This window comes from Mauremys reevesii, linkage group 12, assembly GCF_016161935.1.
Source record: "Mauremys reevesii isolate NIE-2019 linkage group 12, ASM1616193v1, whole genome shotgun sequence".
NCBI lineage: Eukaryota > Metazoa > Chordata > Testudines > Geoemydidae > Mauremys > Mauremys reevesii.
This window is the reverse complement of record NC_052634.1, coordinates 24,170,855-24,240,672: the sequence shown is the minus strand read 5'-3', so window position 1 is coordinate 24,240,672 and position 69,818 is coordinate 24,170,855. Positions and strand designations below refer to the sequence as shown.

Sequence of the window (69,818 nt, the reverse complement as noted above, 5' to 3'; positions counted from 1 at the left end):
CTTGAGCTCAGGAGTTCTGGGCTGCAGCGGGCTGTGCCGATCGGGTGTCCGCACTAAGTTCAGCATCAATATGGTGATCCTGGGGAAGCTTAGGGTCCCCAGGTTGCCTAAGGAGGGGTGAACCGGCCCAGGTCGGAAATGGAGCAGGTCAAAACTCCCCTGCTGATCAGTAGTGGGATCGCACCTGTGAATAGCCCCTGCAGCATAGCCTGGGCAAGACAGTGAGACACGGTCTCTTTGTATACAGACACCCCCCGCAGAGCCTGGAGGGGGGGATGGAAGCACCCACACGATGGGGATTCTGTATTGGGGTGAGGGACGCGCCAAGCAACACATATCTTGAAAAGGGGAACAGAGACACCCACAGATCCTGGATGGGGGCAGGCAGGGAAACCACACACGGGAGCTAGTTCATGGGGTGGGGGACAGAGACACCCACCAGAGATCCTGGATGGGAGCACCCACATGATGGGGATCTTGAACTGGGAGGAGGGAAGCACCATGTACCAGAGATTCTGAAGGGGGAACAGGGACACTCACACACCAGGTGTCTTGCAGCAAGAGCTGCGGTCTTGATTTACACAGGGCAGTGATGGGGATTTAACCAATTCCTGCGCAGAACTTGTTCCACTAGATAATTAGCCTCACGGTTAAAAAATGGTAATTTCCAGTTGGCGTTTTGTGACATTGACTGCAAACCAAGGGGATCATGTTCAACCTTTGTCTGGTGAATTAAAGAACCCTTTCAAATCAGATATTCCCCCCTCTGGGAATTTTTAAAACTGTGTATTTAAAATCAGTGACTAAATCCCCTCTTAACCTCCAGTCAATGAAATCAATTGAGTTTCTTCAATCTCTCGCTGTAGACAGAAGAGACCAATGCACATTTTCCTTGTTTTTAAAGGCAAAAATCCTGATCTTTCCAAGGGGAGCTTCTGCTTCAACGGTCAGTTTGGGGAAGGATTTGGCTTCCTGGGCTATAATCTGCCCGCTGGGTTATAATCTGCGGTCTGAAGGGTCAAATTTAGATGAGGCCATTAGTGCTGCCCCCGTGTGGCCGGAGATGGGAGCTCACAAGCAGAGTTGAAAGCTGGAGCTGGAACGGACCTGGCTGGACACGTGGGGCACAAAGGCTCTCACGTGGGATCCTCGCTGTGCAGCAGGAGGCGGAGGGCAGCTGGTTGTCAGGGGTCAGGGCCATGGGCGCCAACTTATATGGGCTCGTGGAGCTAAAGCCCCAAGAATATTCAAAATCAGGGGCTCTGCTCCACCAATATTTGGAGCTAGGTTTTGCCCCTTTAAATCCCAGCCGCGGCTGGGAATCAGAGGGCTCTGGGCTGCCTGCAACCGCGGGGAGCCGAGAGCCCTTTAAATCCCAGCCGCGGCCGGGAATCAGAGGGCTCTGGGCTGCCTGCAACCGCGGGGAGCCCAGAGCCCTTTAAATCCCAGCCGTGGCTGGGAATCAGAGGGCTCTGGGCTGCCTGCAACCGCGGGGAGCCCAGGGCCCATTAACTCCCAGCCGCGGCTGGGAATCAGAGGCTCTGGGCTGCCTACAAGCGCGGGGAGCCCAGAGCCCTTTAAATCTCAGCCGCGGCTGGGAATCAGAGGGCTCTGGGCTGCCCGCTGCTGCAGGGAGCCCAGAGCCTTTTAAATCCCAGCCGCGGCCGGGAATCAGAGGGCTCTGGGCTGCCTGCAACCGCGGGGAGCCCAGAGCCCTTTAAATCCCAGCCGCGGCCGGGAATCAGAGGGCTCTGGGCTGCCTGCAACCGCGGGGAGCCCAGAGCCCTTTAAAGCCCAGCTGTGGCTGGGAATCAGAGGGCTCTGGGCTGCCTGCAACCGCGGGGAGCCCAGAGCCCTTTAAATCCCAGCCACGGCTGGGAATCAGAGGCTCTGGGCTGCCTACAAGCGCGGGGAGCCCAGAGCCCTTTAAATCTCAGCCGCGGCTGGGAATCAGAGGGCTCTGGGCTGCCTGCAACCGCGGGGAGCCCAGAGCCCTTTAAATCCCAGCCGTGGCTGGGAATCAGAGGGCTCTGGGCTGCCTGCAACCGCGGGAGCCCAGAGCCTAAATCCCAGCCGCGGCTGGGAATCAGAGGCTCTGGGCTGCCTACAAGCGCGGGAGCCCAGAGCCCTTTAAATCTCAGCCGCGGCTGGGAATCAGAGGGCTCTGGGCTGCCTGCAACCGCGGGAGCCCAGAGCCCAATCCCAGCCGTGGCTGGGACTCAGAGGGCTCTGGGCTGCCTGCAACCGCGGGGAGCCCAGAGCCCTTTAAATCCCAGCCGCGGCTGGGAATCAGAGGCTCTGGGCTGCCTACAAGCGCGGGGAGCCCAGAGCCCTTTAAATCTCAGCCGCGGCTGGGAATCAGAGGGCTCTGTGCTGCCCGCTGCTGCAGGGAGCCCAGAGCCTTTTAAATCCCAGCCGCGGCCAGGAATCAGAGGGCTCTGGGCTGCCTGCAACCGCGGGGAGCCCAGAGCCCTTTAAATCCCAGCCGCGGCCGGGAATCAGAGGGCTCTGGGCTGCCTGCAACCGCGGGGAGCCCAGAGCCCTTTAAATCCCAGCCGCGGCCGGGAATCAGAGGGCTCTGGGCTGCCTGCAACCGCGGGGAGCCCAGAGCCCTTTAAATCCCAGCCACGGCTGGGAATCAGAGGCTCTGGGCTGCCTACAAGCGCGGGGAGCCCAGAGCCCTTTAAATCTCAGCCGCGGCTGGGAATCAGAGGCTCTGGGCTGCCCGCTGCGGCGGGGAACCCAGAGCCTTTTAAATCCCAGCCGCAGCTGGGAATCAGAGGGCTCTGGGCTGCCTGCAACCGCGGGGAGCCCAGAGCCCTTTAAATCTCAGCCGGGGCTGGGAATCGGAGGGCTCTGGGCTGCCCGCAGGGGCAGAGAGCCCAGAGCCCATTGAATCCCAGCCGCGGCGGCTGGGATTTAAAGGGCTCAGGTCGCCCCGCGGCTGCCAGCAGCTCAGAGCCCTTTGAATCCCAGCCCCTGGCCGCTGATTGCCCCCTCCCAGACCCCTGCCCCAACTGCCCCCAGGACCCCACCCCTATCTAAGCACCACTGGTCCGTGGCCCCCGTTCCCCACTCCTGAGACACCTGCCCCGAACGGCCCCTTGGGACCCCAGCCCCTATCTAAGCCTCCCGTCTCCGTGTCCCCAACTGCCCCCTCCTGAGACCCCACCCAACTTTCCCCCAGGACCCCACCCCCTACCTGTCCCCGGATAAACCCCCAGGACTCCCAAGCCGATCCCAATGCTGCCTCGCCCCCGACTGCCCCTCCAAACCTCTGCCCCATCCAACCCCCCCTGCTCCTTGTCCCTTGACTGGCCCCTGGAACCCCCTACCCCTTCTCCAACCTTGTAATCTTGTGGTACTGACGTGTTGTAGCTTCATTTTATATCAGCTTACAGGGCGGGAGTGGGGGGGGCACCACCATTTTGGGCCCCACCAAAAATTATACAAACCTGCCGCCTATGGTCAGGGCTGCACCCTGCCATGCTGAGCCGGTGTCTGTGCTAAGCTCGGCATCAATCAGGTGACTCTGGGAAGTTCGGGGTCCCCAGGCTCCCACAGGAGGGTGAAGCAGGTCACCCCTGGAGCAGGTTAAAGCTGCAGGGTGACAGTGGGGTTGCTGCCCCTGTGAACAGCTGCTGTAGCACCGCCTGGGCAGGACAGGGAGAGCCAGTTATACCCCCCCCCAGCCTGTATCGGGGGATGGGAGCACTCACACCCTGGGGACCCACCCACCAGAGATCTTCTGGGGGGGGAGAGTGGCACCCACACACCCAGGATCTTCTAGAGACGGACAAGGGCATCCACACTCCGGGATCCTCTGCAGAGGGACGGACACCCACACATCCAGGATTCTGTATGGGGGGCAGAGGTACCCGGACACCTGGGCTCCTGGATGGGGGATGGGGGGCACCGAAACATCCGGGATCTTACCTGGGAGGACAGCGGCGCCTGCACCCTGACATGAGACGTGGGCGGGGGAACCAGGAGCATTTCCCAGTTCCAGGCTGTCCCCATCTGACCAAGGCACAGAGCTCACAAGCAGAGTTTAAAGCTCCAGCTGCCAGGCAGCAAAATAAGCCGGGCTCCCTGGCTGGTGCCTTTGATCCCAGCGCCTGGGGAGGCTGAGGCTGGCGGATCGCTTGCGCTCAGGAGTTCTGGGCTGCAGGGGGCTGTGCCGATCGGGTGTCTGCATTACGTTCAGCATCAATATGGTGATCCCTGGGAAGCTCAGGGTCTCCAGGTTGCCTAAGGAGGGGTGAACCAGCCCAGGTCGGAAACAGAGCAGGTCAAAACTCCTGTGCCGATCAGTAGTGGGGTTGTGCCTGTGAGTAGCCCCTGCAGCGTAGCCTGGGCAAGACAGTGAGACACGGTCTCTTTTAAGACCCCCCCCCGCAGAGCCTGGAGGGGGGATGGGAGCACCCACATGCTGGGGATTCTGACTTGGGGGGAGGGACGCCCCCTGCAACACGGGTCTTGAAAAGCGGAACAGTGACACCCACAGAGCCTGGATGTGGCAGGGGAACCACACATGGGAGCTAGTTCATGGGGTGGGGGACACACCCATATGCTCCGTTGCACCATTCTTAATGAGAAGAACGGGGGCATCCGCACAACACGGATCCTTATTGGGCGGGGGGACACCCACACACTCCACTATTAACCAGGAGCGACAGGGGCACCAGACACCCCCAGTAGCGTGGAGAACACCCACATCCACCGGATCCCTCATGGGGGGTAAGACAGAGGGGATTGTAATGGGGCCCAGCGCACCCACGCACCAGGGATTGTTAAGGGTTGAAGGGACAGGGACACCCACACACACTGAGATCACATCATTGGAGGAACGCAAACCCTCCACAGAAGGACCTGGTCTGTTCCATGATGGCAGCCCAGCCTGGGTGAGTCAAAGTCTCTTTTTATACAGGCACGCCCCAGAGCGCCTGACTAGGGGGAGAGAGACACCCACCCACCAGAGATCCTTAATGGTCTAGGGTGCACCCACACACCAGGGATTCTTATGGGTGGGAGGAATGGAGACAGCCAGACACACTGAGATCACTTCCTCCAAGGAGCCTGGGCCAGACAGGGAGACACAGTCCCCCTTTACAGATCTGCCAGAGAACCTTCCTCCCACCCCCTCCACACAATGTTCTTATTTGGAGGTGAAGCCAGGGAAACCACATGGAGGATTCTTATCTGGGGAACTGGGGGGACCCACTTACCACCAGAGATTCTTAAGGGCAGAAGGAACAGGGACTCCCACATCTGTAGCATGGGGGTGGGTCGCCTGCTGGGATCATCTGGGCACATTTCACCTCGTCAGTTCCCTGCCATTGCCTTGGGGGCCCCTTGTTCGCTGCCTCTGGCACCCAGTTTAGCCTCCTTCCTGAGGGCTGAAACGCTTTGATCTATCTAAGGTCTGTGGGATCAGTGTGTGTCATGGTGTAATTCTGTGTTATTCGGGGGTCAGACTAGCTGAGCTAATGGCCCCTTCTGCCCTTAAACGCCATGAGAACATTTCCCTGGTTTCTCCTTGTGCCTGACAGACACCACGGTGAGGGGCCCAATAGACGGTCCTGGACACAGCGCTCTGGCTCTTACTTTACTTGGGGACGTCAGCACTTTCCTAGCAAAGCTGCTGCTAAAGCGCTGGATTTGGGGAACGGTTCGGCTCCGATTCAGAGATCTGCCTGCGGGGTGTGAACCTGCCACGAGGAGTGGGAAACGCAACCAGTAACGGGAGGCGTTGGCTGAGCTCCAGGCTGCCCCCGTGTGGCCAAAGCTTAGAACTGAGCAGCGGAGTTTAAAGCTGGCGCTGGGAGGGACCTGAACACGCGGGGCACGAAGGCTCCTGTGTGTAACGCTTGTTGGGTGGGCAGCTGAGCGTAGCTGATTGCCGGAGTTCAGGGCTGCACCCCGGGGTGCTGAGCAGGTGTCTGTGCTGAGGTTGGCCTCGCTATGATGGTTTCTGGGACGTTTGGGGCCGCCAGTCTCCCTAAAGGGAGGGGAGCCAGGCCAGAAAAGGAGGCATTCAAAACTCTGATACGAATTGCCAGTGGGACTGACCCTGTGAAGAGCCACTGCAGCCCCGCCAGGGAGAGCTGGTCTCTCTTTGTGCAGCCCCCTCCATTCCTCAGGACAAGGGTTGTGCTCAAAGATCTGTGCCCCGTGTTTTTACCTCCGTGTGAAGCGCGCAGAGCAAATAACCCTCAGCGCCTCAGCTCAGTTCCAGGCTCCACTTCCACTCGCTCAGGCAAGATGGTGCAGAGCAGGGCCGGCTTTAGGCCTATTCCACCAATTCCTCCGAATCGGGCCCCACGCCTAAGACGGCCCCCACGTCCAGTGAGAATCGCTTCCCTGGCTAGAGGCGCCTTTTTAATTTTTACTCACTTGGCGGTGCTCTGGGTCTTCGGCGGCACTTCGGCGGCGGATCCTTCAGTGCCACCAAAGACCTGGAGTGAGCGAAGGACCTGCCGCCGAAGACTCGGAGCACCACCCGGTGAGTACAAGCCCCGCGCTTCATAAAGCCGGCCCTGGTGCAGAGGAGCCCCTGGGTGGCTGTGGGCCTGGGGAGGATGGATTTTGATTTTTCGGCCTGACCGCTATGGGCAGCAAGACCAAAAGTCAGATGGCCGGCTCTCCCGTCCACCACGCTCATCAGGAGCCCTTAGTCGACAGGCTCGGAGAATGCGGGCATCGCCCCCCACTACCTCTCGCATGCAAAGTGAGCGCTCTGCCGCTTGAGCTAATTCCCCGCAGCTGGCCTGACTCTCAGGCACCGGGCAAAGAAAGGCAAGGGCTCTGTGGCCTTAAGCAGAACACAGCCTGAAATGGGGAGGGGGGCACTACCCAGAGCTGGGGAAGGGGGTCCGAGTCCCAGCCACGCTCCTCGGCACAAACACCAATGTTCCCTCCCTGGAGTGTGTCTGGGCTGAGAGTTAGCCCCTGAAACAAGCACCAAACTTCAGAAGACAACGCAGGGATAGATCACTTGACGATTGCCTGCTCTGGCCATTGCCTCTGAAGCGCCTGGCATCGGTTACTGTCAGAAGACGTGATAGTGGCCTAGATGGACCATGGGTCTCACCCAGGAGGGCCGTTCTTATCTTCACCACTTTCCTCTAACCCAAGCAAAGCCAGAAGCAGGCCCAGCTCAGCAACTTTAGCAGGCTCCCTGGCCCCTGGCCCAGCATACAGCAAAATGACCCTGCCTCTGCCAGGATAGACAGCCACCGACTCCCTCTTCCAGACCAACGCAGCCCTTCCCCGCTTTGGCTGTCTCCAAGCTGTCTGCGTGCTCTGCTCTGCTCCACGGCTGCCATGCTGCCTGAGATCAGGAGGCTGCGAGGTCTCACGGTCTCAGCTGAGCTGGTATCGCATGCCACCCCGCCCATCTCCTCATTCCCTTCATGGACCCCTGGGATGTGAGTAATTCTGTATTTGAGTGGCTCTCCCTCCCGGCCAATGAGCTTGGCGTAGACTAGCAGGGAGGGAGGAGGAAAGGGATTGTGCTCCAGTGAGAGCTCAGAAAGAAAGGTGCAGGTCCCCCACTAGAGCCCAGCCCAGCAGAGCAAAGCAGAGCAGAGCAGGCTGGAGAATGTGTGTCTGGGTCTGACTACTTCTCCCATTTGAGCTAACTTCCCCCAGCTGTCTCCAGCCTCCCAGTCAGCGCAATGGGGAGAAGGACTGGGGAGGAAGAGCTTTGTGCTCCGCAAGGGCTGGCTTTTGGGGAGGCCAAGCGGGGAGAGGGATGGAGGCCACTGGAGGAGCTGAGCCAGCTGACTGTCCATGGCTTCTAAAAGAATGTCCGGCAGCTGCCTTGCTGCTGGAGAATGCGGGCATTCATCCCGCTGCCTTTCGCATGCGAAGCAAGCGCTCTACCACTTGAGCTAATTCCCCTACCTTGGCTGACAGTGTCTTGATCCATCCATTCGATAACGGAGGCCACATTGTTCCCCGCGCCAGCCAGTGACTCCTTCCAAAAGGGTCAGGCAAGAGAAGCCTTCTTGCAGGCCGGCTAGCTCAGCTGGTTAGAGCATGGTGCTAATAACGCCAAGGTCATGGGTTCAAGCCCTATGCTGGCCACTGTAGTGGTGGGTGGGTGAGAGGGTGGTTTCTCCTCTTTCGGCTGACTGCTAGGGGTGGCAGAGGCCAAAACCAGGTGGGCCAGGAGTGGGCAAGAGCCCTGCTGGGCGCAGGCGCCGGGCAGGACGAGGCTCCGGAAGCCTCCCTGGGCTCCTTGCTCCAGCTGCTGCCTGAGAGGAACTTGGAGACGGGTAAGCCCGGCCGTCTCCCTTCCAGGCTCATAGGAGGCCAAGCTTGAGCTGCCTGCCCGCGAAGCCAAAATCGCAGGCCTGCCGGCTCGCCCACATCGTCCACAGAGGGTTGACCTGATGGCCCGAATTCTTGCCGGCCGCCAGCTCCACCCAAATGGACCTGACGCCGGATCACGCTCCCCAGCCCAAGCCACAGAGGAAGGCTTAATACTCGGCACCCCAACCTAGGGGAGAGGCTTCACACTCGGCCAGCGCAGGGTGACCTTTGGGACTTCCCTGGACACCATCCTCCCACAGCCCACAACCAGACCCCCAAGCCCACACTCGAGCCCACCCCTCCGACAGGAAGGAGCAGGAGGACCACTCCACCCAGGGGCACCACCACTCGAAGTCAGCTTCACTTGCTTTCTCTTCTACCCCTTTCCTCCCAAGTTATGCGCGCCTCACGGGAGCCGGCACTGGGAAGACGCAGGCACGGCACTCTGACTGGCGGAAGCCAAATGCCCACACCGAGAGTTTAGAACGGGCTCTTGAGGCACTGGAGGAACCCCATGCAGACGCACTGATGGAGCTAAGCTTTACGGCCAAGGGCCCTACCTGTGCACAAAACCAACTTGCTTGTGAAAAGACTCCTCTTTCGGCTCCCCTTCCAAACTTCCAAATGCCTCCAAATGGGAAAACACACACAGGCTGGGGCCAGGTGAAAAAGGGGAGAGGCCAAATCTCCAAGTTAGCCGCACTGACAGGCCAGGCAGTGTAATGAGGGAGTCACCAGGCCAGGGGGTCCCATCCTCCGTGGGAACTGGAACTGCCTGGGCCAGAGTGGGGCAGAGCTAAGGAGAGAGCAGGAGCCTGAGAAGAGCCGGGGAGCAGAGCTGCACAGGTGTAGTGCCAGAAACTGCTCCCTGTAGGACTTTGCTACCTGTAGCAGTTACTGAGACCTGAGGTTGTTCTTATTTGCTGACTTGTCCTAATTGGCTAAAACTTGACAGTGGTGGGAGATGGAAGCATAAAGGCTTCATCCTCCAAACGACCCTGCCTGGTGCACATCTGTATCTATTACCTCTTAATACCGAATTGTAAAAAATAGAGTGAGGTCATTTAAACATCATTTATTTTGCAGCTTCATTTAGGCTGTGGCTACACTTAGCACCTCAAAGCACTGCCGCGGCAGCGCTTTGAAGCGCTAAGTGTAGTCAAAGCACCAGTGCTGGGAGAGAGCTCTCCCAGCGCTGTCCGTACTCCACCTCCCTGTGCGGAATAACGGACAGCGCTGGGAGCGCGGCTCCCAGCGCTGGGGCTTTGACCACACTGGCGCTTTGCAGCGCCACAATATGCAGCGCTGGAGAGGGTGTGTTTTCACACCCTGCTGCAGCGCTGCAAATTTGCAAGTGTAGCCATGGCCTTACTGTGCTAACAATGTAGCATCCTGACACCGATACTTCTGCCCACATGCCCTGTGGGTTGGATTCATTTTAGTGGGACACGGGACATGTGGAGGATAATTTAAACTCTTAATTTCCTTAGGGTTTCCCTTTAATATACTTCTATGCTGGTGCAATTTCTGACCATTGCACGTCTATTGTATTTATTACAATAGCACAAGTAGTCACACAAGTGACATAGTCTAAGGGCTTGGCTACACTTGCAAGTTAGAGCCCATTAAAGCAGCCCCGGGCGCCCTAACTCCTGAGGTGTCCACACTCGCAAGGCACATGGAGCACCTGGGCTCTGTAGGTGGAGTGCTGCTGGTAATCCATCTCCATGAGAAGCATAAAGCTTGCTGAGCCCTGCTGAAATACCCGGGCATCAGTGTGGATGATGTGTTGCATCACTGCACTGTGTTTGGCCTCAGGAAATGTCCCATAATCCCCTGAAGTCAAGTGCCCACTCTGGTCATTGTTTTGAAATCGGCTGCAGGCATGCGGATATCCCCTTTCAAAGCTCCGTTTCTGACAGCTGGCTGCTTATCTGCTCTGGGACAAAGCAACCATTAGTGTGGAATGCTGCTGTTGTGAGTGTGTATGAGGGGAGGTGGGGGTCTGCTGCTGTCCAAACACACAAGACAGCATGCTGACACACTCTCAGCCCCCCAACCACACTGTCGCTCCCCCCACGTACACACAACACACTCCCCGTCACACTCCACCCTCGCCCCCCATTTGAAAAGCACGTTGCAGCCACTTGCACACTGGGATAGCTAACACACTGCACTGCTCTCTGTGGCATTGCAAGAGCTGCTAGTGTGGCCACTCCAGTGCGCTTGCAGCTGTCAGTGTGAACACACGGCAGCGGTTTCCCTGCTGTGGTTTAACTCCCAGCACTCTACCTCTGCAAGTGTAGCCAAGCCCTAAATTTCCCAAACCAACCGAACTCAGAAACTGCCCTCCACCACCACATGCAGGGAGTAGGGGCACCGTGGAGCACATGCCGCACTTACTGGCTCAGCCTTGTGCATGCTGGGGTGGCCACCTCCCCATTGATGAGACCTGGTCCCACCATCTCCGCAGAGCTCCAGTCTGCCCTGCTGCCATCCCTGTCTGTGTTGTCTTCTCTAGCAGTTGACTGGAAGGTGAGCACTGGCCGCATGCCATGTAGCTGTGTTGTCTCGAAGGGCGAAAGCAGAAGGAATGGTGCCTTCATAGCCCACCTAATATTCCATAACATAGTTAAGGAAAATATTTCTCAATGAATTCTCAGTAAAAGATCAGAAGCAGCCAGTGTCCGCATCAGTCTATGAGCATTGGTATTTTCTTGAAATTTGTCAGACCAACCTAACTAACACCTAACACCCATTTGAAGTTCTTCTTTTCACACTGTTGCTCATTCTCAGGGTCTGCTTTGTCTCCAGACAGATCCATTCTCTTTCAGGACAGCCTTGCTCTTTCTGTCTGTGTCACTCACTGAGGTGTCGGAGTAAACACTCCCCTTCCTTCTATTCTCAGACAAACACTAGTATTAAGTGTTTGCTACTGATGGGTCTAGAAAGCATTTGTCAAGTGGAAGATGCTGTTTCTCAGAGATTGCTCCCAAGATCCAGCACTTTGGGTTCAAATGTCTCCCAGTTTCCTTGGTGAAAATAACACCAAGGCTTTGTTGCAATATACAAGAAGGAAGGAGTTTTGCCACCCCAGATGGGACTTGAACCCACAATTTCTGGCTTAGGAAGCCAATGCCTTATCCATTAGGCCACTGGGGCCCTGGAAAGCAGTAAAAAGAAGGATGGAAATTCCATCTTAGGATTGCACATTCCTCACATTCACTCAGAAGCCAAATACCCCATTTAATGGCCTTACAGAAACGTCTGCATCCCCTGGCAGCGAGGCAACTGGGCAGGTGGCTGACAGAGCTGAGCACCACCTTTCTGCCAGCCATCGTTAGAGAAGAACCCCACCCTAGAGTCACCCCTCCCTCCTTCAGCACCTCCACGGCTGTGGCTCTGAGTGGCAGTAGGATGATTAGGGGGCGAATCCGGGGCTGGAAGGGGGGTAAGGTCGGCCTGTAAGGAGTAACCAGGTGGGGCTGACCCAGGGGGAGGCTGTGGGCTGCTGGTTGGTTGTTGGGATCCGAGCTCTAGTTCAAAGCTGCACAGTGACCTGACACCCAGGGATATAGGGCCGACATAGTGACCCCTTACTGGCCTCAGTGAACCCCAAACCCTTGTTACTAAGGGCATTGAGGAGTCTCTGTCCCTTAATAACTTCTGGGAGCTCCCCAGCAGGCTGCGGGCGTCAGCCGCCTCCTGCCTCACAGGTTAGACTCTTGGTGCTGTGCCAGCTGCCCCCTCGCTTGCAGGCCCAGTGTAAGAAGAAGGAGGCCCGGTGCTGGCAGAAGAGGGTTTTGATTAATCGACCTCTGTGTGATGGGCACAGGACGCTTCCACTCAGTAGCATAGCTGGGGGGGAGCAGGGGGAGCAGCTAAGGGCGCCGGGTTCCTCCGGTGGGGGTGTGGAGCAGCCGTTCGTTTTCCTGTTCGCACTCCTCTGCGGTGTGAAAATCGGGGAGGGGAGGCAGAAGCCCCACTTCCCTCCCAAAATGACACCCAGTGGGGGAAGCCAGGACAACAGGGTGGGGCGGCAAGTGGTGGCCAGACTCTCACCGCCAGGGTCTAGTCTAGCTCAGGGTCCAGCTCAACCTCCTCCCCGCGCCACTGGCCCCCAGTCCCCTTCCACCACCAGGTCAACCCGGGCACTAGGGCAGGAATGGGGTGAGGCAGCAAGTCAAGCTGAGCAAGGCAGGCAAAAGCGAGTCTTGTCTTCATGGGCCGCTCACAATGACGTCCTTTTTGTGTGCAACTGCTGCAAAAACCTCCCAGACAGAGAAGTAACAGTGTTACCAGATTTGCCCCTTACTTTGGGGAATGCTCATTTATTCAGGTTACTTTTCTGGGGAAGGGTTTCTGTGATTCTGTCAATGTGCTGCTTGTGTCACTTTGTGTGTTCATTTGGAGCTCTACTCCTCCCTTCTACAAGTCCCCCCCCACCCCAATGGAGCTATCCTGCAGGACCTAGGTTCCCTAGGGCTGGGCCTAGTGGAGGTGGATAAACAGTAGATGGGATCTATCTCAGTGTTACTAAGGCTTTTGATACAGTCCCGTAGGACATTCTCACAAGCAAAGGAGGGAAATGCGGTCTAGATGCAATCAGTGTCATGTGGGTGCAGAGCTGGTTGAAAGCCCAGACTCCAAGAGCCCGTCTCCATGTCTGGCTGTCCAAGGGAGAGGGTGCACCTAGTGGGTCCGGCAGGGATCAGTCCGGGGTCCGGTACTAGTCAATATTTTCATTACTGATTTGGAAGATGGAGTGGAGAGCATGCTTCTAAAATTGGCAACTGACACCAAGCACTTTGGAGCACAGGATTGGAATTCAAAACACCCTTAACAAATTGGAGAATTGGTCTTCTTGAGCCAAACTCCATGGCTGGGCCCCTCTCTCTAGACTGGGCTGAAGTGAAACCCCAGAGCCAAACACTCCTCCTCCTGGGCCGTGCGCTCCACTCTTGAATGGTCAGATGCTGCTTAGCGCTGTCAGAGCAGCTCTGGCTGGGGGATTCTCCCAGCACTCTCCACTAGCGGGAAAGTACTAAATCCCCAGCAATGGAACCCAGGAGTCCTAACTCCCAATCCCTGGCCCAGTCACTCCAGCGGAGCACACTCCTCTCAAAGGCAGGGGGAGCGGCCATGAGGGCTGCTTGTAATTGCCAGCTGTGGGAGGGAGTGTGCAGCAGTGGTTAGCGAAGGGGCCTAGAAAGAAGGACTGCTGGGTCCCACCCATCCTTCTGACACTTGGTGTGACCCTGAGCCACTAGCTTCCCCTCCCCAGGCCTGATTCTCATCAGTGGGGTTGGGGTTACAGTCCCGACAGCCCAGGGGGGTTGGGAGGCTCCAGGAAGGTGTGTAAAGTGCTGGGATGTCAGGATCCTGGAGGCGCTGTCACCCCTGCCCTAGGGCGGTGTTCTACACCCCCTGCTGCTGGCCAAGTTTCTCCTTTCCCTGGCAATGAGACAGACTCTTGTTTTCCCAGCCAGCCGATCGCCCAGTGCCATCACCCTGGCTGCTGGCTGGGCAGGGTAACTCCTCAGGTCACCACCCCCCTCTCCAGCCTGCCTTGGCTTGGAGAGTGAGGAGAAGGGCGAGGGACGACACTGAACATCCTCCATCCAGCGCTCCGTCACCAGAGCAAGTGAGTGGCATTAGGGCTCTCGGTGGCGCCCCTGTCTGTCTGGGGAGAGGCAGAAAGAGGGGAGAGAATCTCTCCCAAAGGAGATTGGATTTGTAAACAGCCCCCACGAGCTCCTCACTCTCAGACCGGGGAGGGGCTTCTCCAGAGCCGTCTCCAGTGTGTTTGGCAAGGTCCCAGCAATGGGGCTCCCAGCCCTTCCCTTGTGGGAGACTGTTCCCCAGGCTGAGAGTCTCTGAGCTGGGCCAGACCCGGGGAGCTGCTGAGCATGGAAATCGATGGGAACCGAGGGGGGCCTGGCCTTGCTATGCCTAGGGACTGGGGAATGGTTTCCCAGGAGAAGTCAGGACTCCTGGGTTCTCTTCCTTCTCTAGCCTGGGCGAGGGGGGTGTGTGTGTGTGTGTGTGTCCTGGGCTGGCAGGAGGGAGCTGCTTGTCAAAGTGACCGATGGTCTTTGTGACTGACCCCAGTGCTCGAAAACGATGAGACTCCCCGGTTCTTGCAGCCCCAGGGATGAGGAGGGGGAACGTTGAGGTGGAGCAGATCATGCAATGAACTCCTGCCAGTGTGTGTAGCCTGCACTCCCTGCACCCCCGTGGAGGGAGGAGGAGCTGCTCTGGCTGGGGCAGGGATGGAGAGGGACCAAACAGGCTGGTTACTGAGAGGCTGCCCTGACCCCAGACTCACACCTGCTCCCCGCTCGGTTCCAGGATGCAGGCTCCTGAGGATGTTCAGGAAGAAGGCTCTGCCGGTGGCCCCAGAGCCTGAGGGAAGCAGCTGCCATCTTCCCCAGGAGCAGAGCGGCCCCTCCGTCCCCACTGACGGGGAAGGAGCTCCCGGCCGGGCCAGGAGGTGGAAGTGCCCAGCCTTCTGGAAGAGGAAACCTGCTCCCGGCGCAGGCGCCGAGGTGGGAGAGGCACCGGCCAGGCCAAAATGGAGCTGGGCCAGGATGCGGCTGGGCAGGCAGGACCCAGCCCAGGAGCAGAACCGGGCAGGGTGGCTCCAGGGCTTGTTGTGTGAGCAGCAGCGGCCCCAGGAGCCCAGCCCCCATTTCCATCAGGAGGCATCGCCCTGCCCGGTCAGTGGGGACCTTCCAGCCTTCCCAGGGCAGGAGGTGGAGGATCCTCTCCCAGCCCCAGCAGCTCGGCCCGCTCCCCATGGGACAGCAGCAGCGCCTGGGACTCAGACAGCAGTGAGGCCGACGGACGCTTCTGCTTTGTTCCAGGTGAGGAGCCAGGCTGGGCTCAGGGAGGGGTGAGGAGGGGGCTGTGAACACCCCAGGCCCAAGCCCTTGAGCAGTGCTATGGGGACGGGTCCCCAGCTCAGGGGTCTGGCCTGAGCCACTGAACCCCACTGACACTAGATGCTGCCACTTTAATCCTTGGTGCTCCATTGGGCGGGGGGTGGGAGGCACCTTCCAGGGAGTCCAGGACAGTGTGGGGGGGTCTCTTTGCTATGGACTCCTGAAGGAGTTGGGGGCTGACGACACTGAGGCTACTTGGTATCAAATACATTTGAGATATGAGTACATAGCCCATATTCATAACTTCAAATACAAAAATGGTGCACACATACAGCCAGCATCATTATCACCAGCAAATCCTAACCTTGTCCTAGACACCTCACACGCCAACCTTTGCACAATATTTGCTGCACATAGATAACACTGGTGGCAACTATGATCTCTACAGTCCCAGTTCATATTAATAACATCACAGCAGGCTATAGAGAAGTGGAAGGGAGGCATCTTCCAGACGGCCTGTCTCCTCCGTTTCTACCTTGTCGCTTGGGCCGAGGTGGGATGGGAGTGAAACGTGCCCGGCTGAAGGTTTTGCGCTTGGCCTTGAAGATTAAGCCCGACCCCCCGGCATGGGTAGGGGGGAGGGCTCAGCTGGGAGAAGGGGCAGACGAGGGGATTTTGTCTCTGATATATAAGGGCTTTGTCAGCAGGAAGCTGTAGGTCACATGCTGGGGGTGACAATGGGGTTTGAGCTGGGGGCAGCAGCAGCAGGGAAGCAACGTGTGTGTGTGCGGGGGGGGGGTTCACTTGGTAAAAATGAACCTGCCAAGCTGCTCCCTCTGCTGGAGCAAACGCCTCTCATTTATCTCCTCAACTCCCCTCCATGAAAATCTCCACCCCTCCCCCGGCGCTAAGAGACCCCCTCACTCCCATGGAGATCTGTAATTGTTCTAACTCCTCCTTGGCCTTGTTCAAATAGTTTTTCCAGAAAAATGATCAAGGACATTTCAAATGAGAAAAACAAAACAAACCAGAGAAAGCCCCACCACACCCAGTTTGGGGCTGAATTTTTCTACTGTAATTTGGAGACAATAAAACTCACCCCTCTATTGGCCAGAAACCAAAGCTAGACCTCCCCGCTGTAGCTGTGACTTCTGCGACCGAACCACCAATGCGCTGACTCCTCTTGTGAGACATTTCTCTGCACTGCTGCTAATCCAGTTACTGACTCCAGGAAACATTTTCCTTAGCCTGGCTCCATGTGTCACTGGTTTCTATAGCAAAAGCCAGTCCCTGGCCCTGTGGTCCAGACATCCTCATTCACATCAAGCTTCAAGTTGAGAATCATTTCCCCTTCCCGCTCTGTGGGAGGGGAGACTTTTAAACGCGCTCTCTGTGCGACTGCACATGGCTAAGCAAAGAGAACAAACCCCAAATCCCCCCTGTGCTTTGGGAGCCAGGTTTGCGGTGGGAATTCTGTAGTTCAGATGACTTCACGCCTGGGCATTGTGATTCTTTACCAGTTTCTCTGGCATTGGGGTAGTTTTGTGCTCATAGCTGTGATGGCCGAGTGGTTAAGGTGTTGGAGTTGAAATCCAATAGGGTTCCCCTGCGCAGGTTCAAATCCTGCTCACAGCGAGGCTGGAGTTTTAGCCAGTCCCTCACCCGGGCAATACCTCTGTACAACCCCCTGAGACACTCTCACCCTCTCCCACCCCAAGTAAATCCTGTTCTGCTCCTTTCATAGAGATCCCTGGGACACCCCCTCACACTGTGTCCCTGAGGGGTCAGGCAAACTCTCAGCGCCTGAAGCCTCTGCCACTCACCTGCTGCCCCATAGATCAGACATAGCCCTCGTTCTGCTCCTCTCTCTAGGGTGTGAAAGGAGCCAAGTCAGCAACTCCATGGGAGCTACGGGGCTGCAGAACCAACAGAGAAAAAATAGGTGCTCAGCGCCCACTGGCAGCCAGCTCCCCCCCCCACTACAGGCCTTGCCGACAAGCTCCTTCTCTTCCCCTTCAGCGCCTCCCACCTGCCAGAGATCAGCTGTTCAGTGGGGTGCAGGAGGGGCTGGGTGGGGAGGGGGAGGAGCAGGGAGAGGAAGAGGTGGGGGAGGGAGAGGAATGGGGCAGGAAGGTGCAGGCTGGGAAGAGATTGGACAGGGGTGGGAGCTTGGGGGAAGGGGTGGAGTGGGGGCAGGGCCTTGGAAGGAAGGGGAGGAGTTGTTGCGGGTGGCCCTGATGGGAAGCACCGACTATCACAGTGACAATAGAAGTGACCAGCCTTGCGGGGGAGGCTGAGGGAGATGCGCACTCACCAGGTCTCTTCTCTCCCCCACGGTGAGCCAGACACTGCTCTCTCCTGGCTCTCACTCTAGCAGCTGGACGCCAAGGAGCCATTTCCCCACAGGAAGTGCATCGAGTGCCCCTGTGGTGCTGGGGGGCTGGCGCCGCTGCTGCCTGTGGGGCTGGCAGGGGGGCTGATGTCTGCACAGACTCTCAGCTGCCAGGCCGGAGGGGGCACTTGGGACCTTACCAGACTGGCTCAGTGAAGACGGGGGGGTTGACAGAGCAATACAGACGCTCTCCAGAGCACAGAGCAGCAGCCGCCCATGCAGCCAGGCAATGAGCATTTCCCACAGCCTGGAGCCGAGGGGGAGGCGGCAGCTGCTGTTCCAGCTCCTCGGGGACAGGCCCTGTCAGCCAACAGCCACTTCTTACTCCCCACAGCTAAGGGCGCCGGGTTCCTCCGGTGGGGGTGTGGAGCAGCCGTTCGTTTTCCTGTCCTTTTTGTGTGCAACTGCTGACAAAAACATCCCACACAGAGAAGCAACAGGCCAAAATGCTTCAATGCAGCTGCCAAAGTAGCTCAGTTGGGAGAGCGTTAGACTGAAGATCTAAAGGTCCCTGGTTCAATCCGGGCTTTGGCAGACCATTTCATCCTCTTTGTGCAGGGGTGGCTTGTTTTCTGGGAGCACAGCAGTGTCTGCACCCAAGGTGAGTCCCTGAGCTTGGGCTCTGCAGTAGGAAAACACAGAATGGGCTTCTGCCCCTAGTTGGCCCACCTGATCTTTAACAAGGAGAGATGGGAGCTGTCTTTCCCAACATGGCAGGGAGAGAGTGAGGCAGGGTGACCCTCAGGAATGGTGCCAGAGGGCTGCTGGGCAGTGACAGGCAGGGATTGGGGATGGAAGCTCCTCTGTGCAGCTGAGCAAGGGCAGTACCAGGGAAGGGGCATCTGTAAAAGTGACCCAGCAACAACCTCTCCTCCTCTTGGCAAACTCCCATGCCAAACACCCACTGAAGGTCACCAGCATGCGGGGCGGCTGCTGATGCTCTGTGGCCAAGGTAACAAGATGGTAGGAAAGCAGGGCCAGCTCCCATGGTGGGGCCTCTTACCGTTCCCACTCTCCATGCTCACTTTTGCAGTGGGGCAGGAGATTTTACCCCAAGAGGCTTTTCCCCAGCTGGCGAGAAGCAGAGAAACACCCAGGCTTCGAAGACGCTATGTAGCAACCCCCTCCAGCACAGGGACAGGAGCACACGCTAGCCCGGGCAGCCGCCCACTTTCTTTGGCAAGTCAGGAAGGGCAAAGGCGAGACTGGAAGCACCTGGGGCTCATGCCCCAGCCTTTGTGACGCCCAACCCCCAACTCCTTCCTGGGCTCTAGCTGAAGCCAGACATTGGCCTGAGCCGCCAAGAAGAGGTTCCAGCCCTGCAAGGAGCAGGACGTTCAGCACAACAGTAAAACTGCAGCAACAAAACCACCAAAGGACTCAACCCCTCAATCTTCTGATCCACACTCAGACGCCTTATTCATTAGGTCACATGGGAAAAGGCTACTCCAAGCACTTCTTTGGAAAAGGCGGATATTGTTCTTCTCAGGTCATCTGCTGAGAGGAGCCAAGACTCTTTGGGCACAAGAAGTCGAGTTCCCAGTGACACGTGAGACTTAATTCTCTGGAGCCAGGTGCAGGGTTTTGGCAGGGAGGCTCAGGCATGGGGGATTGGGGTGCAGCGGACGGACCGGCTGTCTAGGTGTGGAGATTTAGTCGCACTGAGGCACAGGAGGGAGGAGGAGGAGGAATCCTGCTGACAGGCAGTGGCTGTGCAGAAAAAGGGGAGGGGTTCCTGAGACTTTTTTGGCCTCTCTTTTGCCTGCCTGCTCACTCTTGTGGTGAACGGTGAAGCTGTTTCTTACCTAGCTCAGTTGGTAGCGCATCAGGTTCTTAATCTGAGGGCCTGAGTTCAAGCCCTTGTTTGGGCGCTCAGCTTTTAAGTTGCCAGGAGCCAAATGATTCCTCGTTCTGTCCACCAGCCACATGCGGATTCCCAGAAGCCTTGGCCATTTCCTGGAAAGGTTCCTTTCCTCAGGAATCAGGAGAGAGGCCACATCCACAGGAGCAGGTGTAGAAAGCGCAGTCTCTGGCTGCCAGGAAGTGCTGTGCCAACATTGTGTTCTCTACAATGGCGCTTAGATCAGGATAATTTACGTGGTCAGCCCCGCCAGTTCCAGCCCCTCTGCCCAGGCAGCTCCCCCAGCCTGACACACACACCCAGCCCCTGCACCCGCCAACCCCAGGGCTCCTCAGCCCAGAGGGGAGCCCCCCGCCTGAGTGGGGAATCAGAACCCCCTGAAATTACCCTGGGACCAGCATGATCTGCCCCCGCCCTGCCCTGCTCTGCTCTGCTCTGCATGTATTCGGAGTGAGTCAGTTTCCCTGTCCCAACATGTATCCCCCCATGTGTCTCTTCTCCTCCCCAGTTCCCTCTAAACCAGCCCATTTCCCCTGCACCCCAGGCTGGGTCTCTGCCAACCCCCTTCTCCCCTCCTGCCCCCAATATCTCCCTGCCCCTACAGGTCTATAGGGCTGGATCCCTCCCTCCCCCCTTCTCCCCTCAGTTCCCACCTCTGGGGGTCCAAGGAGATGGGTCTCTCCTCCCTCCATCCCCTCTCCTGCCCCCCCATATCCTGCTGCCTCTAGGGCTCTATGGAGCTGGGTCTTTCCCCCCATCTCCCCTCATCCCCTTCCCCAATATCTCCCTGCCCCAGGCTGTGACGTGCTATGACGTGTGCTGGGGCGGTGATGTGTGCTGGGGCCAGGGCTGCTCCAGGGTTTTTGCCGCCCCAAGCAGCAGGAAAAAATCTGCGCCACTTTCTTCTTCGGCAGCAATTCGGTGACAGGTCCTTTCCTCCAAGAGGACCGAGGACCCACTGCTGAATTGCTGCCAAAGAGCCCGATGTGCCGCCCCTTCCCCTGGGCTGCCCCAAGCACCTGCTTGCTGAGCTGGTGCCTGGAGCCGGCCCTGGCTGGGGCTGTGACTTGCTGTGACCTGCTCACTCACTTGAAACCAGCAGGACAGAAGGTGTCGCGTGTCCATGGGCAGGGCTATGCAGATGAGCAGTGTCTGGCGGCAGGACGGAGAGCAGCGAGAGGAACCGAAGGAGCCCGGCGGAGAGAATTCTCTGCGTGTGGCCAGAATCCCACCAGTTTTCTCTGTGTTGGGGGGGGGCAGATTTCATGATGTCACAGTCCTTGGGGGAGGGGTTTGAATCATAACTCCAAAGTCGGAGAAAAACTACCCCCACTTCTTCTCAGGCTCCACTAGGGGCTGGGCTGGGATCACTAGGGAGGGAAGCACTGGCAAAAAACAGTCTCCCCTATGGAACCCAGGAGTCCTGGCCCCCAGTCCCCCTGCTCTAGACCCCCTCCACTCCCAGAGCCAGGGATAGAACCCAGGGGTCCTGGTGCCCAGCCCCCTCCCTGCTCTGACCACTAGACCCCACTCCCCTCCCAGGGTGGTGCAGGGGTCACTGGGTCTGTGTCTCAGCTCAGCTAAGGACCTTGACTGATGTTCCCAAAGTGCTTCCTTCTGAATCCAGCACATCTGCCCCCCCTGCCCAGTCACTGCCCACCCCCGTGTGGGGGCACCAGCACTGTGCCGGGTCATGATGGGAAATTGTCCAAGCTGGCCCAGGAGAGACACGTGTCTCCTGCTGCCACCTGCTGGTGGGGCTGAGCCCGGCTCTGTGTGTGTTTGTGTGACACTGTTTGTAGCAATGTGTTGCTGGGCTAACCAGTAGGAAATGGCTTTGCAGGATTTTGTATTCTGCAGCCAGTGACACACACACAAAGGGACTCACACAATCCCAAGAACACTCACACACAACACACTCAGAGGGACATGCTAGCCCAACCCCCAAAGAGAGAAACAATCACCGCCCCCCCCCACACACACCATAATATTCACAATTGTGCTCAGAGACACAACTGCATGCAGTTCACTCCCACTGCTCCAAATACAAGGACCTCCTGCCCCACATAGCATGTGCCAAGGCCTGTGAAACTCACTGCCACTGCACAGCTACCAATGAGAATGATCCCCTCATGCTGGATCATCTGCTTGGCCCCCTGCCCCCTCTCAGGGTGCCCTGTGTGGCGTGGCTGGGGGTTGTGCAATGGCCCAGCACCAGGCAACACAGAACGGACACCACACGTCCTGCCCCACCTCACCTGAGCTGCTCTCCAGGTGCATTGGAGCCCAGTGCCCTGCACCCTGGCACTCCTGCCCCACAGGGGGTGAGCTGCAGCCCCCGCCACACTCCGCAGAGGGGAGAAGGGTCAGGCCAGCCAGCCCTTGTAAGATGGGGAAATCACCACTGGGGTCGACGGTATAGGGGCTGTGACATACAGAGAAACGGTTGTCGCGCCGGCAGAGGGCAGCAGAGCATGCGCACACACACACACAATTGCAAACATACATGAACACATGCATGAATCCAGCCACATACACACAATTGCTAATATACACAAACACCTGCACAAATCCAGCCAACACCAACACAAGCCTGGGAGCCAGGGGAGCAGAGCAGGCTGGGGCCGGGTAACTCCACTTCCCGCAGGAAGTAGCCACCCCCCTTGGTCCCACGGTGGCCTGGGACCAGCCCCCCTCTGCTTCTCCCCATGGAGGCCTGGGGCCCCAGCCTGCTCTGCTCCCCTGGCTCCCAAACTTGCGGGGGGGAACCGCCCCACAGCACTCGCCGGCGGCGTGGCTGGGAGCCAGGGGAGTGGACCAGGCTGGGGCTGGGTCACTCCACTTACCATGCAGTGAGTGCAGGGGCGGGGGCCATGGGGAAGAGCCGGGCAGCCCCCCCGCAGCAGCTCCCCACCCCAGCTCACCTCCGCTCCGCCTTCTCCCCTGAGCTCGCCGGCGCCGCTCCACTTCTCCCACCTCCCAGGCTTGTGGTGCCAATCAGCTGTTTAGTGCTGCAAGCCTGGGAGGGGAGGAGAATCAGAGTGGGGGCGGTGTGCTCAGGGGAGAAGACGGAGCAGAGGTGAGTTGGGACACGGAGTGGTTCCCCTGCGTGCCCCTCCCATTACTTGCTGCAGGCAGCCCCCCCCCACATCCCCATCATGCCCCAGCTCACCTCCACTCCCCCGCCTCCCCTGAGTGCGATTTTTAGTGCCCCCAACCACTTGGCACCCTAGGCGGACGACTAGTTCGCCTAGTGGTTGCACCGGCCCTGGCCACTGCCTATCAGCAGGATTCCCCCTCCTCCTCCTCAGTGAGACTAAATCTCCTCACCTAGACAGCTGGTCCGTCCGCTGCACCCCAATCCCCCATGCCTGAGCCTCCCGGCCAAAGCCCTGCACCTGGCTCCAGAGAATTAAGTCTCACATCTCACTGGGAACTCGACTTCTTGTGCCCAGAGAGTCTCGGCCCCCCTCAGTAGCTGACCCGAGAAACACAGTGTCTGCAAAAGCAGCAAAGAGTCATGTGGCACCTTATAGACTAACAGACGTATTGGAGCATGAGCTTTCCTGGGTGAATCCCCCCTTCGTTGGATGCGTCAGTGTCGGCCTTTTCCAAAGAAGTGCCTGGAGGGCCTTTTCCTGCGTGACCACGTGGCCTAATGGATAAGGCGTCTGACTTCGGATCAGGCAATTGAGGGTTCGAGTCCCTTCGTGGTTGTGCTTGTGCAGTTTTACCTTTGAGCTGAACGTCCTGCTCCCTTCAGGGCTGGAACCTCTTCTTGGCTGCTCAGGCCAATGCTCTGGCTGCAGCGAGAGCCCCAGGAAGGAGTTGGGGGGGTGGGCGTCACAAAGGCTGGGGCATGAGCCCCAGGTGCTTCCAGTCTCGCCTTTGCCCTTCCTGACTTGCCAAAGAAACTGGGCGGCTGCCCCGGCTAGCGTGTGCGCCTGTCCCTGTGCTGGAGGGTACTTGCTACATAGCACCTTGGGAGCCTGGGTGTTTCTCTGCTTCTTGCCAGCTGGGGAAAAGCCTCTTGGGGTAAAATCTCCTGCCCCACTGCCAAAGTGAGCACCTGGAGTGGGAACAGTAAGAGGCCCCACCAGGAGGCTGGCCCTGCTTTCCTCCCATCTTCTGATGTTGGCCACAAAGCATCAGCAGCTGGTTGTGGGTGGTTTTCAGTGGGGGTTTGGCATGCCAGGGAGCAGCCTGGCTGGGTGTCTCTGTGGCTCTCTGCTGGCTACGCATAGGCATGGTTCTCCTCTCCTCTTGCCCTGCCCTTGGTTGCTCTGTGGCTTTTAAGCCTTCCCTTGGAGCTGTCAGCACCAGCCGCCTCTGTCCTAGGTGCCCAGAGGAGGAGAGGTGCTGGGCTCCAGCCTGGGACTCTGCCTCCCTCCTGCCTTTCCCTGACTATGTAACCTGGCCCTGACACTCCTTTCTTCAAGCGCCATGTGGGCAAGAGGAAAAGTGTGGTAGAAAGCACAAGGGCCAAACTTGTGGGCATCAGAAATCCCAAACACCCAGTCAAACCATAGCCACTTCTAAACCCCATTCCCACCAGAGACCTGGCTCCAGTGGGTATGAGTCACTCAGCACAAGGTAAACAACTCATTCTTATACAGCTGGAGATAGGAAAGCGCTTGGATCTCCAGGGATTTACCATAATGTCCCACTGAGATTTGAACTCAGATTCCAGCATGCCAACCATTACACCATGGGCCCAGCTTGTGCTAGTTTCTCTGAACATTGGTGACCCTATCATAGAATACCAGGGTTGGAAGGGACCTCAGGAAGTATCTAGTCCAACCCCCTGCTCAGAGCAGGGCCAATCCACAGACAGATTTTTATCCCAGATCCCTAAATGGCCCTCTCAAGGACTGAGCTCACACACCTGGGTTTAGCTGGCCAATAGTCAAACCACTGAGCTCTCCCTCCCTCACAGGCCCAGCTTGTGTAAGGGACTGTTGGCCCTTTACTAAAAGTGAGTGGGGTTTTTTTGGTTGGCTAGTTCCCAGTCCCACTAGAAGGGGGAAGGGTCAATGGGAAATCAGGACCCTGAGACTGACAGGCCCCTGGGGCAATGGTCACCAACTGGTAGGGAACAAGTGAGAATTTGTTAATGAGTAAAATTCCTGGTGAAAATTGGCAAAGCTGTGGAAATTTTGAAAAGTTCCAGTGAATTTACACATGAAGATACAAACAGAGAGACAAATAGAGAGAAAGAGAACATCACAGACTGCACAGGCCCACACAGACATAAACAAAAACCAAACCCACACAGCACACAGAGCCATATACACACAAGGGAAAGCCACACAAAGCAGAACAAATCCACACCAAAAAATACAGCAAAAGCCCACAACAAGAAAGTACAAAAACCACATACCAAAAGAATACTTAGCAAAAAACAATCTGCATGCAAAAGTCACACACACACACACACACAAAACTATGCAAGGCATCCACAAAAATTATACAGGACCCACATGCACATCAAGACGACAGACAACAAAAACCCAACATACAGAAAGCCAGGCAGGGTTTGAGTCTCACAGCGAAGAGGGTGAGCACACAGGTGGTTTGGGGAGCAAAGACTGAGGGGGAGTCGGGGGCAGTGCTCTGAGCTCTGCTCGACCCCTCCTGACACAGGCGGCTGGTGGAGAGCAGAGCCTGGTAGATCTGTGGAATCTGCCCTGCTCTCTGTAAAACAAGGGGACCTCGGTGTCTTCTGAGCTGCAATTGTATTTTCTGCAGGGCAAAATGATTGGCAGAAGCCATTTGCTTAAAGGAAGCTAGTGCTATAGGTGAGGTTTGAACTCACAACCTCCGCATGATTCTACTCAGCACTGCGCTGTAATTACTGGGCACTAACCCATTGCACCACTGTGCCCTGTTTTCAGGAGCTTATCTCCATGTTTCATGGATGGATTAGCGAAGTGCGGGGGTTGCATTAGCTAAAACAAATCCATATTAAAGGCTGCAGGATGGCAGCAGCAGAGGTGGGGTGTCTCCTTCCATGTGATAGAGCTGGTTGCCCCTTCCGTTGCTCAGGGGAAGGTTGGTGCTTTGAGCCCACCCGGTGCTGGAACGTCCCATGGGTGAGATTAACGGGACTCTTGGGAAGGGAGGGGAAGTATTTTCTATGCCTGCCTAGGTACATTGGTCTCCTGTGGCCCTTTCGGCTCTCTGCTCCCCTGCTGGGGAGTTGCAGAGACAAGCCCCCATCTGGGGAGTCACCGAGAGGCTGTGTCCCATGGCGTGTGTGTGGGAGAGGGGTAGGGGTGGGATGGGGCTCAAGGGGAGAAGGTTCTGTGTGACAGTGTGTGCGGGAGGGGGAGGGTGTGTTCCTTAGGATAGAAATGATGGAAAACACAGGGGCAGTGACAGTGAAGCCCCGTGTCTGAGTGTTATGACCCTGTGTGGTGCCACCGTTCACCTTCCCCTCCTATGGGCTCAGCTTTCATTGAATCCAGCATTTTTTCACCTGTCCTCACCACAGAGGTGTCCCACATGCCTCAGCTACCAAGTGTCCCTCTTAGAGACGCCGAGGACTGGAACTGATTTCAGCTGCTGGACAGCTCTGCTAGGTCTTTATTCATTTGCACAGGAAAATGCTGAGTGTTTAAATTCATTTCAAGCCCCCTGCCCCCATTCAGCGAACTCCTGAACATACTGGAGATGGGTCTGGAAATTGATTTTCATTCGAAAAAGTTTTTAAAGGGAATCACTTGGATTGGAACTAGGAACTCATTTCCCTGCACGGAAACATTCACCCACTAATCTACCCTCACAACAGAGAGTATCCTGTATAGCCTAGAGCAGGAACAGTTTTTAACCTGGGGGTTAGTAAACTTTATACAAACACCACAGTTTACAAACTCCCCACCCCCGCTCTGTGTCACCAGAGCACAACTACTACTCTCCTTGGGGCACACACAGCTCCCCAGCTCCCTGCCCGCCAGTCTCTCCAGCGTTGCTCCAATCCCTTAAAGCAGGGTCTCAACCACAATTTACCTTAGGGCCGGTGCCAGTCCTCCAGTCCTCCCAGTGGCCAATAATGTCACTCATACCGCCCAGAACCCGTCCCCCAAAACTCTGCCCCTCAGCTGCCTAAGGCTCTGGGAGGGAGTTTGGGTGGGGGGAGGAGGTCTAGGGTGCAGGGCCTGGGTTAGGGCTGGGGATTGGCATTCAGAAGGGGTGCAGGGTCTGGGAGGGAGTTTGGGGGCTGGGGGTGGGGAGGGAGGGGGTGCAGGCTCTGGGAGAGAGTTTGGGGGTGGGAGTGAGTATATGAGGAGGAGGTGGGGGTGCAGGCTCAGGAAGGGGGTCAGGGGTGTGGTGCTTACCTGGGGCTCCAAGGTGGGGCAGGCTGGGGGGCCTCCGTGTGCTGCTGCCCCCAGGCATCACCCCCACAGCATCCCATTGGCCACAGGGGTGATCAGGCAGGGGCAGCGCGCGGAGGCACAGCCCCACCCTGTCCTGCCATGCGGAGGGGCCGGCAGCCACTGGAGCGAACAGGCAGATGCTGCTCAGCTCCGCTGCACTGACAGGGCCCCGGGGGGGGAGCGCCTGGGAGCGCCAGGTGGGGCCAAGGGAGTGACCTGGTCCCAAAACTGCTGGATCCCCATGGGCAAGACCTGGGGACCAGGACTGCCAGCCAGACAAACACCTTTAAGAGGAGGCGTCCCTCTCCCTGTCAAAAACTGATCTTCCTCCTTCAGTTCAGTGACAGCCTGAATTGTTCCTTATCCCGGCAGAGCCAGAGGATTGAAAGCAGCAACATCAAACCCCTGTGTAGCTTGCAGGAATGGACATAAACACTCCCTGGTATCTGAGGAGATGTTCAGCTTTGCCCTTGGTCAACTACAAGGCTAAAGGGAAAGGAGGTGGTGCCAGGTATAAAGAGTGAAACACGACACATCACAGTTATGCCCACTGTGGATGCAAAATCTTTTGACATACTTCTTCTTAGCAGCCGTGTATTGTTTTCTCTGGAGTCCAGGCCTTGACCAAGAAATTTGTACTTTGCTAAAATAATCGACTGCCCCTGGTGAAGACAATGGACTTGACACCCACTGGGGTGTCCCTACACAGGTACAAGTACTAAAAACAGTGGCTGCCTTTTAGCCATAGATTTTAATCAGGGCAATAAATTGAAACAAACCCCTGTTAAATCATTTCTCAGCCCGAGTCCTTCACATTCCATAGAGCATTGGGCCACCATGTGGATGTTTCATTTCTGACCTCAGTTTCACACAGAGACAAAATTTCCTTTGCACAGATCCATAAACAGCAAAACCTCCCTGTGTCTCTAGTATGACCCACAGCATTCGATGCCAGTGAACCTTTTTCTCCTGCAATGGCGACGGTCAGACATAGGGGTCATGGCACCTGCATCCCTGCCAGGGAGATATTGGCTCCACTCTTTCTTTCTGCTGCTGTTGTTAGTCCATGAAACATCAGGGATGCAATGCAAGGCTGAGTTCACGCGCCAGCCCTCTGAAAAATTTCAGTGCCCCAGAGAAATCCTGCCCCCTGCTATTGGAACGATGTGCTGGAGATTTGACTAGGAAAGGGACTGTCTGAATTGTCGGAGTGGGGAATGAACAACAATCTACAGCAATGTCATTCACACAAACACACTCTCATGCTGCTCCAACCGGAAGGGAAATGGGCAGGAATTCTCGCTGTTCACCCACGGACACACTTACACTGATGCGCAGCCATGAGTGTGCTGGGGAAGCTGGTCTGAGCAAACAATTTGAAGTGACAATTCAGTGAGAACAAAATCATCATTCAGTGAAATGGCTGTAGGTCAAGTAGTTGTGGCCGAGTGGTTAAGGCGATGGACTAGAAATCCATTGGGGTCTCCCTGCGCAGGTTCGAATCCTGCCAACTACGCAAGCGCTCCGCTGCTGTTGTTATTATTGCAGTCTTAGTGCCTGAGCATCCACAGTGCGAACTGGAGATAAATCTAGTTTCACTCTGTCTACACTTAAAACGCTGCTGTGGCACTGCTATAGCACTTTGGAGTAGACAGTGACTGGAGGGATTTTCCCATCCCTGTAATAGCTGCATGGACAGAACAATTCTTCCTTTTCTTTAGCACTATCTAACCCGGGATTAGGTCACCTTAACTATATGGGTTTATTGGGGGGTCACACCCTGGGAGACATCGCTTTGCCAGTTCAGTGCCCAGCGTACACCAGCCCTTAGATCCCTCTGGGTATTTCAATGCAGGTAATGACCTGTGAGAGGAAAACATCAGCTCACAAACACAGAGACTGAATTTCCCACATTTAATCTCGCTGCACTTTCCAGAAAGTCACAAAATTCAATTCATTCTTGCTAGGAGAGAGAAAAAATAAGTGATACTAAGTTTTTGGCTTGATTAAATAAAATTAAGTGTTTAATTAATATAGTAAAAATCTGTACTGATTCCTCTAACTAACACCATAGTGAGGACTTCAATAACACAGACATAGGTTGGGGTTTGTTACAGGAATGGATGGGTGAGATTCTGTGGCCTGCATTGTGCAGGAGGTCAGACTAGATGATCATAATGATCCCTTCTGACCTTAAGTCTATTAATCTATTAATCTTTTCCCAAATTTGGAAAATTGTGCAGGTCAGAATGTGAATAGTGACCCCGTCTCCTTCCTGCACCTGCCCTACATTGCTCCACAGCAGCTTCTCCCCCTGCAGAGTCACCCCAGCACTGCAGTGCAGCTGCCCACGGTTCAGCAGGGGCCCCTGGCAAGGACCGTGGGTGCAGCTAATAGCCCGGTGTGCCTGGCCGTGAGGCAGCTGTAAAAAAGCAACGCTCCCCTGAGAAGTACAGAGACTGAATTCCCCAACTTTAACATCATGACCCCCTGTAGAAAGCCACACGTGTCAGTTGTAGTTTCACAGGGAGATGCAAAAATCAAGTGACACCAATTTTTAAATTGAGGAAATAAAGTTGAGGAGATAGTTATTAATCTCACAAAAATACACTAAAGATCCCTCAACATAACACCTGAAGGCGAAATATGAACAGAGACAAACCTTGTCAGCAAAGGCTCATTTCCCAAACGACCCTCAAAATGTTACTAATTCCCACCCCTCCTCCACAGGAGCTCTGTGCAGTGTCACTGTTCTGCAGGCAGCTTCCCATTAAATGCTGTTGTGGGACATTCCCAGACCTGGAAATGTACCAACGGCAGAATTTGAAGAGCAAACCTGGCTCCCCGCACCAGGCGGGATTTGAGTGTTTTGTCCCTGTCACTTTGTCTTTGTCAATAGTACAGACGCCATGGGCAGGACTCCAGGCTCTGCTTGAGGGATCCTGGCACAGGGGCTGGGGGCAGGAGAAAGGATTGTAGATTCTGACCTGTGCTCTGGAGAGAAGGTAATAAGTGAAGGGGCATTTTTGAGTCCTCCCCTTCTCAGTGTCCCTGGGCTGGAATTCTACATTCCGCAGGGCCAAATGAGGGGGTGGTGTCACTTGGTTAATGAAAATCAGTGCTCTAGGTGAGGTTTGAACTCACAACCTCAGCATAGCTCCTCTCAGCATTGCCCTATAAGTACTGTGTGCTAACCAATTGCGCCACTGGAGCACCTATTGATTAGTGTTTTCTGAGACCCCCTAGGTTAATACAGGTGAGGAGTGACCCCCCAAAACATTCTCAGTGGGGTTGAGAGCAGGTAGCGACAAGTGTTGTACTTGGTGGGGTGGATCCTTTTTAAGGGTTCCAGGCCCCATTTCACCCTTTTGTTCTTCCCTGTGTAATAACAGAGCTGGTTAAGACTCAATGGAGAGTCTTGCTGCAGACCAACAGAGCTGAAATCACTGATAACCAGCTCTAAGCATTAGTCCTGCTTTGGGACAGTGTCTCTCATGCAACAAACTGCCCAGTCTGCGCTAGCAGTGAGGCTCCCTCACTAACAGCTGAAATCAGGGAGAGCTGTGTGAAGTGCAGGGCCCCAGGGGGGCCTGAACAGGGGGGAACAACACCCCAGGACTTTTAAAAATGGGAGGGCTCAGCCTTGCCACTTTGTAATGACCGTAATGGTGAGTGAGGGGGGGAGGGGGCGGAGAGCAGTGAGCAGGAGGTGGGATCATGGGGGAAGAGGCAGCATAGGAGTGGGGCCTTGGGGAGAAGGGGTGGGGCAGGGGTGTGGGGTTGAGTGGAAGGGGTGGGGCTACTGTTCAGGCTCTGGTGGCTGCTACTTTTAGGGAGCCTGTTCCACTCCTGGTGGGACCACAAGACGTCCCAGAGCAGAGAGGGTGGCCAGCAGAGCGGTGACAGGGAGGAACGGCAAGTGGCCGGCAATGTGGCCAGACAGCGGAGGGAGAAAGGGGCTTTCCCCCCAGGAGGTGAGAGGTGAACTCTGGGTTTTCACTGACCCAGGACAGCAGCTGTGGGTGAGGTGCAGTGAAGGGAGGGGCACATCCACAGAGCTTCTGGTGTCTGGATTTAGGAGCCTGAGGCAAAAGGCCACTGCCCAGCGCACTGTGGGGGGTGTTTTGCTCATAGTGTTGTGTTATGATTGTGGTGTTTTCCCAAGTTAATACAAGGTGATTTTCCTCCTTTTTCTTAAAGTTTCTTTTCTACACTCAGTGGTTGAGTGGGGAAAGTATCGCCTCTTAGAGGCACCCAGTGGCCAGGGTTAGTTTCCCCAGGTTACTGGGTGGGGGCTTAAGGAGATTGTGTGTTGTATTGTTGAAGAGGAGCCCCAAGCACCCAAACAGGGAATTGTCACTTCAACCTTCAGAGTAAGAGCCAGAGGTGCTGCCAGCTGAGCTAGCCAGGCCGGCTAAATGTATTAACCCCTTTCACAGCAAGAGCAAACACCGGGTACTTCTGTGCTTCTCAGCAGCTGGGAAAGAGCCTCTTGGGGGAAATATCTCCTGCCCCACCGCCAAAAGGAGCCCTTGAGTGGGAACGGTCAGAGGCCTCACCTGCTTTCCAACCACCTTGTGATGCTGGCTGGCCGTAGAACGAATGCTGGTCTGTGGGTGGCCTTCAATGGGGGTTTGTCATGCCAGGGAGCAGGGAGCAGGGAGCAGGCTGGCCGGGTGTCTCTGTGGCTGTCTGCTGGCCACACATAGGCATGGTTCTCCCCTCCTCTTGCCCTGCCCTTGGTTGCTCTGTGGCTTTTAAGCCTTGGAGCTGTCAGCACCAGCTGCCTCTGCTCCAGGTGCCCAGAGGAGGAGAGGTGTGTTGGGCTCCAGCCTGGGACTCTTCCTCCCTCCTGCCTAGCCCTGACTATGAAGCCTGGCCCTGGCCCTCCTTCCTTTAAATGCCATGTGGGCAAGAGGAAGAGTGTGGCAGCTGCAGGGACCAAAGTTTTGCGATCAGGTGAAGCAGCGAGAAACAACCATATGATCAATCCACAGGAATCTCTAGCCAGACTGTTAAGTTCTAGGACCCCAACCTATAGCCACCAGCCCATTGAACCAGCCAGACCAGAGACCTATCTCCAGTGGGCATCAGTCACCCAGTGTGAGAGAAAAAAACTCACTCTAGTTCACCCTGAGAGAAGGTAGCCAAACACGTTGAGCTCCAGGGCTTTGCAGCAAAATCACATATCTCTAGGAGGTCCCACTGAGTTTTGAACTCAGATTCAAGGATTCAGAGCCCTGAGTGTTGCCCATTAGACCATGGGACCTGCTGCTGTTTTGTTCTGTAGATCCCTGTGACTCTCAGCTGGCTGGTTTGCACTCTGCACTTATTGCTTCCCACCATCGGCTTCCTCTCGTGGGACTCTCTCTCCTCCTCCAGCGACTGTGGTCCTGCTCTACCAGATCCGTGCGTCCTGCCCTGAGACCCCACATCCCCCTGCTTTGTCTCCATTCCCTGCAGGCCACAAAAATGTCAGGGGAGGCCACCCTTCCCTTCACTTGGTGCTCCCGCTCATATCGGCCAGCTGCAGCCTCATCTCCTGGAACTCGGCCAGCTGTCGCTTGATCCGGTCGTACAGTCACATGCTGACTGGCTCCCCTGCCTGGATGCTCTTGTGGAAATCCCACAGGTGACGCTGCAGGACTTGGCACCATTGGTTTCTTAAATGTTGTGGTGTTTGCCCGACTGCCACAACAAAGCCGCCAACTCCTCCCTCACCGACTCCCACCAATCCCCCTTTTTGCCATAGAACCCTCTGATGCTTTTCCGTTCTGCCAACACCGCCAGGCCTCCCCCTCTGCTCCTTTATCTTGCAAGCTCTGGATGTTCAGCTTCCAATATCCTCTGCCCTGGGTCAGGGAATTGAAATCCTGCTCAACACCAAACAGTCTAGAGGAAGGGAGCCAGTTCCTTCATAGAACTTTCCTTTCACGCCTTAACTGGGGACCATACACATTAATATAGCCATAACCAGTGCTACAGAGCACAAAGCCCACTAGTAATGCCCTCCCTGATTTGAGCTCCAGCACCTTCTGTACTCGCACCATGAATGTGAAGAACAAGACTCCAACCCCATCATTCTTCACTGGCCTGGAGGACCAGAGAGATGGGCCCTTCCACCAATCACCCTCTGCTCATCTAGCTACCCTAGACTTGTTAATGTGCATTTCCTGAACACCCACCATGTCCAAGCCCAGCTGCTCCAAGGCACTGAACATCAAGTGCCTCCTCCTGGGCCCCCAAATCCCTGCCACCTTCCAAATGGCCATTTTCACAGATGCCCCTTCCAGGGCACTGCCCTTGCTCAGCTGCACAGAGGACTTTTCATGCTCCCAGATGACAAACCACCACTGTACAAAAAGGGATGAAAGAGCCTGCCAAAGTCTGGGATTGAACAAACAGCCTTTAGATCTTCAGTCCAATATGCTCCTAACTGAGCTACTTTGGCAGCTGTAAAGCAGTATTTTGGCCTGTTGCTTCTCTTTCCGGGAGTTTTTTGCAGCTGTTGCACACAAAAAGGACGTCATTGTGAGTGGCCCATGATGACAAGACTCGCTTTTGCCTGCTTTGCTCAGCTTGACTTGCTGCCTCACCCGGTTCCTGCCCTAGTGCCCGGGTTGACCTGGTGGTGGAAGGGGACTGGGGGCCAGTGGTGCGGGGAGGAAGTTGAGCTGGACCCAGAGCTAGACTAGACCCTGGCAGCAAGAGTCTGGCCACCACTTGCTGCCCCACCCTGTTGTCCTGGCTTCCCCCACTGGGTGTCGTTTCGGGAGGGAAGTGGGGCTTCTGCCTCCCTTCCCCGATTTTCACCCCGCAGAGGAGTGTGAACAGGAAAACGAACGGCTGCTCCACACCCCCACCGGAGGAACCCGACTCCCTTAGCTGTGGGGAGTAAGAAGTGGCTGTTGGCTGACAGGGCCTGTCCCCGAGGAGCTGGAACAGCAGCTGCCGCCTCCCCCTCAGCTCCAGGCTGTGGGAAATGCTCATTGCCTGGCTGCATGGGCGGCTCCTGCTCCCTGCTCTGGAGAGCGTCTGTATTGCTCTGTCAACCCCCCGTCTTCACTGAGCCAGTCTGGTAAGGTCCCAAGTGCCCCCTCTGGCCTGGAAGTTGAGAGTCTGTGCAGACATCGGCCCCCCTGCCAGCCCCACAGGCAGCAGCAGCACCAGCCCCCCAGCACCACAGGGGCACTCAATGCACTTCCTGTGGGGAAATGGCTCCCATGGAGTCGCTGACTTGGCTCGTTTCGCACTCTAGAGAGAGGAGCAGAACCAGGGCTATGGCTGATCTATAGGGCACCAGGTGAGTAGCAGACGGTTCAGGTGCTGAGAGTTTGCCGGACCCCTCAGGGACACAGTGTGAGGTGGTGTCCCAGGGATCTCTATGAAAGGAGCAGAACAGGATTTACTTGGGGTGGGAAGAGAACTGAGAGTGTCTCAGGGGGTTGTACAGAGGTATCGCCCGGGTGAGGGACTGGCTAAAACACAGGCCTCATTGTGAGCAAGATTCCAACCTGCACAGGGGAACCCTATTGGATTTTGACTCCAACGCCTTAATCACTCAGCCATCAGCACAGTAATGCCCTAATGCCAGAGAATCACAATGCCCAGGTGTGAAGTCATCTGAACTACAGAATTCCCACAGCAAACCTGGCTCCCAAAGCACAGGGGGGATTTGGGGTTTATTCTCTTTGCTTAGCCATGTGCAGTCGCACAGCAGGATGTGGCTGGTGGGACAGGGATACTGAATGCTCAAGGGTCAGACCTAGGAAGGTTGAAGCTTCATAAGCTTCTTGCCCTGCAGACAGCCTGCTCAGAGAAAGGAAACTCCCACAGAATCTGGACTGGCTGTGTATAGCGCACTTCCACCGCATTGCCCAGTGCCCCAGCGACAAGCCAGAGCTGTGGTCTGGGAGTGAGAGGCACAGGCAGAGCGCTGACTGGTAGCTCAGGGCTGGGATAGCAGGGGCTGCGGGCAGGGAGTCAGGGGCACCGGCAGAGCATTTAATTGAACCGATTTAAATCTCAGGTTTGATCATTCCTGGGACTGGACCTGGCTAGGACTCTCGGGCATCACTGAAGTGTTCTTGAAATCAGATTCCAGCTTTGTCCGGCCCCCTCCTTTTCTGAGCTGGGCTGCAGCCCCTGATGCAGCCGCCCGCCCGCCTGCCGCGGACAGCGGGCCCAGCAGAGGCCCCAGCAGGGACCAGGCGGCACTTCGGCAAGGGCCCCTGGTGGGGCTGGCAGCTGGGCTCTCAGCGCCGAAGAGCCCGGACTGGCCAGGGGAGTGCACCGGGCCAGGCAGGCAGGCAGCGGGAGGGGCCTGACTGGAGGGCCAGAGGCATGTGAGCATGTGTGCGAGCAGAGCATTGTGGGAGAGGAAGCAGGGGTAATCAAGTGTATTTTCCTGTTTAGTTTGCATCAAGGACAGAGTAACTGTACCTGGCATTTGAGGCCTGAGAGCTTAACCCTCGCGTGAAAAGTACTCACCATTAAGGGGTCTGGGTTCCAAATGGCAAAAAGTTGTGGGAGATAGAAATGGATGTATGTTTTGTTCTTGCATTTGCTATTCCAGGTGTGGAAAGACAGAGGCAATTTTAAATTTTTTAGAATTGTTGTTAGTGCTGCAGTGTTAAAATCACTTGCCCTAAGCTTATGCCATGTGATCTCTTTCATGGTATATTTTGGCCCTGAGAGGTAAAAGGCTGCTCTGGGGGTAGTGTTATGGAGTGAGGTAGCAAATGTTGGTTGCAGAGATGGTGCGTGTGCCACAAAAGTTGTTCCCCCCCCCTGCTCTGGTCCCAGAGTCCAGGATTTGCAGAAACCCACCCACTGACCTGTGACTAACAATCTCGCTCTGCTAACTCTTCCAGCAAAACAGGCCAAAGAAAGTGTATGCGAGCGCTGTACCACAGCCCCGGTGCTCTTTTCGGTTCCTTCCCACAGAACTTTCCTTCCATAGCAGTCCAGTTCCTTGCTGTTGCTTGTCTATCCACTGCATGCATGTGCTATACCGTACCCTGAGCTGATTCCGGGCTTTTGTGCTCAATACAGCCTTGCCCCTCCATGTCTCTGTGGCGCAATGGGTCAGCGCGTTCGGCTGTTAACCGAAAGGATGGTGGTTCGAGCCCACCCAGGGACGATGCTAAGCCCGTGCTACTTCCTTGCTTCCCCGAGGCCTGTGGGCGGAGCCTCAAAGGTCCCATTTTGCTGCCTCTTGGCCTCAGTGCTTTCAGCTGGTGGTCCAAAGAGCAGGCTGGATGCCATTCAGAAACCCATCTGCCAGCAGCCGTGCCGGAGGCTCAGGCTTAATCCTCACAGCCGAGCACAAATACTTTCAGCCGGGAACATTTCGGTCCCTTCTCGCATCCGCCCCAGCGGCAAGGGAGAAGCGGAGGAGACAGGCCGGCTCAAAGACACCTCCCTCCCACTTCCCTGTACGCTGTGCAAAGCTCTTGGCCTGCCTCATGCCTCGTCAGGAAAGCACGGCCATGCGGCCCAAGCCTGAGTCACGTCCGCGGCCTGGCCCGCCCCGCCCCGGCTGACAGCGCGCAGAGCCACGCGAGTCAATGGCAGGTCGAGTCGGGAGCCTCGGCTCTTTCACCTGACAGCCACACACACAGCGCTGCCTAGCGCCCCCAGAGCCTCCCTCGTGTTCTCCCGCAGCAGCCGCCTGCCGGTGTGGGTGGGAAAAGGGGACCAGGAAGCACTGCAGCCTCATTCCTGGACAGGAGGCCCTGGCCACGCCCAGGCCTGCCTCTTGCCTTCAGCCCAGGCAGCCAGAGGTGCCAGGGAGCTCCCTGGCAGGCCGCCACTTCGCCTCAGCCACCTCTTGCCTCATGGCCTAGGCTCTTGGGGCTCTGCTGGTCACCCGCTCGCTTGAAGGCCCAGAGGGAAAAGAAACAAGCGCACACGTAGCAGAGGACGGTTTCGATCCATCGACCTCTGGGTTATGGGCCCAGCACGCTCCCGCTGCGCCACTCTGCTGCTTCTTCACGCTCTCCCCCTGCCACCTAGCTGCCACTATCCGGATTAGTGCCTTACATGCCCTCGCTCTGGCAGGCAGATGCGCAGGCCTTAGGCAGCTGCCCTGGTTACAGGATTTTACAGCTAGCTTCTACAGGGTAAAAAGGATCTATTTGGGGTTTGGACCCCATTGGGAGCTGGGTAGCTGAGTGCCAGAGACGGGAGCACTTCTTAAACTGTTTTCAGTTACGCTTGTGGGGGACGAGGTTCAGTCTTGGATCCATGTCTGCAGCAGGCAAACACCTCTGGCTCAATCGCCCCCCGCCGTATTAGCAGAGTAAAACGCGGAGCGAACGCACACGCCTTGCAAAGGAAGAGGAGCTGGGATCTCGAACAAAAGTCAACATTTTATTAAGATGAAGTTCAAAGAAAAAAAAGTGTACGGTACAGAGTTTCGGCGTAGAAGTTTCTGGTGCTCAGGGAACAACGTACAGCTTACCCAAGGGGTGCAAAGTTCGGTTTAAAATGGGGTGGCGTAAAAAATACATAATCTGCAATAGCCCTGACTGGGGGTAAAAGGTTAACGTACAGCCACTGAGTTAGGAGGGTATGTTGTCCATATGAGGGCTACGTTCAGGTGTGGAGTATAACGAGCGGTTACGACGATGAGGATGGATTGACCCGCGTTAGGTGAGTTTTAACGTTCGGTGTTTGGGAATCTTTGCCACAATCTAGTTGAAGCAGGGTCAGTATGAAGTCAACCCTTCCATCTGTTGGTGATCTGTCGTCAAGGCCTTTTGGGGCTGATGTCATTTGCATGGTAACACCCACCCCGGATTGCATGATGGGAGTGCTTGTCCAAACGGTCATTTCAGCTGCTGCGGGATCCCCAGTCTCTTTGTTATTGGGGCAGGAGTAATCCAGTGTATTTTCCTGTTGATTTTGGATCAAGGACAGAGTAACTGTACCTGGCATTTGAGGCCTGAGAGCGTCACCCTCGCCTGAAAAGTACTCACCATTAAGGGGTAGGGGTTCCTAACGGCAGCGTGTGGAGGGAGGTAGAAATGGATGTTTGTTGGTCTCTTGCAGGTGCTGCTGATGTTCTTTCTGCTGTCCCTGGTGTGGAAAGACAGAGGCAGAGGCGGTTTTGAATCTCTTCAAATTGTTGTTAGTGCTGCAGTTGCTCACCCTAAGCTTATGCCGTTAGATCTCTTTCAGGGTGTATTTTGGCCCTGAGAGGTAAAAGGTGTGTTGTTAGGGAGTGAGGTAGCAAACGTTAGTTGCAGAGGTGGTGCATGTGCCACAGAAGTCGTGTGGCCCCCCCCCACCCCTGTCCAACAGTCCAGGATTTGCATAAACCCACCCACTGACCTGTGACTAACAATCTCGCTCTGCTAACTCTTCCAGCAAAACTTTTCTGCCAGGTTCTCATTCCGAACTGTATTCCTATGAACTTAAGCTTTTAAATAGCATCACAGTCCACTTCTTTCAGTATATCTCAATTTTTCATTTATCTGTCTAAGATTTTAAATGTATGCTTTAACACACTATTTGTAGTGGAATAATAATTAATTCTATTTTTCAACTAAAGAGAGAAGAAAACAATAAAATGTGTATTTAGAGAGTTCCGCAAAATGTCAGGATGTTAAACACATATATTTTCTATCTTTCTTAAATTGCTACTTTGGAACCCATGTCCCTTGTCTATCGATTCTTATGTAGGTTCGGGTGAGTCCCGAAATCATGAACTGCTAAGTACCGTTCTACTGTTTTTGATTCATATGACCAGGATTACTACACTTTATTACTCCTGCCCTATTAAGAAAGTGTTTGGGGATCCCACAGCAGCCAAAATCACCATTTGGACAAGCACCCCCATCATGCAATGTGGGGTGGGTGTGACCATGCACATCAGCAACCAAAAGCCTTTACAACACATCACCAACAGATGGCAGGGTAGAGTTCATTCTGACCCTGCTTACATCCTCCCCACAGCCAAGAGTTGGTGGTCCTGATAAATCACACTCCCTATTATACCAGCTCATTGGTATTGAATGCTGAAGTTATGGCTAGCAAAAGTAGCCACCCATCTCTGCCCTGTAGCATCCAGCTTAGCCCTTCTTAACACATAAGTCAGTGGATTGTTCTCTGTGCATACCTGAAACTGAGCACCAGACAAGTAGTCTCGAAATTTCTCAATGATGGCCCATTTCAAGGCCAAGAACTGCAGCTGGTGGATGGGATAGTGAGTTTCGCTATCAGACAGTCCTCAGCTGGCAAAGGCTACAGATTTACATTTACCTTCCACTTCCTGGTAGGAGAGTGCTCCCAGACCCTCCAAACTGGCATCAGCATGCAGGATACTGTTTGTTTGGTCAGCAAGGACTAGGACTGGCACAGGAATCAGGCAAATAATGATTTCCCGTAAAGCCCTGTCACATCTCTCATCCCGCCATGTCCCCAATGGAGAGGAGAGGAGCCCCTCCCCTGTCCCAGGCCAGGCGTACCAAATCTGTGGGGGCAGATGTCCATGGCCCAGCCCAGGTGAGCTGGAGCTGCTGGGGAGAGAAGTTCCTTCCTCAGCCCAAGCCCACCAGAGTTGATGTTGCAGTGGGGGAAAGGTATTTCTCACCTGGTTTTTAGATGCTCTGATGAGAGGGAGCAGAAGAAAGATTTTTCTTCTCCTTACATTTCAAATTCTCCAGCCCCACCCCTAACCATTTTCTGCTCTAGCCTGATCTCTCTCTTATGTGTCCAGGGCCGTCCTTACCCATAGCCAGCTGCCTAGGGCACCACTAGGTGTGGGGGCACTGCTCTGCTGGGAGCCTGGACAGATGGGAAGCAGTGGAGCATGTAAGAGCAGGGCTGCTGGGTCCTAGAGAGAGCCGAATGCAGCACAGTCTGAGGGAGGGGATTGGCTGCTGGGGTCTCTGGGAAGGGGAGGGGTTGGGGAGGGAGCTCACCTGTGAGTGTGACTCTTTCCCCCGGCTGAGGTGAGGTGAGGCAGGCCCTGTGGCTCTGGAACCAGTATCCTCTGTTGTCCCCCATAACATCCATTCTTCTCCCACCCTGCCCCATGGAGCACCCCCTCCTTTCTCCCTCCTCCCCAGGAGCATCCCTCTCTCTCTCCTCCCTCCCCTCCATCAGGGATGGGTTGGGTGAGGTGCTGGGGGGTAGGTGGGGGGAGGAGGCTGGCTCCCTGCCTGCTGAGGAATGAAAGTGAAAGTAACTCACTTCCTGGGCAGTGAGCCAGGATTGGAATGTCACAGGGGGCTGGGCTGGGGTTAGCCAGATGTGTGAAAAATCAAGACAGGGGGTTGGGGTAGGGTGAGCAGATATCCCTATTTTATAGGGCCAGTCCCAATTTTGGGGTCTTTTTCTTATATAGGCTCCTTTTACTCCCCACCCCCACCCCCTGTCCTGATTTTTCACACTTGCTGTCTAGTCACTCTGGGTGGGGGTAATTGGTGCCTATATAAGACAAAGCCCCAAATATCGGGACTGGCCCTATAAAATCAGGACATCTGGATCTGGTCAACCTAGCTGGGAGCGTGTCTCCCGGGCTGGCAGCTGCCACCGATCCACCTCATCCGGGGGGAGCTGTACAGGGCAGGATGAGCTGCTGTGGCTCCATGGGTGACCTGTCCCTGAGATCAGATGCTGTGCTAACTTCACCATGGTCCATAAGGCTGGTGGTGGTGCCCATTGGCGTGTGATTGGACCTGAGGGTTTGCTGCTGCTGTTGCCACTCTGCACCCCAAGAGGTGGATTTTGGGGTCTACTGCAGCTGTTGGACCAGCAGTATGAAAGCAGTACTGTGTTGCCATTTAGATTGTCATTTAACAACTTTGTTTGCCAAAAATTCTTGCTAACAATCCTGAATCCAATTTCAATATTTAAAAAAAAAGTCAATCTCTTAGCCAAAACAGAAAATTAAGTTGTTGACAATTATTAGTGACAGGTTTGGTTTGAGGCAGGGAGTGGGCCAGTTTTCATCAGAGAAACAAAAAATGTTGACTGACTTTCCTATAGCCTGTTACTCCTGATAAGAGCCCTCCAACAACTGTAATATGCTCATCTCCTTACTAGTGTATAAAGCAGGGGTCGGCAACCTACGGCACACGTGCCAAAGGTGGCAGGTGAGCTGATTTTTGATGGTACACAGCGGCAGGCTGAGCGGCTCAGCCCATCACTGCTCTGGGGTTCCGACTGCTGCCCTATTGCCAGCTGGGATACTGGCCACCGGCCCCACTCAGCACCCGCTGCTGGCCTGGGGACCCCCAAGGAACCCCAGGCTGGCAGCGGGCTGAGCAGGCCGGCTGAACCACTCAACCTGCTGTCAGCCTGGGGTTCCATTCATTCAGCCGGCAGCGGGCTGAGTGGGCTGGTGGCGGGCTGAGCAGGGCCGGTGGGGAGCTGAGTGGCTCAGTCTGCTGCCAGTCTGGGGTGCCGGCAGCACTCAGCCTGCTGCTACTCCGGGGTTCCAGCTGCCAGCCCCTTGCCAGTCAGGAGCCCAGCCGCCGGCCCCACTCTGCCTCCTGCTCACCCAGGCTGGCAGAACCCCAGGCTGGTAGCGGGCTGAGGGGGCTTGGTGGCCGGGATCCTGGCTGGCAGGAGTTGGTGGTCAGAACTACAGACCACCAGTGGGCTGAGCAGGGCCTGGGATCCTTGTCTCAGGTTCCAGCAACCAGCCCCGCTCAGCCCGCTTGCCGGTCTGGGGTTCCATTTACTCAGCTGGCAGCGGGCTGAGCAGGACCAGTGGCCGGGACCCCAGATAATAACAATAGTTTATTTATATAATATAGACATAGAGAGATACCTTCTACAAACGTTAAAATATATTACTGGCACAAGAAACCTTAAATTACAGTGAACTTGGCACACCACTTCTGAAAGGTTGCCGACTCCTGGTATAGACTGACCATATGTTGTACTAAGATTCTCCTGCTTTTTTTTTTCCTGTGAGTCGGTATAGCTTTTGCCAGCCCAGAAGTTGGGCAGCCAATGTTTTACGTTTTCACAATGTTTTGTCCAACTTTCATAAAGTAAATACATAGTTAATATGAGTTTAAAAGGCCAGGGACACTTCCTTGTGAAGAATCTGTACAGCAGATCATGCTAGAGCTGTGAAAATGTCAGTTTTTGATGGAACTTTAGAGGCAGTGATTTATCATGTATTTCAGGCAATGCCCAAAATGTGCTGCTATTGCTGATATCTTTCCAAACAAAAATAAGGCACAATAGGACTTATGTAACATTTCTGTGCTACCTTAATCTAGATGAGATGATTCTGTGCTGACTTCATTTTGGTCACTTTGTGCCTTACCTAGGAGTAAAACTAGGGTTATATTTTCCCACTGTTTGGAAACCCAGCTTATTAAACTGGATAATGCCATTGATCTACTTACAGTATAAAGTTGATATAGAGTTGTAACTAACATTAAGACTGATGCCCACTATACATTTAAAACTAAAAAGTGGCTTTGTAAAAATGACATGGGTTTCCAACTCTACTGTGTCTCAGTCTTCGCACTACTCAAGTTCACAGGCTCACGGCTATCCTATATTAGTTATTTTAAATATTTCTGATAATGACAATAATTTAAACAGTTATTTCTTTAAAAAACACCTTTATAAGTTATGTCGCATCGAAAACAACTTTCCGGGTCACAAAAAAGAAAACAGAAAGATGAAATAGGATTAGCTGTAAAAGCACAGAAGGGTTCTATACTTAAGTTTGTACATCATGAAAACAACAAAGTTGATCAAGATCATAATGTAACTTCCCAAGAAAATGTTTATGCAGATGAAGCTCAGGAAATGCAAGAACACACAGAACAATCATTTGAAACAGATGCAGACACAAAACAAGAAATTAAAACAGTTGAAACTGTACTAGCATGGGATATAGATGACATTGGCACATGGCCGCAATCTTTAAACAACGAATTCCGTGCCATTATACTTGAGAAAGGCCCTGTGAGAATAAAAGGTCTTGAATATCCTAAAGACAGTAGAGGTAGGAAATTCACAAAAAACAATTACTACAAAAGACTTTCTAATGGTGAAATTGTCAACAGACGGTGGCTTGTGTACTCTAAATGCAAGGATGCTGTATTTTGTTTCCCATGCAAGATTTTCAATAGTTGCAATTTTAAGATAGCAACCATGGGTATTAATGATTGGAAAAATCTTAGTCACATATTACTGCAACATGAAAAGGCACAACACCACATTGAAAGTATGCACAAATGGTGTGAGCTGAGTGTAAGGTTGAAAAATCAGACAACTCTTGATGCCCAAAATCAAAGATTGCTGGAGTCAGAGAAGCAGCATTGGCGTCGTGTTCTTGAACGTCTGTTATCTATTGTTGAATATCTATCAACAAACAATCTTGCTTTTAGAGGAAGCGTTGAGAAATTATTCCAGCCCCAAAATGGAAATTTTTTGGGCCTTGTACAACTGCTGGGAAAATTTGACACAGTGATGAGTGAAAATCTCCGAAGAGTAACTGAAAATGAAATACATGACCACTATTTAGGACCAAGAATTCAAAATGAACTGATCATGCTAATGAGTGATAAAGTGAGAGACAAAATTGTTTCATTGGTTACTTTGGCAAAATATTTTGCCGTAATTCTAGATTGCACTCCGGACATAAGTCATCAGGAACAGATGTCATTAGTAGTGCGATTTGTCGACATTAGTGATGCTGCACAGATTACAGTTAAGGAATCATTTATCACATTTTTAGAAGTACAAGACACTACAGGTTTTGGACTACTTCAAACTCTCCTTGATGAACTAAAACAAATGGGATTGTCCATAATGAACATTCGAGGACAAGGTTATGATAATGGTGCCAATATGAAAGGATGCATTTCTGGCGTGCAAGCTAGATTGCTGAGAGAAAATCCACGAGCCTTTTTTGTTCCATGTGCATGCCACAGCCTTAATTTGATTTTGTGTGATATGGCCAAGTCTTCTGTACAAGCTATATCTTTTTTTGGTTTGCTGCAACGCATTTACGTGCTCTTTTCAGCTTCCACTCAGCGATGGCAAATATTCAAAGCACATGTCAATGGTATTACTGTTAAGCCTCTATCTGAGACACGCTGGGAAAGCAGAGTAGAAAGTGTAAAAACGTTGAGATATCAATCTGAGGAAGTTTATGAAGCATTGGTTGCTATTTTGGAAGAAGCCAGAGATCCAAAAGCTAAAAGTGAAGCACAGTCACTGGCCTCTGAAATATCCAGCTTCAAGTTTCTAACGTCTGTTGTAATCTGGTATGACATTCTTGTTAAAATCTCAAGTGTAAGCAAAATAATGCAGAGTCCAATGGTGCAGCTTGATTCAACACTTACCTTACTAAACAACACACACGACTTTTTAGTGAAATACAGAGAACATGGATTCAAAGAAGCACAGGTTACAGCAAGAGAGCTTGCACAGGCACTCGGTGTAGAACCAAAATTTCCATGTGCGAATGTGACACGAGTTTCAAGGAAAAAACGGCAAATGGAATATGAAGGAGCAGATGAGCCCATAGACGATCCAGAAAAGAAATTTGAGGTTGAATTTTTTAATGTTGTGATGGATAAAGCAGTATCTGCTGTTGATGAAAGGTTTAATACTTTACAAGTACACCATGAACAGTTTGGATTTTTGTATGACATAACTAAATTCAACGAAATAGGAAAACAAGAGCAGCTAATGACAAAGTGCAAGAACCTAGAGAGCCTCCTGAAGCATGGTGATAGTTTTGATTTAAATGGACTTGAACTGTACGAAGAATTGAGTACACTGTCCTCAATGTTGCCACATGCAAAATCGGTGATGGACGTTGTACAGTTTATCCATAGCCGCAAACTTGTTGACATATATCCTAATGTGTACATTGCCACTCGTATTCTACTGACAATTCCTGTAACAGTAGCATCAGGAGAACGGAGTTTCTCAAAACTAAAGCTCATTAAAAACTATCTCCGCTCTACAATGAGTCAGGAACGCTTAACTGGTCTTGCTATTCTTGCAATCGAACAAGACACCACTTTGTCTTTGTCATACGATGACATTATTACTGATTTTGCAGCCAAAAAAGCCAGAAAGATTGCTTTTAATTAAAAACAAATCCTTGTTTCAATACCTCTTCATATACATTTCCAATAAAATGTTGACAAATTAAAAAAATTATATTATTTGCATCATTCTGTCAAATCAGAATTTTTTCTATAGTGCTACTTCTTTAGTGCTAGACCATCAGCCTTACAGTGTGCTTCATTAAGTTAAACTGGTTTTAATAACGTGAATGTGGCAAGTTTTCCAATACTGTATGCTTATGTTTGTGTTGCTAAGAGCAGATCAGGCACAGGGGCACCAGTTTAATAATCTCGCCTAGGGCACCATAAATCCTAAGGACGGCCCTGTCTGCGTGTGGACAGAATCTGGTGTGGGGAGTTCGTGCTGTGGGTGCCTGCGCCGGAGTCACTTCGGGGCAGTGATTGCCACTGAGCTGCATAGTGACCAAAGGCGTGTGACTGGGGTGTGGTGCCTGGCGGGGAGCAGCTCCTGGTGAAAAGAAAGCAGCAGCTCCTGTCCTAGCAGTGGTTTGTGGGGGTGGGGGGGTTTCTCTGCAACCATGAGTGGGATTGTTGTGGGTGCAACTAGACCCCCCCCTTCTCTGGTGGGCGGGGCTTCTACTGTCTGCAGGGGAGGGAGGGGTCCATGATGTCACAGCCCACGGTTGGGTTGGGGGGGGGAATCATGTTTCTGAAGTGGGAGAGCAACTTCCCCCGCTCCCACTCACTCTCCACTAGGGGGCTGGGCTGGGATCTCTAGGGAGGGGAGCACAGGGAAAAACAGTCTCCCCTATGGAACCCAGGAGTCCTGGCTCCCAGTCCCCCTGCTCTAGACCCCCTCCACTCCCTGGGCCAGGGATAGAACCCAGGGGCCCTGGTGCCCAGCCCCCTCCTGCTCTGACCACTAGACCCCACTCCCCTCCCAGGGTGCTGCAGGGGTCACTGGGTCGGTGTCTCAGCTCTGCTAAGGGCCGTGACTGATTTTCCCAAAGTGCTTCCTTCTGCATCCAGCACATCTAACACCCCCCCCCCCGCCCGGTCGCTGCCCACCCAAGTGTGGGGGCACCAGCACTGTGCCGGGTCGTGATGGGAAATTGTCCAAGCTGGCCCAGGAGAGACGTGTGTGTCCCTGCTGCCCCCTGCTGGTGGGGCTGAGCCCCACTCTGTGTGTGTGTATGTGTGTGTGTGTGTGTGTGTGTGGTGGCTTTGCGGGATTTTGTATCCTGCAGCAAGTGACACACACACACACATTGACACACAAAGGGACTCACGCAATCCCAAGAACACTCACACACAACACACCCAGAGGGGCATGCTAGCTCCACCCCCAAAGAGAGAAACAATCACACCCCCAGCCACACTCACAATAACCCACCCACACACACCAGACTATTCAGAATCGTGCTCAGAGGCACAACCGCACACAGTTCACTCCCACTGCTCCCAACACAAGGATCTCCTGCCCTACATAGCGTGTGCCAAGGCCTGTGGAACTCACTGCCACTGGACAGCTACCGATGAGAATGGACCTTTCCAGGAGACCAATAGACATGGCCGTGGCGACAGAGGGGGCTGGGCTCCCAGGGTCTGACCCGGGCTGAGACTGGTTCTGACCTAGAGGGGTCTATCCAGCAGGGGGCAGCGTGACCCACACACAAACCCACCAGAAGCACCTTTCTTAGCGGGTCTCCCAGGCCATCCCCCACCCTGCCCCGGGTCGGGTAACAAAGGGGTAGTACGGGACTCTGGGCTGTGTCACAACCCGGCCCCAGCCCCTCGCTCCCACAAGCTGGCGAGTTGGGTAACTGCCAAGGGATTGCACAAGAGAGAGTCAGAGCCAGAATGAGAACCCAGGAGTCCTGGCTCCCCCCAACACACACGCTAACCCCTGGACCCCACTCCCCTCCCAGGGCTGGAGATAGAACCCAGGAATTCTGACCACCAACCCCCCCTCCCCCGCTCTGACCACCAGACGTCACACTCCCCTTTTAGATCCAAGGCCTGTAGTGTGCGAGTGGAGCTGTCTGCCAGTGGGTGCTGAGCACCTATTTTTCCTCTGTTGGTTCTGCAGCCCCGTAGCTCCCATGGAGTCGCTGACTTGGCTCCTTTTGCACTCTAGAGAGAGGAGCAGAACGAGGGCTATGGCTGATCTATGGGGCACTAGGCGAGTGGCAGAGGCTTCAGGCGCTGAGAGTTTGCCTGACCCCTCAGGGACACAGTGTGAGCTGGTGTCCCAGGGATCTCTATGAAAGGAGCAGAACAGGATTTCCTTGGGGTGGGGAGAGAATTGAGAGTGTCTCAGGGGGTTGTACAGAGGTGTTGCCCCCGTGAGAGACTGGCTACAATACAGGCCTCGCCGTGAGCAGGATTTGAACCTGCACAGGGGAATCCTATTGGATTTCAACTCCAACATCTTAACCACTCGGCCATCACAGCTGTGAGCACACAACTTCCCCAGTGCCAGAGAAACTGGTAAAGAATCACAATGCCCAGGCGTGAAGTCATCTGAACTACAGAATTCCCCCCGCAAACCTGGCTCCCAAAGCACAGGGAGGATTGGGGGTTTGTTCTCTTTGCTTAGCCATGTGCAGTCGCACAGAGAGCGCGTTTAAAAGTCTCCCCTCCCACAGAGCGGGAAGGGGAAATGATTCTCAACTTGAAGCCTGATGTAGGGTGACCAGACGTCCCGATTTTATCGGGAGTTTCCCGATATTTGCTTATTTGTCCCATGTCCCGACTGATGTTTGGTCGGGACACTGGAGAAACAAACAATTTTGCCCTCTGCTCCGGCACACAGGCAGAGCCTGGAGGGACATTCACCCCCCTGACTCCGCCCCCTCCTTCCCCCGTTGGATCCCTCCCCAAATCCCCGCCCTGGCCCTGTCCCCAGCCCCACCCCCCTCACTGCCCCATTGGATCCCTCCCCAAATCCCCGCCCTGGCCCTGCCCCCAGCCCCACCCCCTCACTGCCCCATTGGATCCCTCCCCAAATCCCCGCCCTGGCCCTGCCTCTTCCCCAAGCAGGCGGCATTCCTCCTCCCTCCCAGGTTTGCACACGGGCCATAGCCATGGTCGGGAGCGCAGCACAGAGGCAGCTCCAGCCCTGGAGCCTGCGGGGCAGCGCAGTGGGGCTGGGGGCAGTGCGGAGCGGGCAGGGCCCAGGTGGGCGGGGGGCGGAGACACATGTGGGGCAGACACGCTCCTGCCGGGAGGGCCCGGGCCCGGCTGCCTGGTTCGCCCCTTGCCCGGGAGCTGCAGGAGGGACCTGGAGCGCGGCTCGGCTGCAGAGCTCGGAGCGCAGGCTGGGCCCAGGAGCGAGGGGATGGGGGAGCTGGGGGTGTATTGGGGGTCGGAGACGAGAATTGGGTGGAGACGGGGCTGTGCCACTGCCGCCTGGCGGTGGGGGGTGGGGAGCCGCCAGCTTTTTTTTTGTTGCTCCGCCCCCCGCATCCTGATATTTCATCTTTGACATCTGGTCACCCCAGCCTGGTGTGAATGAGGATGTCTGGACCAAGGGGCCAGGGACTGGCCTTTGCTAGAGAAACCACTGTCAAGTTTGAGCCAATTAGAACAAGTCAGCAAATAAGAACAACCTCAGGTCTCAGTAACTGCTGCAGGTAGCAAAGTCCTACAGGGAGCAGTTTCTGGCACTACACCTGTGCAGCTCTGCTCCCCGGCTCTTCTCGGGCTCCTGCTCTCTCCTTAGCTCTGACCCACTCTGGCCCAGGCAGTTCCAGCTCCCACGGAGGATGGGACCCCCTGGCCAGGTGACTCCCTCATTACACTGCCTGGCCTGTCAGTGCGGCTAACTTGGAGCTTTGGCCTCTCCCCATTGCCCAGGGGACTGTCAGTCTCAGGGTCCTGATTTCCCATTGGCCCTTCCCCCTTCTATTGGTGCTGGGAACTAGCCAACCAACCCCCCCCCCCCGACACACACACACACACTAAGTTTTAGTAAAGGGCCAAGAGCCCCTTACACAAACCAGCCCCATGAGGGTCACCACTGTGCAGAGAAGGCAGCATGAGCTGGTCCCATGGTGTAATGGGCAGCACTCTGAATCCTGCAATCTGAGTTCAAACCTCAGTGGGATCTTGTATTGGCTTGTGGTAAAGCCCTGGAGCTCCCAGTGCTCAATTTCCTTGTGTCCAGCTGTGCAAGAGCCAGTCTCCCCCCTCCTGCTGGGTGACTTACACCTTGTAGAGCCAGGTCTTTGGCTGGGAAGGCCACAAAGGGTTGGGGCTGTGGAACTTGCTACCTTGATGGTTGGGCTTCACCTACTGCCCACAAGTTTGGCCCTTGTGCTTCCTGCCACACTTTTCCTCTGGCCCACATGGCACTTGAAGAAAGGAGGGTCAGGGCTGGGATTGATAGTCAGGGCTTGGCAGGAGGGAGGAAGAGCCCCAGGCTGGAGCCTGTCACACGGTCCCTCCTCTGGGCACTGTTCTCTATTTGGTTGTCATGGTTTTTGTTGCTATGGCAACTGAGTTAGTTTATTAGGGGATAGCCCAGCCTGTTTCGGCCGGTTGGGTGAGCTGTGTGTCTGTAAATAAAATGGTGGTTTTGTTAGCTGTCTCCTGTCTGGCCTCAAGTGATTTCTTCCTAAACCGGCTGCCCCCAAGGATATAACAGTAGACATCTTGGCTCAGGCTCAATACTGGGCTCTGAGAGCCCTCAAGGTAGGGAGGGAGTTTAGCCAGCAAACAAGGTAAAATGGCAGTGGAGTATTACCCTGGACTCAATGGCATTTCTCCATTGGTCTGTCTGCTTTGGGGCAGGGACAATAACACGTCCTGCTGCTTTTGTAATTTCAAAGGGCGGTTTAAGATTTTCATTCTCACACACGGTGCACGAAGCAGGACTCAACCCTCAGTGCAAACTAAATGAGCTGCCCACAGGTTCTGGCAGCCACAATGAGCCATTTGGTGTAAGAGCCCAGACCTGCCCCTGTCCCAGAGGGAGGGGGGTCATCTGTGACAGGCTGGACCACTGACCTATCAGCTCTTAACTCCCAAACTTTCAGTAATTCTGTTATCAGTGCCTGTGAGTGTAATTTAAACCATAAAAACAGCTATACTGGGCTGGACCAAAGGCCCACCCAACACTCTGTTTTGTTCTCTGACAGTAGCTAATACCAGGTACCCCAAGAGTTACTCAACAAGGCACTACTGGTAGTTGAACCTAGGATCTCCTATTTATAAGGCAGGTGCTTTAAGCCAGCTAAGCCATGGTGCCTGCTTATAACTGAGGCTTTGGCTACACTTGCATTTCAAAGCGCTGCCGCGGCAGCGCTTTGAAGCGCTAAGTGTAGTCAAAGCGCCAGCGCTGGGAGAAAAGTCTCCCAGCGCTGTCCGTACTCCACCTCCCTGTGGGGAATAACGGACAGCGCTGGGAGCACGGCTCCCAGCGCTGGGGCTTTGACTACACTGGCGCTTTGTAGCGCCGCAATTTGCAGCGCTGCAGAGGGTGTGTTTTCACACCCTGCTGCAGCGCTGCAAATTTGTAAGTGTAGCCAAGCCCTAGGACACAGTGTCTGCCCACACCTGACTCCCTGCCAGCCCCACCGGGGCCTGACACACTTTGCATGTGCTTGGATACTGCAAAGCAGAGGAGCAAGTGACGTTTTCCTTGCAAGCTGTGTGTGTGTGTGAATCTTTGGCCAGGTCTGCACTAATTCTTTCAGCATCATTATATTGCTCAGGTGTGTGAAAAACACACACCGCTCCCTCGGTCGGCAGCTTGTGGCTGGTGCACACACTGCAATGCCACGTCTGGCGACAAAACTGCCCTGTTTTAGTGACAAAATAAAAACACCTTGACGAGAGGCCTAGAGCTTTTTGCAGCAAACTTCAAGTGATAAATTGTCAGTGTAAATGCTGCTGGTCATTATATCACCATGACTGGTCTTCACCAGTATCCCACCATGCCTGCTGTGAACTCGCCTGCCCTGCATTTCTGCTACAGAGGCTGGGCCCCTCCCCTTTCAGTGTCCCCCTGCTCCAAGGGAAAGTTCTGACAGCTGAGCCGCTATCTGCACTGGGATTAGATTGATAGAACTGCATTGCCAGTCTAAGTAATGTAATTACACCAACCTAATTTCATAGTGTAGACCTGTCCAAAGAATCACACACACACCTGGGGAGCAAAACGTCACCTGCTCCTCTGCTTTACAGAATCCAAACATGAGCAACACTTGTCAGGGCTCAGTGGGGATTGGCAGAGAGTCAGGTGTGGGCAAACATGATGTTTTAAATAACAGCAGGTACCACGGCTTAGCTGGTTAAAGCACCTGTTTCGTAAACAGAAGATCCTGAGTTCAACTCCCAGTGGTACCTTTGGGAGTGGCTTTTGGGGCACCTGGTATTGGCTACTGTCAGAAGACAAGTTTCAGAGCTAGATGGACTCCTACACTGCCTCTTCCTCCAAGACACTGCTCTCTGCCCTCTCTCCACCCTTATGGTCATCACAAAGTGGCAAGGCAGAGCTCTCCCATTTTTAAAAGTCCTGCGGTGCTGTTCCCCCCTGTTCAGGCAGCCCTGGGTCCCTGCACTTCACACAGCTCTCCCTGATTTCAGCTGTTAGTGAGGGAGCCTCACTGCTAGCGCAGACTGGGCAGTTTCTTGCATGAGAGACACTGTCCCAAAGCAGGACTAATGCTTAGAGCTGGTTATCAGTGATTTCAGATCTGTTGGTCTGCAGCAAGACTCTCCATTGAGTCTTAACCAGCTCTGTTATTACACAGGGAAGAACAAAAGGGTCAAATGGGGCCTGGAACCCTTAAGAAGAATCCACCCCACCGAGTACAACACTTGTCGCTACCTGCTCTCAACCCCACTGAGAATGTTTTGGGGTCACTCCTCGCCTGTATCAACCTAGGGGTCTTAGAGAGTCACAGCTCACAGGTGCTCCAGTGGCACAATTGGTTAGCACACAGTACTTATAGGGCAGTGCTGAGAGGAACTATGCTGAGATTGTGAGTTCAAGCCTCACTTAAAGCACTGGTTTTCATTAGCCAAATGGCATCACCCCCTTGTTTGGCCCTGTGGAATGTAGAATTCCAGCCCTGGGACACTGAGACGGGAGGAGTCAGAAAAGCCCCCTTCACTTATTACCTCCTCTCCAGAGCACAGGTTAGAATCTACCATCCTTTCTCCCCTGCCAGCCCCTGTGCCAGGATCCCTCAAGCAGAGCCTGGAGTCCTGCCCCTGGCGTCTGTACTATTGACAAAGACTAAGTGACAGGGACAAAACACTCAAATCCCGCCTGGTGCGGGGAGCCAGGTTTGCTCTTCAGATTCTGTCGTTGGTACATTTCCAGGCCTGGGAATGTCCCACAACAGCATTTAATGGGAAGCTGCCTGCAGAACAGTGACACTGCACAGAGCTCCTGTGGAGGAGGGGTGGGAATTAGTAACATTTTGAGGATCGTTTGGGAAATGAGCCTTTGCTGACAAGGTTTGTCTCTGTTCATATTTCACCTTCAGGTGTTATGTTGAGGGATCTTTAGTGTATTTTTGTGAGGTTAATAACTACCTCAACTTTATTTACTCAACTTGAAAATTGGTGTCACTTGATTTTTGCATCTCCCTGTGAAACTACAACTGACACGTGCGGCTTTCTACAGGGGGGTCATGATGTTAAAGTTGGGGAATTCAGTCTCTGTACTTCTGGGCGGGGGTGTTGCTTTTTTACAGCTGCCTCACGGCCAGGCACACCGGGCTGTTAGCTGCACGCACTGTCCTTGCCAAGGGCCCCTGCTGACCCCTGGGCGGCTGCACTGCAGTGCTGGGGTGACTCTGCAGGTGGAGAAACTGCTGTGGAGCAATGTAGAGCAGGTGCAGGAAGGAGACGAGGTCACTATTCACATTCTGAAGTGCACAATTTTCCAAATTTGGGAAAAGATTAATAGACTTAAGGTCAGAAGGGACCATTATGATCATCTAGTCTGACCTCCTGCACAATGCAGGCCACAGAATCTCACCCACCCACTCCTGTAACAAACCCCTAACCTATGTCTGAGTTATTGAAATCCTCAAATCGTGGCTTAAAGACCTCAAGGTGCAGGGAATCCTCCAGCAAGTGACCCGTGCCCCATGCTGCAGAGGAAGGCGAATGTCCGAGAACAATTCTAAGGGGAAGGTGAATGCAGAGCAATGACACTGGAGATGCCCAGACCTCCAATGGGGGCAGCGTGGAAATTAATAATGGGAAGATGATTTGCGAAATTAGTCGTCACTGACAAGCTTTGTCTCTGTTCCTATTTCACATTGTGGTGTTAGTTAGAGGAATCAGTACAGATTTTTTTACTATATTGATTAAACACTTAATTTTATTTAACCAAGCCAAAAACTTAATGTCACTTATTTTTTCTCTGGCCTAGCAAGAATGAATTGAATTTTGTGACTTTCTGGAAAGTGCAGCGAGATTAAATGTGGGGAATTCAGTCTCTGTGTTTGCGAGCTGATGTTTTCCTCTCACAGGTCAGTGCCTGCATTGAAATACCAAGAGGGATCTAAGGGCTGGTGTACGCTGGGCACTGAACTGGCAGAGCGACGTCTCTCAGGGTGTGACCCCCCCCCCAAACCCATATAGTTAAGGTGACCTAAGCCCGGGTTAGATAGTGCTAAAGAAAAGGAAGAATGGTTTTGTCCATGTAGCTATTACAGGGATGGGAAAACCCCTCTAGTCACTGTCTACTCCAAAGTGCTATAGCAGTGCCACAGCAGCATTTTAAGTGTAGACAGAGTGAAACTAGATCTGGCTCCAGTTTGCACTGTGGATGCTCAGGTACTAAGACTATAATAACAACAGCAACGTAGAGCTTGCGTAGTTGGCAGCATTCAAACCTTCGCAGGGAGACCCCCAATGGATTTCTAGTCCATCGCCTTAACCACTCGGCCACAACTACTTAAGCTACAGTTGTTCCACTATATGATGATTCTGTTCTCACTGAATTGTCACTTCAAATTGTTTGCTCAGACCAGCTCCCCCAGCACACTCATGGCTGCGCATCAGTGTAAGTGTGTCCTTGGATGAACAGTGAGAATTCCTGCCCATTTCCCTTCCGGCTGGAGCAGGATGAGAGTGTGTTTGTGTGAACGACATTGCTGTAGATTGTTGTTCATTCGCCACTCTGACAATTCAGACAGTCCCTTTCCTAGTCAAATCTCCAGCACATCGTTCCAATAGCAGGGGGCAGGATTTCTCTGGGGCACTGAGGGCTGGTGCATGAACTCAGCCTTGCATTCCACCCTTGATGTTTCATGGTCTACGAACAGCAGCAGAAAGAAAGAGCCGAGCCAATATCTCCCTGGCAGGGATGCAGGTGCCACGTCCCCTGTGTCTGACCGTCGCCATTGCAGGAGAGAAGGGTTCACTGGAATTGAATGCCCTGGCTCAGACCAGAGACACAGGGACGTTTTGCTGTTCATGGACCTGTGCAAAGGAAATTTTGTCTCTGTGTGAAACTGAGGTCGGAAATGAAACGTCCACATGGTGGCCCAATGCTCTAGGGAATGTGGGTGAAGGACTCGGGCTGAGAAATGATTTAACAGGGGTTTGTTTCAATTTATTGCCCTGCTTAAAATCTATGGCTAAAAGGCAGCCACAGTTGTTAGTACTTGTACCTGTGTTGGGACACCCCAGTGGGTGTCAAGTCCATTGTCTTCACCAGGGGCAGTCGATTATTTTAGCAAAGTACAAATTTCTTGGTCAAGGCCTAGGCTCCGGAGAAAACAATACACGGCTGATAAGAAGAAGTACGTCAAAAGATTTTGCAGCCACCATGGGCATAACTATGATGTGTCGTGTTTCAATATCTGGCGCCACCTCCTTTCCCTTTAGCCTTGTAGTTGACCAAGGGCAAAGCTGAACATCTCCTCAGATACCAGGGAGTGTTTATGTCCATTCCTGCGAGCTACAGAGCGGTTTGATGTTGCTGCTTTCAGTCCTCTGGCTCTGCCGGGATAAGGAACAATTCAGGCTGTCACTGAACTGAAGGAGGAAGATCAGTTTTGACAGGAGAGGATGCCTCCTCTTAAAGGTGTTTGTCTGGCTGGCAGTCCTGGTCCCCAGGTCTCGCCCGTGGGGCTCCAGCAGTTTTGGGACCGGGTCACTCCCTTGGCCCCACCTGCCACACCCAGGCACTTCCCCCCAGGGGCCCCGGCAGTGCAGCGGAGCTGAGCAGCATCTGCCTGCTCGCTCCAGTGGCTGCTGGCCCCTCCCAGAGTCTGCACGCCCTCCTTCCCCCCCCCCCAGCCCCCAACCGCCCCCCCTGAGCCTGCTCCCCCACCCCTCCTCCTGTTCCCCCCGCCCCTGCCCCAGCCCAGAGCCTGCACCCAGCACCCAAACTCCCAGAGCCATAACAAGGAATTTTTGTGCCCGAGGCAAGGGCCGGCTCCAGGATCTTTGGCGGGAGGTCCCTGAGTCCCTGTCGGAGGGAAGGACCTGTCGCCCAATTGCTGCCAAAGAAGCAGCAGCAGTAGAGCTGCCTCCAAAGTGCTGCTGATCGGGGTAGAGCTGCGCCCCTCCACTTTGCGCACCCGAGGCAAGTGCCTCACTCGCCTCGCCCTTGTTACGGCGCTGCAAACTCCATCCCAGAGCCTGCCCCCCAGAACCCCTCCCCCACCCAAACTCCCTCCCAGAGACCAGCCTCTCACCCCTTCTGCACCGAAACTCCCCCCAGAGCCTGCACCCCTCCTGCACCTCAATCCCCTGCAGGGGGGCAGGGGTTTGAAATGAATTTAAACACTCAGCATTTTCCTGTGCAAATGAATAAAGACCTAGCAGAGCTGTCCAGCAGCTGAAATCAGTTCCAGTCCTCAGCGTCTCTAAGAGGGACACTCGGTAGCTGAGGCATGTGGGACACCTCTGTGGTGAGGACAGGTGAAAAAATGCTGGATTCAATGAAAGCTGAGACCATAGGAGGGGAAGGTGAACGGTGGCACCACACAGGGTCATAACACTCAGACACGGGGCTTCACTGTCACTTCCCCTGTGTTTTCCACTATTTCCCCCTCTCCCACACACTGTCACACACAACACCTTCTCCCCTTGAGCCCAATCCAACCCTCCCCCTCTCCCCCACACACACCATGGGACACAGCCTCTCGGTGAGTCACTCAGATGGGGGCTTGTCTCTGCATCTCCCCAACAGGGGAGCAGAGAGCCGAAAGGGCCACAGGAGACCAATGGAGCTAGGCAGGGATAGAAAAGACTTCCCCTCCCTTCTCCTTTCAAGAGTCTTGTTAATCTCACCCATGGGACGTTCCAGCACCGGGTGAGCTCAAAGCACTAACCTTCCCCTCAGCAACGGAAGGGGGGAACCAGCTCTATCACATGGAAGGAGGCTCCCCACCTCTGCTGCTGCCATCCTGCAGCCTTTAATATGGATTTGTTTTAGCTAATGCAACCCCCCCTCAACCCCTAATCCATCCATGAATCAAGGAGAAAAGACACTCAGGCACCAGAGGTGCAATGGGTTAGTTCCCAGTACTTACAGAGCAGTGCTGAGTGGAGTCATGCTGAGGTTGTGAGTTCAAACCTCACCTACAGCGCTAGTTTCCTTTAAGCAAATGGCTTCTGCCAATCATTTTGTCCTGCAGAAAATACAATTGCAGCTCAGAAGACACCGGGGTCCCCTTGCTTTACAGAGAGCAGGGCAGAGTCCACAGATCTACCAGGCTCTGCTCTCCACCACCCGCCTGTGTCAGGAGGGGTCGAGCAGAGCCCAGAGCACTGCCCCCGACTCCCCCTCAGTCTTTGCTCCCCAAACCACCTGTGTGCTCACCCTCTTCGCTGTGAGACTCAAACCCTGCCTGGCTTTCTGTATGTCGGTGTGGTTTTCGTCTGTCGTGTTGATGTGCATGTGGGTCCTGTGCGATTTTGGTGGATGCCTGGCATAGTTTTGTGTGCGTGGGTGTGTGTATGATTTTTGCATGCAGATTGTTTTTTGCTTAGTATTCTTTTGGTATGTGGGTTTTGTGTTTCCTGTGGTGGGCTTTTGCTGTATTTTTGGTGTGGATTTGTTCTTTCTATGTTTTGTGTGCCTTTCCCTTATGGGTATATGCCTCTGTGTGCTGTGTGGGTTTGGTTTTTGTTTATGTCTGTGTGGGCCTGTGCAGTCTGTGATTTTCTCATTCTCTCTGTGTGTGTTTGTCTCTCTGTTTGTATCTTCATGTGTAAATTCACTGGAACTTTTCAAAATCTGCACAACTTTGCCAATTTTCACCAGGAATTTTTCTCCATTAACAAATTCTCACTTGTTCCCTACCAGTTGGTGACCATTGCCCCAGGGGCCTGTCAGTCTCTGGGTCCTGATTTCCCATTGACCCTTCCCCCTTCTATTGGGACTGGGAACTAGCCAACCAAAAAAAACCCACTCAGTTTTAGTAAAGGGCCAACAGTCCCTTACACAAGCCAGTCTTGTGAGTGTCACTAATGTCCAGAGATGGCAGCACAAGCTGCTCCCATGGTGTAATACACAGGACTCTGAATCCTGTAATCTGAGTTCAAATGTCAGTAGGACCTTGTGTTAGTGGGTGGTAAAGATCTGGTGCTCAAAGTGCTTTCCTAGCTCCACCTATATAAGAGTGAATCATTTCCCTCCTGCTGGGTGACTCCTTCCCCACTGGAGCCAGGTCTTTGGTTGGGGTCCAGAAGTGGCTGTGGCTGTCTGGTGGGTGGGATTCTCACTGCTTCACCTGATGCCCCCAAGTTTGGTGCTTGTGGCCACACCTTTCCTCTTGCCCACATGGCACTTGAAGAAAGCAGTGCCAGGGCCAGGCTTGATAGGGAGGCAGAGTCCCAGGCTGGAGCCCAGCACCTCTGGGCACCTGGAGCAGAGGCGGCTGGTGCTGACTGCTCCAAGGGAAGGCTTAAAAGCCACAGAGCAACTGAGGGCGGGGCTAGATGAGGGCAGGCCCATGCCTATGTGTGGCCAGCAGACAGGCAACAAGACTCCCGGCCAGCCTGCTCCCTGCTCCCTGCCATGCCAAACCCCCACTGATGGCCACCCGCAGACCACCATGCGGGGCGGCTGCTGATGCTCTGTGGCCAACAACAGAAGACAGTAGGAAAGCAGGGCCAGCCCCCATGGTGGAGCCTCTGACTGTTCCCACTCATGGTCCTCACTTTTGCAGTGGGGCAGGAGATTTTTACCCCAAGAGGCTTTTCCCCAGCTGGTGAGAAGCAGAGAAATACCCAGGCTCCCAAGGTGCTATTTAGCAAGTACCCTCCAGCACAGGGACAGGCGCACACTTGGAAGAGGGAAACTGCTCCATACTAGCCCGGGCAGCCGCCCATTTTCTTTGGCAAGTCAGGAAGGGCAAAGGCGAGACTGGAAGCACCTGGGGCTCATGCCCCAGCCTTTGTGATACCCAACCCCCAACTCCTTCCCGGTGCTCTAGCTGAAGCCAGAGCATTGGCCTGAGCGGCCAAGAAGAGGTTCCAGCCCTGAAGGGAGCAGGACTTTCAGCCCAAAGGTAAAACTGCAGCAATACAACTGTAAAGTGACTTGAACTTTCAATCACTTGAGCCAAAGTCAGATATCTTAGTCATTAGACCACGTAGACACAGGAGCAAAGCTCCTTCACACACTTCTTTGGAAAAGGTGGACACTGTGTTTCTTGGGTCATCTACTGAGGGGGGGCGAGACTCTCTGGGCACAAGAAGTCGAGTTCCCAGCAAGACGTGAGATGTAATTCTATGGAGCCAGGTGAAGGACTTTGGTAGGGAGGCTCAGGCATGGGGAATTGGGGTGCAGCAGACGGACTTGCTGTCTAGGTGCTTAGATTTAGTCTCCCTGAGGAGGAGGAGGAATCCTGCTGACAGGCAGTGGCTGAACAGAAAGAGGAGGGGTTCCTTGGACTTTTTTTGCCTCTCTTTTGCCTGCCTGCTCACTCTTGTGCTGAACAGTGAAAATGTTTCTCAACAAGCCCAGGTAGCTCAGTTGGTAGAGCATCAGGCTCTTAATCTGAGGGTCCAGGGTTCAAGCCCCTGTCTGGGTGCTCAGCTTTTAAGTAGCCTTGTGTGCCAGGACCCAAATTCTGTTCACAGCCACAGCTGGATTCCCAGAAGCTGTGGCCATTTCCTGGAAAGGTTCCTTTCCTTAGCAATCAGGAGAGAGGCCACATCCACAGGAGCAGGCCTAGAACACACAGTCTCTGGCTGCCAGGAAGCGCTTTGGGGCCAGGTGCTGAGAAAGCCCAGAGGTGGAGGGAAGGGAGAGAGAGAAGCAATGAGGACAGACCGTAAGTGTAAGGAGAGTCTGTTCTGGCTATTGTTGGGAACTTCCCTGGATTTTACAAGACCCCAGTGGAATTGGCTGGCGGAAGGATCTGAGTCCCCACCCCCTTACCCAGAGGCTGCCCGACCCCAAGGATGCTCTTTCTACTCTGGTGTGTGGTAGAGTCCTCGTAACCCCAACAAGGCTGGGTCCAGGAATCCTGGGGGGCTTGACCCCCCCAATCTTGTCATGATCACTTGAACAGGGCTACAGTGTCTCCACTCTGGGCACTTCCCTGACCCACTCCTCATTGCATGTGCTTCAAGCGAACACCATTTATTACCCAGCAATCAATGTAAAACATAAGGAAAGATGGGAAAGGAAAACACGTCACCCTGTTCTGTGGTGCAGGGAGATCACAACCAGCATCTCTGGAGGGTCAGGGCAGGTCACAGTCTCTCCCTCACATGTCCCAGGCCTCCTTCCCAGGCCCTGGCTGTGCTGCAGGGACACCACGGGCTGGACACTTGCTCTGGCAGTGGGCACATGCTCTAGGGACAGGCCCCTTGTTCCCAATGTCTGCCACCCACATAGAGCTGGTCCCATGGTGTAATGGGCAGCACTCAGGACTTTGAATCCTGCAATCTGAGTTCAAATGTCAGTGGAACCTCCTGGAGATATGTGATTTTGCTGCAAACCCCTGGAGCTCAATGTGCTTGGCTACCCTCTCTCAGGATGAACTAGAGTGAGGTTTTTCCCTCCTGCTGGGTGACTGATGCCCACTGGAGATAGGTCTTTGGTCTGGCTGGTTCAATGAGCTTAACAGTCTGGCTAGAGATTCCTGCGGGTTGACCGGATGGTTGTTTCTCGCTGCTTCACCTGATGCCCACAACTTTGGTCCATGTACCTGCAGCTGCCACACTCTTCCTCTTGCCCATATGGCATTTAAAGGAAGGCGTTCCAGGGCCAGGCTTCATAGTCAGGGCTAGGCAGGAGGGAGGCAGAGTCCCAGGCTGGAGCCCAACACACCTCTCCTCCTCTGGGCACCTGGAGCAGAGGCAGCTGGTGCTGACAGATCCAAGGGAAGGTTTAAAAGCCACAGAGCAACCAAGGGCAGGGCAAGAGGAGGGGAGAACCATGCCTATGCATGGCCAGCAGACAGCCACAGAGACACCCAGCCAGGCTGCTCCCTGCTCCCTGGCATGCCGGACACCCACTGAAAACCACCCACAGCCAGCTGCTGATGCTTTGTGGCCAACATCAGAAGATGGTAGGAAAGCAGGGCCAGCCCCCTGGTGGGGCCTCTTACCGTTCCCACTCACGGTGCTCACTTTGGCAGTGGGGCAGGAGATTTTACCCCGAGAGGCTTTTCCCCAGCTGGCGAGAAGCAGAGAAACACCCAGGCTGCCAAGGTGCTATGTAGCAAGTACCCTCCAGCACAGGGACAGGCGCACACTTGGAAGAGGGAAACTGCTCCACACTCTAGCCCGGGCAGCCGCCCATTTTCTTTGGCAAGTCAGGAAGGGCAAAGGCGAGACTGGAAGCACCTGGGGCTCATGCCCCAGCCTTTGTGACGCCCACCCCCCAACTCCTTCCCGGGGCTCTAGCTGAAGCCAGAGCATTGGCCTGAGCCGCCAAGAAGAGGTTCCAGCCCTGAAGGGAGCAGGACGTTCAGCACAAAGGTAAAATTGCACAACCACAACAGGACTTGAACTCTCAATTGCATGATTCAAAGTCAGATGCCTTATCCATTAGGCCACACGGTCATAGAAACAAAACCTTTCCAAGCACTTATTTGGAAAAGGCAGACACTGTGTTTCTCAGATCCTCTACTGAATGGGGCCGAGACTCTCTGGGCACAAGAAGTCGAGTTCCCAGCAAGATGTGAGACAATTCTCTGCAGCCAGGTGCAGGACTTTGGCAGGGAGGCTCAGGAAGCAGACGGACTGGCTGTCTAGGTGCTTAGATTTGGTCTCACTGAGGAGGAGGAGGAATCCTGCTGACAGGCAGTGGCTGTGGAGAAAAAGTGGGATCTCCAGGCTGCTCAGGTCTCCTTCTTCCAGCTCCTCATCTGGCTGAGCTGCTCCACTGGCCTAGACAAGTCCTCTGCATGCACAGCAAATAGCCCAAGAGCCATTACTGCCCAAACCTGTGCTGGGGGGTGAGCTTCTGTCTTCCCTGTCCCATCTGCGCTAGAGCAGACCACTAGATTGAGAGAGACAGTCAACAACTATTAAGGCTAAGATTATATAAAGGGGGTCCCAGAATCTGTGACTTTCAGAGATCACAGTGACATTTTCCTCCTCAGCCCTGGGGCAGCAAGACTGGAGCTGTCGGCCGGTGGGGGCCTCACAGCTATCAGCCACCAGTGTCGGAAGGGGCTCCCACAGGCCCATGCCACCACGGATGGACCCCACAGTTCCCAGCTGTTGTGGGTGGATCCCAGAGCTCCCAGGTACCACATGTGACAGGGGGACCCTGGAGCTCCCAGTCGGGTGACTGCGTTATAAGTCCGGTCAGCGGTGCTGCGGGGCTCAGGCAGGCTGGTCCCTACATGTCCTAGGGCACCGCACTGTGCCCTGGAAGTGGCCAGTAGGTCCCCCCTGCTGCACCGCTGACCAGGAGCCGCCCGAGGTAAGTCTGCACCCCAACCCCCTACCCCAGCCCTGAACCCCCCCAAACCCAGAGCCCCCTCTTGCACCCCAGAGCCCTCACCAGCTTCCTCCCACACCTGGAACCCATCATCCCTGCCCCCACCCCAGAGCCATCACCCCGGCCTGGACCCCAACCCCCTGCCTCAACCCACAGCCCCTCCTGCACTCTGAATCCCTCGGCCCCATCCTGCAGGCTGGAGCCCCTCCTCCACCCCAAACCCCTCATCTCCCCACAGCTCCCACAGGCAGACCCTGGAGCTCCCAGCAGCCATGGGTGGCCGGGGAGCCCCCACAGCCCCACACCACTGCGTATGGACCCTGCAGCTCCTACGAGCGGACCCCAGAGCTCCCAGCCGCTGTGGATGGACCCAGGATTTCCCAACAGGCATTGATGGTGTGAGGACCCTGCAGCCCCACGTCATTGCTAATAGACCCTGCAGCTCCGAAGCCCCTGGAGCTCCCAGCCGCCACAGGCAAGAGAGGGAGCCCCCAGCGCTCAGACACTGCAGGCAGAGCCGGGAGCTCCCAGTCACCGGGGGGGGTGAGGAGAAGCCGCAGCCCCCGGCCATTGCAGATGGCCCTGTAGCTCCCAGCTGCCACAGGTGGATGCCAGAGCCCCCAGCTGCCATCGGGACCCCCCGGCCCCCACGGGCAGGAACCGTCACCCTTCGACCGGCAGAAAACAGAGGTGCGCAGAAACCCATCGTGCCCTGTGACCCCCCGCCTCCCCCCCCCCAGTGCTGCGGCTTCTCGCCAGGCAGGAGGTGGCGCCCAGTAGTTTCCCCAGGAATTGAAATTAGGGGGGGTGTTTGAATTTACGGGGGGGGGTGTCAGGGCCAATGAGATATATAAAAGAGATGTGAATAAAGTAAATGTTTTGTTAGGATAATGCAAATTTAATATAAGGATAATGCAAGTTACACATAACAGGTCTAGATTTCTAAAAATATATATAATTAAAAAAATGTATTTAATTTAAATTGACTTTTGAAAAGTAAGCCATCATGGGATAAGAGGGAAGTCCTCTCATGGATCAGTAACTGGTTAAAATTTTGGAAACAAAGGGTAGGAATAAATTATCAGTTTTCAGAATGGAGAGAGATAAATAGTGGTATCCCAGAGGGGTCAGTACTGGGACCATTACTGTTCAACATACTCATAAATGATCTGGAAAAATGGGTAAACAGTGAGGTGACAAAATTTGCAGATGATACAAAACTGTTCAAGAGAGTTAAGTCCCAGGCAGACTGCGAAGAGTTACAAAGGGATCACACAAAACTGGGTGATTGGGCAACAAAATGGCAGATGAAATTCAATGTTGATAAATGGCTTCATCGGATGCATAGAATGGAACATATAGGGAGGATATCTGTATATGCACACACACACATACACACAGAGAACATGAAAAGGTGGGAGTTGCCCAACCAACTCTAAGAGGCTAATTAATTAAGATGAGCTATTCTCAGCAGGAGAAAAAAAACTTGTAGTGTTAATCAAGATGACCCATTTAAGATAGTTTGACAAGAAGGTGTGAGGATACTTAACATGGGGAAATGGATTCAATGTGTGTAATGGCTCAGCCATTTCCAGTCTCTATTTAAGCCTAAATTGATTGTATCTAGTTTGCATATCAAGTTCATCAGTTTCTCGTTGAGTCTGTTTTGAAGCTTTCTGTTGCAAAATTGCCACCTTTAAATCTGTTACTGAACGGCCAGAGGTTGAAGTGTTCTCCTACTGGTGTTTGAATGTTATATTTCCTGACGTCTGATTTGCATCCCATTTATTCTTTTGCACAGAGACTGTCTGGTTTGGCCAATGTACATGGCAGAGGGGCATTGCTGGCACATAATGGCATATATCACATTGGTAGATGTGGAGGTGAACGAACCCCTGATGGCATGGCTGATGTGATTAGGTCGTATTATGGTGTCACTTGAATAGATATGTGGACAGAGTTGGCATCGGGCTTTGTTGCAAGGATAGATTCCTGGGTTAGTGTTATTGTTCTGTGGTTGCTGGTGAGGATTTGCTTCAGGTTTGGGGGTTGTCTGTAAGCAAGGACTGGCCTGTCTCCCATGATCTGGGAGAGTGAGGGATCATCTTTCAGGATAGGTTGTAGATCTTTGATGATTCGCTAGAGAGGTTTTAATTGGGGGATGAATGTAAAGGCCAGTGGTGTTCTGTTATTTTCTATGTTGGGCCTGTCTTGTAGTAGGTGACTTCTGGGTACTCTTCTGGCTCTGTCAACCTGTTTTTTCACATCAGCAGGTGAGTATTGTAGTTTAAGAATGCTTGATAGAGATCTTGTAGGTGTTTATCTCTGTCTGAGGGATTGGAGCAAATACGGTTGTATCTTAGAGCTTGGCCATAGACAATGGATCATGTGGTGTGTCCTGGATGAAAGCTGGAGGCATGTAGGTAAGTACAGCGGTCAGTGGGTTTCTGGTATAGGGTTGTGTTTATGTGACCATCGCTTATCAGCACAGTACTGTCAAGGAAATGGACCACTTGAGTGAATTGATCTAGGCTGAGGTTGATGGTGGGATGGAAATAGTTAAAATCACAGTGGAATTCCTCAAGGGCTTCTTTTCCATGAGTCCAGATGATGAAGATGTCTTCAGTGTAGTGCAAGTACAGTAGGGGCATTAGGAGACGAGAGCTAAGGAAGCGTTATTTTAAGTCAGCCATAAAAATGTTGGCATACTGTGGGGCCATGTGGGTACCCATAGCAGTGCCGCTGACTTGAAGATATATATTGTCCTCAATGTGAAATAGTTGTGGGTGAGGACAAAGTAGCGAAGTTCAGCCACCAGGTTTGGCATGAAACTAGTTCACAAAACTGGGGGGGGTGTTGGGAAATCACTGCTCATGCCCCTGGGCAGCCTATTTCGCTTTACCGCTCTGAAACGTGCCCCCACATGCAGGCCCCGAAGCAGGGCCCGGGGGGGGAAGGACAGGACGAGCGTGTCCTTGCGAGGTAATTGTCTCTCTGGAGGTGAAAGTCATCAGTGCGGGGTGCGAAGGGAAGTGGCCGTCGAAGGAGAATGCAAGGCATGTGGCGGGCAGGCCAGGGATCTCTTTGTCCTCCCTTCAAAAGGGGTCACCCTCCCGTCGGGAATCGAACCCGGTCTCCCGCGTGACAGGCGGGGATACTCACCACTATACTAACGAGGAAAGGGGCACAGTGAGTGGCCCCAGCTCCCACAGACCAGCTATGGTCAGCGTACACCTACACCGTCGCATGGGCCCCAGCAGGCAACAACACCCCTGGTCCTCTTCTGCTTCCCAAAGGCTTTGGCCGCAGCAACAGCCCTGGCCCTCCTCACCTGCCCTTGCCCAGCAGGACGCCTTTCCGGGCCTACACAGCTCCTCACACAACACCCGCCTGGGACCTTGCCCTCCCCTACCAGCTCAGCAGCACCTTTTTTCCTCTCAAAACCTCCTCTTGCCACCCTCCCGCCTCCACACTTCACACTCACCGCATCACAAACTCACCCACGGCCCCTTTGGCTTCTCAAGCGCCTCTGGAGGGACGCAGCTTCCCTGGCACGCAGATCCTTCCCTTCAACGCGCACTGGACGGACATTCGATACACAGCCCTTTCCAGGAGGGAATGCGCCGCTTTTGGACCCTGGCGCCCAGCAAGAAGTCCTGGGACTCTTTTTCTGACCGATGGACCCCACTGACTTGCCTTTACCAAGCAGAAACTGAGGACCGGCTGATGGATCTCTTTGCAAACGGACGCCATCAGACTGAGCCACGAGGCGTGCTGCAGGATAGCCCCTCCCCACCAAAAAGCAATGCCGTGACCCGGATTCGAACCGAGGTTGCTGCGGCCACGGCGCAGAGTACTAACCACTATACGATCACGGCCAGGCGCTGGGGGCGCAGGCCAATACCCCAGCGGAAAATGCTCAGATCTGCGCTCTCGGGGCAGCCACCTACCTCGCCGGCGGCCACAGGTCTTTCTCAAGTCTCCCCATTACAGTCACAGGTCAAATGCTGAGCAAAGGAAAAAGACAGGAAGCCAATCCCAGGCCTGTCCCTTTTTCTGTCTTCCTCCACCCCTGACCAAGTCCTCCCGTTTGTCTGGGCCATTGTCCTCATGGCCCTGGCCAGCCTATTTCCCTTTGCCGCTCTGAAACGTGCCCCACGTGCAGGCCCCGGGGAGGCTTTGGCTAGGCGAGCGTGTCCTTGCGAGGTAACTGTCTCTCTGGAGGTGAAAGTCATCAGTGCGGGGTGCGAAGGGAAGTGGCCCGAAGGAGAATGCAAGGCCTGTGGCGGGCAGGCCAGGGATTTCTTTGTCCCCCCTTCAAAAAGGGGTCACTCTCCCCGTTGGGGAATCGAACCCTGGTCTCCCGCGTGACAGGCAGGGCTACCCACCACTATACTAACGAGGAAAGGGGCACGGTGAGTGGCCCCAGCTCCCACAGACCAGCTATGGTCAGTGTACACCTACACTGCTGCATGGGCCCCAGCAGGCAACAACACCCTGGTCCTCTTCTGCTTCCCAAAGGCTTTGGCCGCAGCAACAGCCCTGGCCCTCCTCACCTGCCCTTGCCCAGCAGGACGCCTTCGGGCCTACACAGCTCCTCACACAACACCCGCCTGGGACCTTGCCCTCCCCTACCAGCTCAGCAGCACCTTTTTTCCTCTCAAAACCTCCTCTTGCCACCCTCCCCGTTCCACACTTCACACTCACCTCATCACAAACTCATCCACGGCCCCTTTGGCTACTCAAGCGCCTCTGGAGGGACTCAGCTTCCCTGGCACGCAGATCCTTCCCTTCAACGCGCACTGGACGGACATTCGAAACACAGCCCTTTCCAGGAGGGAATGCGCCGCTTTTGGACCCTGGCGCCCAGCAAGAAGTCCTGGGACTCTTTTTCTGACCGATGGACCCCACTGACTTGCCTTTACCAAGCAGAAACTGAGGACCGGCTGATGGCTCTCTTTGCAAACGGACGCCATCAGACTGAGCCGCGAGGCGTGCTGCAGGATAGCCCCTCCCCACCAAAAAGCAATGCCGTGACCCGGATTCGAACCGAGGTTGCTGCGGCCACGGCGCAGAGTACTAACCACTATACGATCACGGCCAGGCGCTGGGGGCGCAGGCCAGCACCCCAGCCGAAAATGCTCAGCTCTGCGCTCTCGGGGCGGCCACCTACCTCGCCGGCGGCCACAGGTCTTTCTCAAGTCTCCCCATTACAGTCACAGGTCAAATGCTGAGCAAAGGAAAAAAGACAGGAAGCCAATCCCAGGCCTGTCCCTTTTTCTGTCTTCCTCCACCCCTGGACCAAGTCCCTCCCCGTTTGTCTGGGCCATTGTCCTCATGGCCCTGGCCAGCCTATTTCCCTTTGCCGCTCTGAAACGTGCCCCCACGTGCAGGCCCCGGGGGAGGCTTTGGCTAGGGCGAGCGTGTCCTTGCGAGGTAACTGTCTCTCTGGAGGTGAAAGTCATCAGTGCGGGGTGCGAAGGGAAGTGGCCGTCGAAGGAGAATGCAAGGCATGTGGCGGGCAGGCCAGGGATTTCTTTGTCCCCCCTTCAAAAAGGGGTCACTCTCCCCGTTGGGGAATTGAACCCCGGTCTCCCGCGTGACAGGCAGGGATACTCACCACTATACTAACGAGGAAAGGGGCAAGGTGAGTGGCCCCAGCTCCCACAGACCAGCTATGGTCAGCGTACACCTACACCGTCGCATGGGCCCCAGCAGGCAACAACACCCCTGGCCCTCTTCTGCTTCCCAAAGGCTTTGGCCGCAGCAACAGCCCTGGGAAAAGCCCTGGCCCTCCTCACCTGCCCTTGTCCAGCAGGACGCGTTTTCGGGCCTCCACAGCTCCTCACACAACACCCGCCTGGGACCTTTCCTGCTTAGATAAAGATTGTAACTCTATGAAGTTAAGTTTTAGTCACTAGAAAGCTTGTTTTGTTTGTTTTACTTGTAATGATATCTGTGCCTTCTGTTCTTACTGATTATCATGTAATCCTGCCTGCCCGGCCCGGGTCCAGCGGGCCAGGGGGGCGGCTCCTGCCTGCCCGGCCCCGGGTCCAGCCGCGCGGGGGGGCGCGGCTCCTGCCGGCCCGGCCCCGGTCCAGCCGGGGTGGGTGCGGCTCCTGCCTGTCCGGCCCCGGGTCCGGGTCCAGCCGGAGGTGGGAGCGGGCGCGGCTCCTGCCTGCCCGGGGCTGGGTCCAGCTGGGGCGGCTCCTGCCTGCCCGGCCCCCGGTCCGGGTCCAGCTGGGCGGCGCGGCTCCTGCCTGCCCGGCCCCGGGCTGGCCCGGGTCCAGGTAGGACGGTAAGGGAACAGGAGGGTGTGTTGGATAGAGGGCAGGGAGTTGGCGGGGAATGGATTAGTGTCGGAGCGGTCAGCGGGCAGGGAACAGGGGATTGAACGGGCAAGGGTCGGGGAGGCAGTCAGAAAGGAGCAGGGGTTGGATGGGGCAGTGGGGGCAGTTAGGGTAGGGATTCCAGGGACAGTCAGGGGACAGAGAGAAGGGGTGGTTGGATGGGGTAGGGGTCCCAGGGTGCCATCAGGAATCAGAGAAGGAGTTGGATGGGGTGGCAAGGGGCAGTTGGGACAGGGAAGGGGGTGGATGGGGCATGGGTCCTGGGGTGGGGGCTGTCAAGGAACATGGCGGGGGTTGGATGGGGCAGGAGTCCCGGTGGGGGGCATGACCCCTCATGGGGTGAGGAGGAGGAGGAGGGAACCGGTTGTTACGATTTTGGCAGCTCATCACTGGTGAAAACTATCAAGAAATGCAAATCCTCGAAGGAGCCTGTGCCAGAAACCGGGTGGTGCAGAAACCACAGCCCCATCCCCACCTCTGATCCACCCTTGGCTGGCACTGGATCATGCCCCCTGTGCCACCAATCGGCCCCGTAAGCCCTGGGGGGCAGGGAATAGCCATGGTGCTGGGCCCCCCATCCAATTGAAGTATTCAATGTCACAGTGACCCAAGGTGTGTGCACAGAACGGGGATGGGGTGTGTGGGTGTCAAGAGTGGGGCTGGGGGGAGCGAGGATCAACACTTTGTCATGGGCAGATCATGTTGGTCCCAGGGTAATTTCTGGGGGGGGGCTCTGATTCCCCACTCAGCGGGGGGCTCCCCTCTGGGCTGAGGAGCCCTGGGGTGGGCGGGTGCAGGGGCTGTGTGTGTGTGTCAGGCTGGGGGAGCTGCCTGGGCAGAGGGGCTGGAACCAGGGGCGGCTCCAGGCACCAGCACACCCAGCACGTGGTTGGGGGGGCAAGCGGCAGGGGGGGCTCTGCTGGTCACCGCGAGGGCAGCAGGCACCCCAGCCCCTCCCGCACTCTACCCCCCTCACCCCACTCCCCTCCCAGAGCTGGGGGAGAACCCAGGAGTCCTGGCTCCCAGCCCCGCCCCTCCCCCGTATTTCCATATGGCTCCATCCAACAGCCCCGCCCCCCCCCGTCCCCGAGTGGGGAGAGACGAGGCCAAGGGACACGCGAGTTCTCGTCACGAGCAGGAGAGGGGCGGGGCCGGGGCTCTCTGGGGGGCGGGGCGGGGATGAGGAGTTGCGTTGGGGGGGGAGGTGTCAGGTTGACCCAGGGACCCGCCCTCACCTGGGCTGGAGAGGACGGAGGCGCCCCGGGGCAGGCTGGGAGTTGTAGTCCCTGGCTCGTCTCAGAGCGGAAGTGACGCGCCGGTTGCTCAGGCAACGTGCCCCGACGCCCCTCCCCGCTCGCTGGTTGGCGGAGAGAGCGCGGGACAGAGACTCGGCGCGTGGGGGGAGGCCCCGGTTCCCTCGCCCCCCCCCGCCGGGCGCGCGCTGCGGCCGTTGGGATTCGAATCCCGCGTGGGATCCGGGCGGGGGGGGGGGCAGCGCGAAGTGAAAGGGCTTCACCCCCCCCCGCTGGGCCTGGGGGGCAGCAGCGGGGGGGGGGCTGAGCTGCCTGGGAGCAGCCCCACAAGCGGCAGCCAGGGGCCACGGGGCCCCTCAGCCCCCCCCAACCTCCCCCCACAGTGTCCCCCCCCCGCTGTGACCCTCCCGCCAGCCCTGCCCCGGCGTCCCCTCCCCACCCTGTCCGCTCTGCCCGGCCTGTCCCT

The 69,818-nt window shown here is 54.8% G+C and overlaps 8 non-coding genes across 8 annotated transcripts; 5 read left to right on the top strand and 3 right to left on the bottom strand.

Annotated features, from left to right (window-relative positions):
• Nucleotides 1-8,017: 8,017 nt before the first annotated feature.
• On the top strand, nt 8,018-8,091 carry TRNAI-AAU. The gene has a single exon. It is a non-coding gene; the product is annotated as a tRNA-Ile (tRNA).
• Nucleotides 8,092-11,408: 3,317 nt separating this feature from the next.
• Nucleotides 11,409-11,481, bottom strand: TRNAR-CCU. Its single transcript has one exon. It is a non-coding gene; the product is annotated as a tRNA-Arg (tRNA).
• A 5,275-nt stretch (nt 11,482-16,756) lies between these two features.
• On the top strand, nt 16,757-16,838 carry TRNAS-UGA. Its single transcript has one exon. It is a non-coding gene; the product is annotated as a tRNA-Ser (tRNA).
• Nucleotides 16,839-28,266: 11,428 nt separating this feature from the next.
• Nucleotides 28,267-28,348, top strand: TRNAS-AGA. Its single transcript has one exon. It is a non-coding gene; the product is annotated as a tRNA-Ser (tRNA).
• A 1,603-nt stretch (nt 28,349-29,951) lies between these two features.
• Nucleotides 29,952-30,045, bottom strand: TRNAI-UAU. The gene is made up of 2 exons: nt 30,008-30,045; nt 29,952-29,987 (listed from the first exon to the last, which is right to left on the bottom strand). It is a non-coding gene; the product is annotated as a tRNA-Ile (tRNA).
• Nucleotides 30,046-35,900: 5,855 nt separating this feature from the next.
• Nucleotides 35,901-35,974, top strand: TRNAN-GUU. The gene has a single exon. It is a non-coding gene; the product is annotated as a tRNA-Asn (tRNA).
• Nucleotides 35,975-47,230: 11,256 nt separating this feature from the next.
• On the bottom strand, nt 47,231-47,312 carry TRNAS-UGA. The gene has a single exon. It is a non-coding gene; the product is annotated as a tRNA-Ser (tRNA).
• An 11,494-nt stretch (nt 47,313-58,806) lies between these two features.
• Nucleotides 58,807-58,879, top strand: TRNAK-CUU. The gene has a single exon. It is a non-coding gene; the product is annotated as a tRNA-Lys (tRNA).
• The last annotated feature ends 10,939 nt before the right edge of the window (nt 58,880-69,818 follow it).